Source organism: Phoenix dactylifera, unplaced genomic scaffold, assembly GCF_009389715.1.
Source record: "Phoenix dactylifera cultivar Barhee BC4 unplaced genomic scaffold, palm_55x_up_171113_PBpolish2nd_filt_p 001227F, whole genome shotgun sequence".
NCBI classification, from domain to species: Eukaryota; Viridiplantae; Streptophyta; class Magnoliopsida; order Arecales; family Arecaceae; genus Phoenix; species Phoenix dactylifera.
Window position 1 is genome coordinate 59,982 of NW_024068562.1, and position 65,219 is coordinate 125,200.

General features: G+C 37.3%; 2 protein-coding genes and 2 long non-coding RNA genes across 6 annotated transcripts; 3 read left to right on the forward strand and 1 right to left on the reverse strand.

Annotated features, from left to right (window-relative positions):
- Positions 1–452: 452 nt before the first annotated feature.
- Positions 453–20,834, forward strand: LOC103709937. 3 transcript variants are annotated; one of them, XR_005509673.1, is made up of 8 exons: positions 453–954; positions 4,515–4,602; positions 18,904–19,474; positions 19,558–19,763; positions 19,850–19,925; positions 20,022–20,123; positions 20,215–20,564; positions 20,672–20,830. It is a non-coding gene; the product is annotated as an uncharacterized LOC103709937 (long non-coding RNA). The 3 variants fall into 3 exon arrangements; XR_005509675.1 differs by lacking the exons at positions 453–954; positions 4,515–4,602 and adding exons at positions 8,145–16,174; positions 16,298–17,442 and having other exon boundaries at positions 20,672–20,834; XR_005509674.1 differs by lacking the exons at positions 453–954; positions 4,515–4,602 and adding an exon at positions 8,145–17,442 and having other exon boundaries at positions 20,672–20,831.
- Positions 20,835–26,043: 5,209 nt separating this feature from the next.
- Positions 26,044–27,983, forward strand: LOC120108213 (NAC domain-containing protein 86-like). The gene is made up of 3 exons (XM_039121793.1): positions 26,044–27,090; positions 27,193–27,312; positions 27,424–27,983. The coding sequence occupies exons 1-3, from the start codon at positions 26,794–26,796 to the stop codon at positions 27,721–27,723; spliced, it is 717 nt and encodes a 238-aa protein (XP_038977721.1). The 5' UTR covers positions 26,044–26,793; the 3' UTR covers positions 27,724–27,983.
- An 8,273-nt stretch (positions 27,984–36,256) lies between these two features.
- On the forward strand, positions 36,257–42,846 carry LOC103696896. Its single transcript, XR_602477.4, has 2 exons — positions 36,257–36,698; positions 42,465–42,846. It is a non-coding gene; the product is annotated as an uncharacterized LOC103696896 (long non-coding RNA).
- A 9,554-nt stretch (positions 42,847–52,400) lies between these two features.
- LOC103699858 (protein JINGUBANG-like) lies at positions 52,401–53,926 on the reverse strand. The gene has a single exon (XM_008781855.4). It carries the CDS (start codon positions 53,922–53,924, stop codon positions 52,584–52,586), a length of 1,341 nt encoding a protein of 446 aa, XP_008780077.2. The 5' UTR covers positions 53,925–53,926; the 3' UTR covers positions 52,401–52,583.
- Positions 53,927–65,219: the final 11,293 nt, after the last annotated feature.

The window sequence follows — 65,219 nt, forward strand, 5'->3', positions numbered from 1 at the left end:
CGATAGTGTGATGATAATGGTGATAGCAAATATCAAGATGTGGTGGAAGCGATGACACTAGTAAACAATAACGATGGAGGTAGTAGAGGTGCCATTGATGTAGTGGAGGCAATAATAATAGCAGCGATGGTGATAAACATGGCGATTGCTACGACTGAAGCAATATTAGTGGTGATAGTAAAAAAATATTATTTTTTTTATTTTTTAGAAATAAAAATATATATTTTTTTGAAATAATAAAATAATTTTAAAAGTAAAAGAAAATAAACTAATGCAAACAAATATCCTTCATTGTTGATGATTTTTCATGGGTCTCGGAAACATTTATTGTTGTCATGGTATATTGGTATTCATTAAAATATAATTTTTATATAAAAAATTCCAGGTTTTTATGCAAAATTCATAGAGTCAAGAAAACATAGACGAGAACTATTTCGGACCGGCTAGCCGCTAAACCCTACAACGGTCCAACTTTAAACCCTCCCCTCAACTCCTTCCCCTCTCTCTCTCTCTCTCTCTCTCTCTCTCTCTCTCAATGGCATCTCTTCTCCAAAAGCTCCTCAAAAGACTTCCCCCCAACCCTCCCCTTCGAATCCTCGCATCCTTTGCCAACCCCCAGCTCGCAAATCCCCCGCTCCATCCATCCCTTCTCCACGACCCACTCCCCCGAACCAATCCGAGCCCGAACCCTTCTTCCTTCCCTTCTCTTCCCGATGGCTTCCGCCAATCCCTCCAATTTTACCCCGGCTTCCCCCATTGTTTTGATTTGAATCCGGTCCCGATCCGGATTCGATCGATGCGATGAGGAGAGTGACAGCGATCCAGGGGTTGGTGAGGAGGGATGCGATCGCACGGTGTGGGCCGACAGTGTGAAGAAGAAAAGGAAGAGGAAGATGAACAAGCACAAGTACAAGAAGCTGCGGAAGAGACTTCGGCGCAAGAAATCTTGATCTGGTTGGAGCCCATGCTGTCATCGTTTTTTATTTCCTATTAAATGTTTTAATTTGGTCTAAATTTATAATCTTTTTGATAATTTATCGGCATACGAAAGCTGAGGAAGGTAGTAAGGCTCCAGAAGTCTTGATGTGGTTAGAGCCCATGGCGTCTTTGTTTTCACTTATTTTTGGAATAAATAATTTGGTCCAAGTTTGGATTTTTCTGTTAGATTATATGACATAAAAGGCTAAAGTTTCGATTTTGGGTCATTTTTGTCTTAGATATTTGATGCACCTTGTTAACGATGAGAATCTTATATGTCTGCATCCTCCTTATTGCCAAACTTTTGAAATAGATAACATATTGACCTACAATATTTAACCAAATCCTTTGAATATATCAAATATAACGCATGGGAAGTTCTACTTAATCTTCACCATTCTATTTTTATCATATCCATCTTAATCATTTATTACAGTCATGCAGCCAATATTTTCAAAACAACAGAAGTGAGCATTTTTTAAACTTTTCTCTCCATCTTATGAGTACTTTGGAATATTTATTGGCCTTTGATTTTGTTGAGGGCCTTGAATAATTCTTTGTTCCTACTAAAAGTGCAAGCTTATCCACTGCTTTACATTTAAGAATATATCTGCAAAACTGTGCAAAAAAAAAAATATCATCTAGAAATGTCTTACAGTATGAAACCTTTGCATACTGAAGATAGTTTAATGAATGACAAGTATATTATGATTGAGGTTTAGGGCTGACTTTTGTGTATGCCTCTTGTTTCACACTTTTCATTTTTGGCTTGTTGTTTTCCTCATTGATATCAATGTCGCATTCCAGCATACACTTCTTTTTCTACAGCACCCTACAACATCCCGAGATTACCATACCGTAGGTTTTTGTATGTGAAAGGCCATATACTCTCTTTTTGCATAAATTTTCCCTCTTTTATCAGTTCCTTATATGTGGAACTAGCCTTAATAAGTGACCATCCTGAGAATAAGGGAAATTGTTTTGTTATTTATTTTTGTTTTTTATGGTCTTCTTTACATTATCATCTTCCATACTTTTAGTTTAATTTATTTTTAATGTTTTAATGATTAGACAGCTTAGAAATTATTGCTATACTAGTCACCTATCATTGGGTGTTTCTGTAGTTTAAATTCGCAGTCAATAACCTAATTAACCAAACTAACTGGGTTTCTCACAAAATATCATATAATTCTATATCATTTGAACCTAATGTGATATAGAACAGTTCATGGGAAAGGAGAAGTTCAAGGTTTCGGGCTTTAGAATTCTAGAACTAAACCTATAGTTGGCTGGACTTTCTATTCAGATCTGGGTTTTGAGAAAAGGTGAACTACAAGCAAGGTTTCCTAGTCGAAAATATGCAATAGTGTTTTACAATTTTACATGTTTCTGGATGTAAGGATGGAATAGATGCTTGAGGAAAAAGATAGTTGGTGAGAAAGAAAGAAGGAAAAGAGTGAAGATCTGGACTCACATTGGGGTGTTGCTCCATGATTGAGCCTCACACTTGTGAGAAGGAAAGATAATGGAGAAAGAGAATATATGGTTACCTGGAACTCATTGGAGGGCCCAGCATGTGACTTTGTATTATAGAAAGCAGAACTCAAATGACAAATGGCTCTTCTACCAAAGAAAAAAGGGCTTCTAACATTAAACAAGACTACATTATTATCATTATATTAAATTCCCTAAGGGGGCTTGACTGTTCATAAATGACCCAAAAATGGCTTATGACCAAAATGCCTCTCCACTTATAATCGAATTACAAGTTAGTCACTATTTCATGCCCATATAACTCATGGACCTAGTAAACATAAATATAAAATAGCCTCTGCTATGTGCAGGAGTGCATGATCTAATGATTAAGCAAAATAGTACAAAATAATAGAAAAACAACATGAATTCAAGTACTCTCTCAAACAGTAAAGCCAGGACCACTAACTCTCAGGTCTATTAATTAGCTAATACTTGATTGCCTCAACCAAATTACTTGATCCTTGACTCTCTTGGTCCACAGGTTCCTACAAAATCAACTTAGTGACTGCATCATGCATGCTTGCTATCCTGGATTATCTAATGTTCAAGATCTTCCTAATGTTCTCTTCCTTATGAAATATGATAATAAATTCCTCAACATATCCTTTTGAAGCTCCAAGTTCTTCTCTAGTGGCTGCCTATACACCTTTCACTGTGCTATTTCTTCTTGTTGAAATCAATGTCCTTTGACACACTGTAACTAAGGATCTTAAAAGATAATATTCTTCAATATTGAAGAGAATATGCATCAGAAAGTAAGCACTTCTTTTGTGTAAGCATTGTTTACCTCTAAATTTGTAGCTTCTTTATCCACAAGTGCACTTCATGAGCAACTTATTCTTCAATCCTGGGGCTATCATATGCAGCTACTTCAGTTTGCGGTGGATACTGTGGCATGTCATCCTTGACTATCTAAACACAAAGGATGATGATAGGATCATAAATAGCTTTTTCGATATTCTATCTTCAATATTTTTGAGAGAATTCTGATCTTCAATATCATTCTGGATATCTTGTTTGTTGGCAAAACTTTGGGGAGCTTTTTTCAGCTCCTCTTTCAATTCTTATGCTACAATGCACTCTTTGCTAGACTCTTAGTTTTGCATTATGAGAATCCATTGGAAGTTGTAGATGATGCCATCTTCTTTAGCATGCTATTTTCACATGTTTGACTAGGCTCTTGGGTAGTAGGTGCTTCAATGCTTTAGATATAATGTGCATCTGAGAGTCTTTGGCTTGAAGAGGTTGTGACCTATTGCACTTTGACCTTGATCTATATTGATTGGTGTCTTGCATAGTGTCAAATAATACATCAAGCTGATTGCTATCATTGTCCACAATTAATTACATTTTCTTGGTGTCGAATGACTGTCCCTTTGATACCATGACTATCCTTCATGAGTGCATAGAGTGTTAACATAACTCTGATGCCAAAAAATGATCTTGTTTCGCCTAGGAGAAAGGGGTAATTTAAGGTTTTGGCTTCAGGATGCGAGGACTGAAATTATCGTTGACGGTAGTTTCTAATTTAATATGCATTTTCAATAAAGGTTAGCTACGAGTGGCGTCTCTTCAGGGGAAAAATGCAAGGGATATTGGGGTTTTACCAATGATTTGAGGATCTGAGGTTATCTAAAAAGAAAGAAAAAGTGCGCCAAAATTATAAATGAGATTAAATGGGAGAGGGAGAAAGGTATAAGGCCTGGCCTCACTCTGTTGGTCTTCACCTAGAGCTGGGAACGCTACCAGTGCATGATACACTAGTGCTGTTTGGGATAAATAACTATAGTCCTATTCAATTTCTTGTTCTGCAATTAATTTTACATAGTGAACTCAGAATTTATAATTTGCATTTGTTCTTGTAAACCTCATAGGCTGATTGATATTCATCAGATATTCGGTACTAGTAATCTGCTATATGATCTTCAGCTGGTTTTCAAGATCAGAACATGCAACTAACACATAACTGAACCTTATAAATATAATTTTTTGCTTTGCAGGAAAGTGCTGCACGTCTTGAGGAATATAAGAAATCAATTGATGGGAAACTTGCTCTCCGTCATAGTAATCTGAATCCTGAAAGGCCTGGTAACTATGTAGCGAAGCATGTCATCTTCATAATTTTTCTGTTGTTTTTTGACTGTATTCTGCTAGAAAGTTAGGGATTCAAGTTTAGGATTAGTTACTACTATTTCATGATTGTGTTAGATGTCAAAAAGTTACATGAGCCCTATTACCTTGACATTTAATAAAACTAAAACAAAATGATCGATGGACATCCAGACATCAGAATTTGCCCCTCCGCAAATGCAAGTGACATACCCAATAACATTTTTAGATGAGGAGATGCAATATTTCATCACAAGTGATGGCATGCAAAAAAATTGATAGGTATTTGGACTATATTATTTTTTTTCCAATTCTGGTTGGGATACCCCAAAATTATGAAGGGAATTGATCCTACTGGTCCTCACCTCATCAGCTGATAAGCAAACCATTCTTTGTGTTGTTACAAATTTTTATTATTGATGCTGTCAGATGTCCCTATGCAAGAAAATATGGAGTTTTGGATTCACACAAAAATTAAGGTTTTCTTTTTGCATTCTAGTGAAATTGGTCTTCTTATGTGTGAAGTATGGAATTAAAAATCTGATACAAGATCCCTTGTCCATGTGCCTGAGTCCTGCACCCCCCCTCCAACCCACAAAAAAAAAAAGAAAAATCCAGCATCAGTTGGCTACATACAATATATCCTGTTAGCAGTTTCAACCAAGACTCTGGTGTTGGCATGATATGCTTATGATGGTGGAATATAGTATGTCCACTTGGAATGCGCTGGTATGGAAAGTTATGCTAGCTTGCAGATTCACAACATGCATGCTTGGATAGGCTACTTTATTCATTTTGTTTTAAATAGATCAATTATATTGCTTTGTACTAGTGCTTAGACATGTTTTAGACAAATAAATATAGTCTTAATTAGTCCGTAGAAATTGAGAATCATTAATCATCTCACATATCTATACATACTGGGATTTAACACTTGCATTGCATGATTTGTCAAAGCTAACATTTGTGAACAGTTGTATACACCTATTACAATACAAATAAGCTCAAATCTATGATATAACAATATGAGTATATGCAACTATTTTTACACGTTAATAGCAGACTTTTAGTGTTGTAAAAATATTGTCAGTACTATGGGAAGTTCATATTACTAATGGTACTAAGGAAAGCTTATATACCATGTCATACCAATTTATAATCTTTGGTCAAACTACATGCCGACTTTTATTGCTATTATGTTCAATTGTCGATCACAGTTTCAAATCCTATCAGAAAAGGTAGTTATGAAGTGATTCAGATCATTTTGCAAAGATACTAAAAAGTTGTTTAGATTGGGTATGGGTTAAAACAGGAAAATTCAGCATAAGGCTATACTGCTATATACTAGCATGTACTGATGCGTATTGAAACAACACAAACTGATGCAAAGTCAATATGCATTTATACAGGTCAGCACACTTGATAGAGGTGTGCACCCTTGTACCAGGTGGATAAACTGTCAGCACATATATGTTGTTGATATTGCATGAAAGGGAAGGTGCTCTGATTGTTTATTACATCAATGTATGGCTGCAAAATCAGATTGAAAAAGCAATTATATAGTGATTGACATTTCATCAGCCACAACTCGCAAACATTTGTGGTTGGAGAGAATTTTGAGAACTTGCTAGAAGACTTTCCGGTCTGTAGATAAATTAGTGGATATTCTTTGGACTTTCCAGGTATTGGGTTATGGTGTTTACAAATGGTTACCTAATTTTGCTGTCCTTAGGTACTGTTCATCTTTGGAATGATTTTTTTCTTTTTTGGGGTCTAGGATAGCCTCCTCATTTAACTCTCGTTCTTTTCTGGATACTAGACTACTCAATTACTTTGTACACTGAGTGGTTGATGAAAGGTTTCAGAAACTATTGCCCCTTGGCTGGGCCCATCAAATTTATGTTACAGGAATTCTCTGTTTCCTTCAAAAAATTCAGTGAAAAATAGAAAAAATATTAGAGATGGAAACATGCCAAGGGGAAAAGTTGTATTATTTGGAATGATGGAAGCATGCCAAGGGGGAAAAGTTGTATTATTTGGAATGATTGAATGTACGATTCCAATGTTTTTAGACAGAAAGTCTTGAACTGACAATATTTAAGGATAAGGTTATATCTAAACCAGCAAAAAATGCTAAATAATTGTGTCACACATCACTTTGCAGTCTATGTTATTCGACTGCTTGATAATGATCTAAAACTACAGAGATGTAATGATGTATAATTGTTGACTTGATGTTAGGGATGGCAACGGGTTGGATAGGCAATTACCTGTACTTGCCCTGTACTTGCCTCGAGGCCGGGTGGGTAGAGTTAGAAGGGGCAGATTGGAGGATTAGGTTGGGTAAAGCTGTAAAAATCAATATTTTTTGCATACAAATCATTTTTTTTGCCTCGTTAGGGGATTTCTGAAGAGTGATATATATCTGGGTCGGGCACGGGGCGAGTTTTGCCATTACTCATACCCGCCTTGGATCCATAGCGGGTCGGGTAGAGGCTAGAGTAAAAATATACGGCTTAGAAAGGAAATGATTTTTAAGGGGGGCTTAACTTAGTTTGGTTGGGCTTTAAAAACCATTTCACCCCGATTCTGTCTTCTACTGTTAGAAAAGTGCTAGAGTTAGACATCAAGGATAGGCAAGGGAGAGAGTGCAGGCATCTTGCAACCCAACAGAGAGCAAAACTTGTTTGCAAGGTTTGCCATCTTTGGTAGCGGATCTCGTACCGTTGCCATCATGGTATAGTGACAGTATCTTGGTAAGGGGTAGGTTCAGCTTACTAATATTCAATACACCTCTCATACCGCGTACCGGTGGGTATACACCAGTATTGACCCCTACGGCATACCATACTTGGTTGAGTGATTAACTTAGCTAGTCTTCGCCTTTGACCTGACCAGGAGAGAATATACGGTCAAGCCAAGCCACCCTTCCTCACTTGCCCGAATGGAATACATATTTCCATCATCTAGTTGAGAAGGGAAAAGGCCCGACATGGAACTAGATCGTGAGTCTTCTGAACAATTACATTATGGAGAAGTCCATTCTCATCATAATCGATCCATATCCTACCATAATGTCTGGAGTACTAGGCTTGCTTAAGTTTCCAATCTAGCTTACTATGCTATGTGCGAAGGAATTTCTCTAAGATCGCACAAGCTAGCTAGAGGTGAAATTTGGAAATGGCTATGAACAACAGATATTTTCGCATATATGTTTTACCTCTCCATTTGCTACCCATGTCCCTTCATCCCCATCCTCATCCTTGTCCAAATCTTTTGCCTTCTTGTGCCACCATCCTTTGTTCTCTTTGCTTTTCTCTTCTACTCTGCATAGGCACTATGTGGAACCCTAGTTGCTCACGAAATGTGGCCATTTTTTAAAACTCTTGGTTCCATTTTGGAAGTTATGCGTAAAACAAACTATATGTAGTAATAGAAGTTTCATCTTCTTTTCCATTTTATTCTATTTTTTTTTGTTAATTTGTATTTATAATTGATTAAGTAGTATTTTCTTCATTAACTTCCATAATTTTTAGATTTAGGAGGAAATGTATGTGTATATTATTTATCTAGATCTACTTATGAACAATACGTGGTGAATAGTTAATAAGACTTGGTAAATTCAAGAAATTACTTGATTGAGTGATCCACATGGATGATCTAACGAATGATGATTGAAGGATATTGATTTTTAGATTTTGCTGATTGGGATATGCTAACAAATTCTAACTTTGGCTTAGTTATAACCTGAGGTATCAATTTTTTTTAAAAAATAATTAAATATGTTTGAAATTTGTGGTTTTGCCAACTTCCTGTCATATCTCATGGAGGAAAGTTTTGTCTTTAGCTAAAACCAAATGTCTGCTTTTGTTAGTATTCTTCTGTGAAGCTTAGAATGGATTTCCTTCCATATTTATATTTAAGATAAAGATGTTATCCAACTACTGCTTAATAGTTTTTAAAATAACAAAGTAAATTTTCAAGTGATGTTCTGAATTGTCTTGTCGAATTGTACATCTATGGTTACAAGTACTTTTATGAAGTTGATGGATTTAAAGAAGGCACACTGGGGTTGGTCATGGGTCTATTACCAACTATCAGGAATTAGGAATGAGTGAGGGTATTCTTAGTGAAAGCTATGAGAAATTTCACCCTCAGCTAAGTGATTATTAACAGATGAGATGACAGAGTCTGCTGTCTAGTAGCTCTCTTAGATGACACAGTCTGCTTTCTAGTAGCTTTCTTACACAATGTTTTTGAAAAGGACTGATGCCAGCCCATGTCAGTCACTGGATGTTACAACACCTTTATCGACAAACTGTTCAGCCAGTACTCTGTATCCGTATGAGTGGGTATGTAGCCATCATTATGGGCTGTACTGATGCTACTTGAATCCTTGCTCTTATATGCTCAATCAGTTTTAGGTAATTTTTGGTATCTTGCTATTCATGATCTTCTTTCTCAATTTTTTTTTCTGGGTGTAATTTAAAGGTTTCTCAGCATTATACTTGTTCCACTAGTCTATAATATATCAAAGAAATGAAAGTTTTAAAATTTGGAATATACCATTAAGATTTTGTATGTTGCAACCCCCCCCCCCCCTCTCGGGGGGCGAAAATAAGAACTCTCCTTAACAGAAAGAATATTTCCATGCAATCTCCTAGTTGCACTCAAATATCAGAAGCATAAAGAAGATATAGTGCCAGAAAATGTAGTTGCATAATTTAGATTCTTTAACATGTCATTGCACCATAATAAAGACACATTTCCTCAATTCCAATCTAATGGTATCAAAAATATAGACACCATTGCTCTTTCCTGATGCCATATTATCGTAAATATTGACAACTCTATCATATTCCTTTCAGATTCAGATCATAACACTCTATTGAGGTCACATAGCAAGTTTTCCTTTTCTTTACTCTATAGTTTCTTCCATAAAAAAAGAGAAAAAAAGATAAGTGAACGGAATATAGAATATCTTTACCATAAATAAGTGAATGAATGATTCCAAATATCAAAAATTATCACATCTATCCATCAAATGTTTTCTTCATAGTTATGCATTATTTTTATTTTTAAATTTGATTTTTAACTATTTTCTGTTTTAATTCAGTCTGCTTTTATTTTTTACATTAAGTTTATTTTTTTATTTTCCATATTCAATTTTGTATCCTTCTAAAGCTTCTCTGATGTCCGTTATATCTTCTTGTTAGAAATGGCTTATGGAGGATTGGATGCCAAACAAATGTCATGAAGTTATAATTTATAATTGTGTTTTCTTTCATACCTTGGCATAAGGAACAAAGTGAATCAATTAAGAAACACTTTTTTAAAAATAATACAACAAAATCCTATGATTTCTTGTGGCTTCTATAAACAGGTAGCTTCTTCCTTTTTATGCCTCTGTTGTTCTAGATGCACGGTGTACATATATTTTTCCTCTATTTAACCCTCAGTTTATTCATAGGTGTTATTTATATATTTTGCTTTCTTTCTCCTTGGTACTTGACATGTAATGAATACAACATACTATATTTTCCAATTTCTTTACAAAAGACAAATTATTTTCATTCGATATGATGCTTATTAATGAAAATGCAAATCCAACTTTATGACTGTAGAAGTCTTTTATTTATCAATAATGTTGATCAGATGGCTTAGGGTTTTAAGTAAATAGTGAATTATTGTTGAAGCTTTTTATGTTTTAAGCTTGGGATTGGTGCTAGCAAGGTTTGGAGTCTTGGTATCGGGCACCATACTGGTATATTACCGGTTTAGTACGGGGACACACGTTGTACCTAGATATCTTTTGAGTCATTTTTCTTACTTCCTATCTCGGTACTGCTTGAATCTGGGTAGTATAGGTCGATATGTACCCTGGGTCACCTCGATACATCTTGTTATGCCTCGGTATGAGTCGGTACGGGTTCGAATGGGGCCTGTACCAACCCGAATACTGGGTGGTTCGGGGTGGTAGGGCAAACACTGCTCTAGCCTCTTTTAATCCCTCTAAAATCATGTCTTTTTTTTTCTGATCTTGAACTGTAGTGGATGAAACATAGTTGATTCCAAGATGACCTATTCAATTGCTTCAGATCACTAGTTTTTTATAATTTTACTAGTGTCAACTTAAGCAAATTTGTCAGTGAAGCTGTGGCAGCTATTTGTGATGGCAAGCTTAGAACTTCAGATATACTAGCTGCTGTGCAGGTATCAAATTGACAATTTACATTTTTGTTCCTGCATTGCTTGCAAATATTGTCTTTATCTTTGTGTCCAGCTTGAACTTTGTTAGTTATTAGAAAACATCTCAAATCTCTACTGACTACTTGATAGGATTCTAGGACCTTTTACATCTATCCTTTTAGTTGGTGCATATTTAAATTGTATACCCATATAATATTCCTAAGACATGGATTGTGTGCTTTGTTTTCTTATTTTTCTTGCATTAAGTTTGTCTTTTTGTTTAAGAATAGTCAAGAAGAAAAACGTCAAATCATTTCATCATACTTGCAGTTGTTTCCATGTATCTTACTTTGTTTTGGTCTTTTTTGTGGTCAAGTTTTCTGAATTGGGAGTTGTTCTTGGGTTCTATTTTTCTGCTATTTATATCATATTTGGCCCCCCTTTTTTCTAATATTTGAATGTGATTAACTATTTAATCCTTACTGGGTTTGTCTCAGAAAACATTTAATTTTGTGAAACCATTTCTGAAAATCTTGGTGTTACAACATTTTTTTTTAACTATTCATTTCTAATTTCATTGTTCTTAGTTTTTAAGTTTGGCTTTTTGTTTAAGAATAGTCAAGAAGAAAAACGTCAAATCATTTCATCATACTTGCAGTTGTTTCCATGTATCTTCTTTGTTTTGGTCTTTTTTGTGGTCAAGTTTTCTGAATTGGGAGTTGTTCTTGGGTTCTATTTTTCTGCTATTTATATCATATTTGGCCCCCCTTTTTTCTAATATTTGAATGTGATTAACTATTTAATCCTTACTGGGTTTGTCTCAGAAAACATTTAATTTTGTGAAACCATTTCTGAAAATCTTGGTGTTACAACATTTTTTTTTAACTATTCATTTCTAATTTTTTAACTATTCATTTCTAATTTCATTGTTCTAATTTCATTGTTCTTAGTTTTGTCCTCTAAAACTAGTGTCAACTTAAGCAAATTTGTCAGTGAAGCTGTGGTAGCTATTTGTGATGGCAAGCTTAGAACTTCAGATATACAAGCTGCTGTGCAGGTATCAAATTGACAATTTACATTTTTGTTCCTGCATTGCTTGCAAATATTGTCTTTATCTTTGTGTCCAGCTTGAACTTTGTTAGTTATTAGAAAACATCTCAAATCTCTACTGACTACTTGATAGGATTCTAGGACCTTTTACATCTATCCTTTTAGTTGGTGCATATTTAAATTGTATACCCATATAATATTCCTAAGACATGGATTGTGTGCTTTGTTTTCTTATTTTTCTTGCATTAAGTTTGGCTTTTTGTTTAAGAATAGTCAAGAAGAAAAACGTCAAATCATTTCATCATACTTGCAGTTGTTTCCATGTATCTTACTTTGTTTTGGTCTTTTTTGTGGTCAAGTTTTCTGAATTGGGAGTTGTTCTTGGGTTCTATTTTTCTGCTATTTATATCATATTTGGCCCCCCTTTTTTCTAATATTTGAATGTGATTAACTATTTAATCCTTACTGGGTTTGTCTCAGAAAACATTTAATTTTGTGAAACCATTTCTGAAAATCTTGGTGTTACAACATTTTTTTTTAACTATTCATTTCTAATTTCATGTTCTTAGTTTTGATCCTGCATTTACATCAGCATTTTCATTTCAGTTCTGTTTGCAGCATGCTCACAACCTTTTTAGTGCTTGACAGTTTGTTGCATACTTCGAAGCTAGTCTTGTACTTGTCTTTAAGTAGAGCATAATTACAATAAAGTAATAGGTAACGTGAATTATGCTTTTTTCATTGAGTTTGGAATTGATGTTATGGGGTACATGATGTTTTGTCAAGTTACTAGGTGTCCAAAAGCTAAGGATCGCCGAACCGGTACCGGTCGGCGCCGATATCGGTTCAGACCGGTATCGAACCGGCCACAGTGCACACACAGCGAAGGCGAGCGTGAGCACGCATGAATATGCCACAACGCGCTACAGTGGCATTAAATGCCACTGTAGCAGAGCTATAGTGTATGGCTATAGTGGCATTAAATGCCACAGTGGACCGGACTCGGTGCCGGTTCGCACGGAGTCTTGGTCAAACCAGACGGAACCGGTCCGGTTCCGTCTGGTTCGGCCTTATACTGGTCGGGGCCGGAACCGTTTTGTGTAGCCAGCACACTGCTGAAAGCAGACAGACGAGCATAAAACATACAATGACAAAATTTGGCAGCATGGTACAGTCAACAAATAACCAGATGAGACTAACTCTACTCGAGAAGGCATGACTCTGTTAATTAAAGCATGTTATTTGAGAGTACGGGCTGAACCGTACCGGCCGATTCAGCATATCTTGCCAAAAGCATATATATTTGATGTGTATGCAGATGTCTATATATTGTAACATGCAACTAATTGGATCTATTTCCTAATATTTGCTAAAATTGGTAAATGATAAGCCAAACTTACATTAATTTGACTTATACGTAGAATTGCCAGAAGTTGATGTGTAATTGGAGGGTCAAGCCTATGAAATGTCTAGTTATTCATGAAATTCAATTTAAAGTGTTTAGATAATGGTCGGCGGAATTGTTCCGAATCGGATAGTTCCGGCCGATTCGAGCCGTACCGGTGGCTCACCGGTACGGTTCCGGCAATAGAAACGAAATCCGTTGCCGGAGGCGGAGGAGAAGGAAAAGAGAGAGAGAGAGAGAGAGAGCGGAGGAGAGAGGGTGGCGGAGGCCGGCAGAGGGACCTTTTGCGATTTACGCGGCTGTTCCCCTGTTTCGTTCCGCCGGGCCTCTGCCATGCCTCCGCCACCCTCCGCCGGCCTCTCCCTCCCTCCCCCGCTCTCTCTCTTTTTCTCTCTTGTTCTCTCTCTTCCCTATCTGTTCTACTGTGTCTGTACGGGCCTGGCGTGGCACGATACAGGCCCGTACCGACTCGTCCTATTGGAAAACTAGTACGGTGCCCAGTATTGGTTCCACCAACGTTGGTTTGGATAGCACCTTTTGGAACTAGATATCATGGATTAAGTGCTGATTGGCATGACACAACATGATACGGATCATGCTAGTACCTTATAAGCATGCAGAACCATCATGTTGTTGTCCGCATATAATTACTTTTATGCTGCTGTGTGAAGCAATGGCATGGGATGGCATGGCAGGAATGACACTAGTATTATGCCAGCACCTTACTGGCACACAATTCTTCCATCTATGGGATGTGGAAGTGGAGGTAGGGGCATATTGCATCTGGGAGGTAGGGTGGTGGTGCAGTGTGATGTTTTAAGAAGGGTGAAGGATATATAGGAGAGTTTGAATCACCGTCATGGTGTGAGATTCTAGCAAAGCAGAGTGCAAAGGAGAGGGCAACTCATAGTGTTTCCATTGTACTTACACTAGTCTTTCCCCCTTATGCCCTTCTATTCTTGTAAGTCACTAAGATGTTCCAAAACAGTTATGGATTTGATGCTTCACATTGTCAGGTGGATATTTGATTAGGATCCAGCTGGAAATTGACCTGAATCAGAATAGTTGATACCCTTGTTGTATGTATTTATGCATATTACTTGCCGTCATCCCGAACTTCATTTTGTAACTCACAATCAATTTGTGTTATCCATTTTCTTTTACTTAATCCTTCTTTTAATATATCAGTTGCTATTATCTTTTTTTTTTTTGAAAAATCAGATCCACCTGAAATGATTTTGACACCTTTATTTGTCATCTGTATGGTTTCCATCTTTCCATTTCTACGTCCTTGCTGAATCATTATTTTGTTATTACTGTCTGAGCCAGATCTTCTTCATCAATGTATTTGAAATTTTGAATCATTACTATGTACTCCTAGTGCAAATCCTTTTTGGTAGTTAAGAAAGTCTTTTTTCATTGTTCTATAGTCCCATCATATTTTACAAGGATATCAACATCTTTATGGTTCATGGATTATGCTTCTAATATGGCTTAGAGCTCTATCTATTCAACCCCCATCTTTGCTAGATCTGGGTTTCCTTCTTAGTCATGTTTTATGTGAAGAAGTTAATATGCAAAGCTGCTTGTTCAATGATGGTTTCCAACCTCTCTGCCTTGGAATTCTTGATGTAATCTATTTTTCATGTCATTTATCAATCTGAGACCTTTTTCTTATTAATTATGTATTACACTCTAGGTTTACTATTCAGTTACTTTGTTTAAGCATCTTTTAACTTTAGATTTGTCTACACGGCCCAGCCACTTAGCTGATACCTTCTACCATAAGGTCCCCTTTTGCCTCCATTCATCCGTCTTATCCTTATATATTTTGCCATTATATGTCAATTATCAAGGGCCGAAAGAACATAACCACCACCTAACTCTTACTCTTTTCTCTCTTACTGGCCGTTTTTACTAGTCTATGCTTGGTAATCAAACGTTACCTGGGGATAACTTGACATTTCTTATGTCATTTGTTATTGTTCTGGATGCTAGGTCTGCATCTGGTGATGCAAATTAAAGCTCAGGTTTGTTCTGATGTTATACACCTGCAATTCAGGAATAGCTTTAAGGGAATGAGTTAATGTTGACAGATAAAAACCCTTTAGGATGTATCCTTAATGAGTTAATGTTGTCTACACGCTCTTGATGATCTATGGTTTCTCTTACATTTACCTGTTTATGGCACAGTTGTATAATTTAGGGATAATCAATATATACAGTTCAATAAGAATGAGTGTAAAAAAACACACCACAAAATTAAGATAATCTTATTAATAATTTTGTGGTTCTTCCTTGCAATGTCAAGTATTTTTGTTCCACCTCATTGTGTTATTTAAAAAGGTCGAAACACTGATCCATAAGAGTCAGAATCGTGCAGCATCATGAATCAATTTTATACATTCAGGCATCTTATTCTGCTACATGGGAACATTCACTTATCTATTACTCTGATTATTTTTGTTGATCAGTCTTTTATAGGTTCTCGTAGCAGTTTTTTCTCCACTTTATTTTCAGAAAACTCTCAAATAACATGCTTTAATTAACAGAGTCATGCCTTCTCAAGTAGAGTTAGTCTCATCTGGTTATTTGTTGACTGTACCATGCTGCCAAATTTTGTCATTTTATGTTTTATGCTCGTCTGTCTGCTTTCAGCGGTGTGCTGGCTACAAAGATAAAAGAAGAATGCAAAAGCAGGGTCGATAACATGCTTTATTTTTCTTTTCAACCAACTTATGTCAATAACTAGCACTTGGTCTTTTTGTGCCTAAGAGCCTAAGAGTGAGCATCCCACAGCTGCCTTCCATGTTGCGGGAAAGAGCATTGCCTTGGGTGGGTGGTGGTTATTATCACAAACTTGTTGCAGGATAGTGTACTTCTGGACAGACTGATCATATGTCATAGGTACTGTCGCTTGATCCACCGATCCTTCTCATGGTTGATTGGGTAGAACTACTTGGTTAGACTCTTGAATTTATTCTATGCTAGATTTGAGATGTCGTTTTCCTTATGTACGAATTCCACCAGGTAAGATCATTGCTAGGAAGCTTGAGATTGGCAAAAGATATCTTTTGGATATTAGAGTATCTATAAACAGTAAAGTATGTCTCAACTGGTCTAGCTAATTGTTCTCGATTTGACCTTTAACTTTAAATGGTTGACGAGAGATATTTTTTGTACCTGTAGGCTGCTTATCCCATCCTCCTTCCTGGATGGTAGATTGTCATCTTGAGATGTAGGAAACAACTTGGCAATAGGAGTTGCTGGTGCTTGTGCTGAAGGTATCACCAATTTGAAGATGATCTTAGTGAGTTAGACAATCTTCTCCTCCAGTTGTATGAGACGTCCCTTTGTCTCATTATCCATCGAGGAAGAACTAGCATCCATACTCGTCTTTGTCCTTTGATGTACTTGAAGCACGGATAGAACTTCTCTTGATTGCTTGTTGTTCATGTATTTGGACCATGAATAGAGGCCCCCATGGATATAGAGGATTAGAGCTTTGATACCAACCTAATCCGATTGGGGAGAAAGAAGAATTTCTAGCTTTGGTACCAACTTACTCTCATTAATGTAGAGGAATCTGGCTCTGATACTAACTTATTCCTACAGGTGTCACTACAGAAAAATTGTGCCGTAACGATCCTTTTTTGCCGACGCTTTTCCCAAGCGTCGGTGCTTTTTGAACTAGCGTCATCGTAGACTATGGCTTAAGACGATGCTGATACGCGTCGTCAGAAGTAAAATTGACATCAAAACCTAGCGGTCGTTCCCCTCCTCCTCATTCTGCATCCCGATCAAGGCTAGCCCTAGCTCCTCTCCTCCTCTCTCCTCTCCAACGACGAGCGGCCGACTCTTGTCCTCTCCGGTGCCGAGCGACGTCCGACGGTAAGCTTCTCTCCTCCTTCCTCCTCTCCGACGACGAGCGGCCGACCCTTATCCTCTCCGGCGCTGAGCGACGTCTGACGGCAAGCTCCTCTCCTCCTCCCTCCTTTCCGACGACGAGTGGCTGACCCTTGTCTTCTCTAGTGCCGAGCGACGTTCGATGGCAAGCTCCTCTCCTCCTCCCTCCTCTCCGACGATGAGTGGCCGACCCTTGTCCTCTCCGGCGCCGAGCGACGTCCGACGGCAAGCTCCTCTCCTCCTCCCTCCTCTTTGGCATTTAATAGCAGGTGAGTTTTTTTCCCAACCCTCTTCGGCATTTCAAATTTTAGAATTAACCAAATATTAGTAACTCGTGGATTGGTCCATAGAAACAATGCCTATATGAAGTCCTTATTTATATGCATGATGTATTGTCTGTTATTTCTGATCTTATTTGCGGTGATTCGTGGTGCTTATTTTTGGATACTTATATGGTTTTTTTGCGTTATCTTGCCTCTTAGATTTCCCTCGGTTGTTATTGCAGCACTTGATTTTTCTGATTCTATGTAGAATTTCTGTAATCCTTCTTTGCATTTTGTTCTTGATTTTATTGGCCTTATTCGAAACCCCCCCAAAAAAGGAAAAAAAATATAAATGGGCAACTATTTTTACGGGGCTTGTTTCTTAGTCCTCTGCTACAGGATAGAGAAAGAACATTTCATGGAAGTTTTGTTTAGGCGTGTCTGGGAGCATCACGAGCAGGATGGCCCGCTTGCTGTGGGTGCAGGATAGGTCTTCTGTCTTTTTTACTGTTTTTTCTTTGGTTACATGGTCGAGGAGATTAGCATCACTGTAAACAAAAGAGAGAAGATGGAACCTCCGCCTGTTTTCACTGAAACAGTGCCCAGTTTTTGACAAATATTTTTCACTTTCAGAAAATTAACATGGCTTTTATTGTCTACTGTTGAAGGCTCAGTGTTTAAACATAAGCTTATGCAATGCAAAATAAGGAGACCACAGACCAAACGCTCTGAAGCAATTAATGCTTCCAACCCCCAAACTGCCGGCCAATATTGGTAGGAAGGAGGACAACGCAATGCATTCAGATAATTCTAAATAAATCTTCACATTATGTGCGAAGATTCTAATCCACCACTATAAACTCTAATGTCATAGACTACTAACTCTACCTAAATAAGAAATGAAAACCTTAAGCCCTTATAATAATTTCTACCGCATCAAACTACAGATACGTGCGCTGATGGAATCCAAGAATGACAACCTATGCAAAATATAGTAACTGAAAAACAGAGAAGGTCCCTGGCATGGTCAGCAACTGTTCTTGATATAGAAATGTTTTCTGAGTAATATTTCATCAGATAATAAGAAGTACATTATCAGTGCAAGGTCTAAATAATATAGATTAGTTTGGTTCCAATTCTCACAAATTGAATTAGTTCATTTCCAGGTTAAGGGGTTGGATGTCTTAATATTCTAACCCAGCCAGACCATTATATATATATATATATATATATATATATATATATAGATATATAGTTTATAAACCAATCTCTCTTTGTGCCATTTGCCGTATGCCATGTTGGCAATAGAAAGATTCTTTGTGATTATAGGATTGCTGCGATCTCTTTGCAAGATAATTGTTGACAAGGTCAATTTCAATTGCTCAGCTGGTCACATTGAATTAATTATCAATTCATATAGATTTTATTTATTATTTAACTAATATTGCTTCTTTTTGTGCATATTAGGTAACAACATGCTGCGAGAAAAATGATTCAGAGATGTTGAGTTTTAGTACACGTCCGTGGGATCTTCTTCCAATCAGTCCCTGCGGTCCCAGCAGCCTGACGAGCCCCAGCAGCACGAGTCCTGTTCTCAGCATGAGTCCCATACTCAGCACGAGTCTCAGTCTGAGCACGTTCCACCTGCTGATTATCCATACATGGATGACGTGCACATCCAGGATAATTTGATTTACATTTTATATATTAACTTTTCTTACAATCTAATTATATTAAATCATTTGCCTTTAATATTTTAATTAATGAATGGATATTTTATTTTATTTTTATAGATGGACTGGGGAGAGTGAGGAGGACACGAGGACCCACTTGAGCATTGGACATGTGGAGCCTACGCGAGGATGAGAAGATCGTGGTACATTGCAATGAACTGGGGCAGCCTATCAAGAGGGTTGCAAGCATTTTATCAATTTTTTTAAGATCGGTTGTGCGGAAGGGTCAGTTGTGTTCGCTCAGCTATACGAAATGAGATGAAATGCCTCCTTCATATAAGGTTGAGCTTATTAAAGTTATTGAGGTAAAGAATTGAATTTGCTTACTATTATAATTTTATTTTTTGATTTAACATTGTTATAACATTCTTTAATTACTTTGATGTAGAAAAAGTTTTTGCTCCTTAAAGAGAGAGCCATGATTGGGTGCTGAAGTCCGTCAACCGCAAGTGGAAAGAATATAGGGCCAAGTTAAAGGTAGACTGGAAGCACGATGGTATGACAGAAGAGGAGATTGCCCGTGTTTTTCCTCCTGATGTAATCCCTCATCAGTAGAGGGAGCTTGTCCACTATTAGTTTTCCATGAAAGCTCAGGTTGTATATTTTTTTTCAATACCTTATATTGTATTTACTAATAATTTAGATTACAAATTTATATTGTTCATTCTTTTTTTGGGAAGACATATTCCAACATTGGTACAGACTATTCCTCATACTCCAGGCTCGATGAGTTATGCTCGACGTAGAGCTGAATTCGTAAGTTTTTTTGAAACTCTTTGAAACTATTTTAAACTGCTCTATCATATAGCATATATCATGATAACTAGCTTGCCAATATACTTTTTGTTATAGATGGATGATAATGGGAGGGAGCCTGATAAGGTGGAGTTTTATAAGATGACTCACACCCACCGAGATAGCAGTTTTGTTCGAAAGGAGTCAAAAGATATAGTTGTATGTATTCATTTTTGAATCTTTCAACGATATTTTTATTAGTTCTATTATTGGCATACATTAATATGATTTTTTCTTTTGAGAGATATAGGACAGGGCAACAACTCTTATTTTAGAGCACGTCGGGGAGTCATCATCATCTGACACGACCAATCATGTCAAAGCTCAGGTGCTCGCTGAATTATTAGGCCCAGAGCATTATGGTAGAGTGAGGGGTTATGGCGTTGGAGTTACCCCCACTCAGTTGTCTGCAATGGGCATGTATACAAAAAAAGCTGGAGAAGGCAATACAATGCAGAAGTTAGTAGACTTCGGGCATCAATTGAAGATATGAAGGATCGCCATCAGGCAGAGTTGGTGGAGCTGAAGCAGAACTAACAAACTTTGCAGTCTCAGCTCGAGCATATTTCATCTATGTTACAACGATTTCTCCCTCCTTAGGTAAATCACTATATGTATTTGATGACTTTATATAATTATCACTTATTTTGCATGAGTTAATGATTTTCATATCCTAACTTCTAAAGTTTCTCTTTTTTTTTTTGTAGATTTTTGATACTTCAACAACTCGTAGAGATGATGATGGTGCTGAATTTGGTCCCTCTTACTTTTTAGACTGTTATTTAAGAAATTTTATATATATCTTTCTTATATTTTTCAAAGTACATTGTAATTCTAAACTTATTAATCATATATGACAATATGAATGTTTTGCATGATTTGAATATTTGTGTTGATGTAAATGTAATGCAGGTTTATATTGATGTAAATGTTGATTTATGATATGCATGTGTTTTTCTAATATTTTTTTTAAAAAAATTCCTCTCCCGATGCTTTAAAGCGTCGTTAAAAACCAGTGGCTGGAACGCTTTCGCCGACGCTTTAAAAGCATCGGTAAAACTATTCACCGATGCTTATAAGCGTCGGCAAAAATCCCAGCAACTATGGCGGCACGCCCGAGTAGTAGTTTATGCCGATGCGTGTTTGCGTCGGCAAAAGCGCCTACACCGACGCTTTTTTTAGCGTCGGTAAATTCCGGGTTTTGCCAATGCTTTTCTTTAGCATCAGCAAAAACCTTTCCCACTCAGTTATCGCCGATGCGTTTACGATGCTTTCTCTGACATCGGCGGAATTTTTACCGACGCTTATTAGTGTCGGTAAAGGCTGTGAAAAATGTCGGTAAAAGGTACTATTTCTGTAGTGTGTAGAGGATCAAAGCTTTGATGCCAACTTAATTTGATCGAGGAGAAAGAAGAATTCCTGACTTTGATACCAACTTACTCCCATAAATGTAAAGGAATCTAGTTCTGATATTAATTACTCCTATAGATGTAGAAGATCAAAGCGCTAATACTAACTTGATCTAATTAGATCAAGATAGAATTCCATCAGGTAAGAGCATGGCTATCATATCAACTTACTCCCATAGATGTAGAGAAATTTGGCTCTAATACCAACATAATCCGATTAAGAAGAAGAAAGATTTTTGTTAACCCGCTCAACTAAAATCTCTCAAAAGAAATCGAGAAGAAGATGGAAGAATCACAAAAATAGGGCTTAAGTCCTTTTTTATTTTATTGATTATCTACACCATCTAAACTGAGATACATAGCTCCTATTTATAATCCCAGCGAGATTCCTTTTTCACAATTTGGGTTGGATTCCTCATTTAGCTAAAATAGGACTAGATATCCTAAAATAAATATGACTAATAGTATGTGACCCACAATAAGGATCACCCATCATGCAAATCTCAAAGCACACCGAACCCCTTCATTCATCTATAGCACAGATCTGAAAGCACCCTTATTATATGGTCCACAGTTAAAGATCATTTGTTGCATAGATCTCAAAGCACTTTGAACACCTTCATTCATCTATAGCATAGATCTCAAAGCATCCTTAGTATATAGCCTATAGTGAAAGATCACCCACCGCATAGAACTCAAAGCACTCCGAACCTCTTCATTCATCCGCCTGCGCAGATCTCAAAGCATCCTTAGTATAGAACCTAAAGTTAAATAAGGATCATTCACTGCACAAATCTCAAAGCACTCAAAACCTCTTCATTTATTCTCTAGCATAGACAGCCTAACATTGGAAGGGGCAAGCACCGGAAGCCAAGCGGAGACTGTACGAGACAAGACAGCCTGAACAGCAGAGACAACTGCTTCAGAAAAAGTAGCTGAGAGAAAAAGGATTACCCGCCGTGCAAATCTCAAAGCACATAAAACCCTTCATACATTCACCCTTAGTATATGGCCCATAGATAAAGATAACATATCACCTAGGTCTCAAAGCATTATGAACTCCATTCATCTACACAGATCTCAAAGCACCTATAGTATATGGCCCATGGTTAAATATCACCCACCGCACAGATCTCAAAGCACTTCAAACCCCTTCATTTATCCGCACTCTTGAGTGGGTGAGGGTATTTTGGTTGGCCATCTAACAACGTCCGCTAGTTGGGGATCTAGAGGACTAATTTGGAAACTTGAAGAACTCATTCAGAAATTTTAAAGTTGAAGGAATATCTCTAGGGTAGGCCCTAAGTTGAGGGAGTGACCCTATAATTTTTTCTTAATATTTTTAAGCAACCAAAAAATAAAATTTGGAAACCTACAATTGTTCAATAATAAAAATTTTCAAATTCAAACATAAGTATTCTCTATTTATTCTAATTCGAAATCTGAAAAGTGCTAGAAATAAATCTCCCATTTATACCCAATCAAATTTAAATCTAAGATGACCTATTTAATGAGTTGAGCACAACTTAAACAAATGATCAGATAGCATACAAGTTGATTAATAAAGACCCCTATTCAATATGTTACATGGAGATATTAGAATGTCTCTAAGGACATGATGTTTGTTTTTGAACCACAATTCCATTTTTAGCAATTAGATATTAATTTTGGAAAAATACTTCCACCCCAAATCATGGTTTAATTTTCTTTTTTTTGACTTTCATTCTTCTATGATAATAGACGCATATTGCCTGTATTGGTTGGAAATTTTTATTTAGACATTTACATCAATATGATGCATGATGTAATGCTTTAGTCTATTCTAGAACATATCTCTTGTGCGTTGGCTTGATATTTTCCTTTTTAATGAAATTCAAAATCTCTAAATCTAATATATAAGTTTTGTCCTGCTTCAATTAGCATATAGTTCTTGTGATGTTGGTTTGAAAATTTGCTTTTTGAAAATTAAACTTCAAATTAACTTTAGATTTAGACATAATTTTTGTTCAACCATTGAATTCAAAATCTCTAAATCCAATACACAAGTTTTGTTCCACTTCAATTAGCATCTAGCTCTTGTCATGTTCGTTTGAGAATTTTCTTTTTTGAAAATTAAACTTCAAATATACTTTAGATTTAGACATAATTTTTGTTGAACCATTGAATTGATGTGCATATTCTTTTTTGCATATATTTGGAATATTCTTTTAATAGTCAATTTGAATTTTGAATTTTTTTAATCGATGTGTAATTTTTTTTATTTTGTATTAATTGACACATATTTTATATATCATTTTTTTTCCTTTTATGAGTCAATATTACCTCGTAACAAATTAACTATTTATTTTTATCTGATTTGCATATTTTTGGTTGGGAGACAATGACATGTGATTGCTGCCTGCCTATGTTTCTCTATGATCCATCATGCATTATAGTCCCTTCATCTTATCAGTGCAAATACCTCTAGACAAAGGGCCATGGTCTGTGGTAGGTTTGGAGTCATCACCTGCCCTTTAAAATCAGAAAGAACCAAAAAATCAAAAGAAAAGAGTAGATAATGACAACATCACAAAACCTAAGTCTTGAGTAAGACTTGCATGTACAATTAGGGAAGGCTCAAAGATGGAGAACCCCTCGAATGAAGGCCTAGGCTCATACTTCCTCATGTAGAAGGAGTCCAGGGCATATATACCATACACCTATTAAGCAGTCGGAGGCTGAGATTTAAAAACCAAAAGTTTAATCCCCATGCGCACTCTACAATGCTACAATTAGGGTTTTGATAGTACAAGAGCTTTCTAAGAAGTTAGATCAAGAGATTTTGGACTCTATCCATCCATTTAGATATTCTAAAAATAAAAGAAAGTAAAAGACCACAATCTACTTAACTAAGATACAAGAATTAAGCTGAAATAAGTAAGAAAATAAAGACACACCCAATCTTATCATACAGGGCAAAGAATTGTTATTAAAATCAAGTCAATTACAAGATATATATGGAGATAACAAGTTCATAGCAAGAAAAATAAAAAAAGGGGAAAGAAGAATTCTCTGGTAGTATATAGATTGGCATGATTTAACTTGTATCCAACTTTTTGGAGGAGGCCCTTAAGGATCTCCTCTATCTTGAACTTTTCTTTTCTTTAAGCATTCTTGGATTTAAAATGGATCTTGCTCCTAGAATTTGGGTGATCTAGATTTAATAGAATTGTGGGAGAAGCTGAACGGAAGGCAAGGGGGATAGAGAAAGTTAAAGAGAATCTGAGCTCAAACTAAGAAATCAATGACTAGAAAAGAGCTCAAAAAAACTAACAGAGATCTAAAATGGGAGAATGAGATCCAATTCTCCTCCAAGGGGCTACTTGAGCTAGAGACAGAGGGAATCAATGGTGAAGTTTGGAAGGGAAAGTTAGAGCTCAAAATATCGAATCTCTCACTTTTTTTTCCTTTTCTAATTACTTCTGAGTGGATTTTAGTCATTTTTGGATGATCTTTCTTAGTGGATTAGAGATATCTAAGAAATACTAAGCTATGACAAGTAGACCAATATAAGTTCAATCCGAGCACCTTTGACTAGGTTCTAAAAAATCATCAATTATAGGCTTATATTATATATCTATTTTTTCTATAGAAACTTACTCTTACAATTCTTTATATGATTTTTCTTCTTTGGTGTTACTTTTTCACCTTTTTGAATTGATGCGGACATATATTTTGGCAAAGAACATTTTAGAACCTGCACACGCTGCTCCATAGAATTAAAGCAGTTTTCCCACATGTAGGATCAAGACTAGGGCATCTCTTGGCGCAGCATTCAGACTGAAAATTGAAATTTGTGATTTTATTAAAGAGCTAGAGCTTTCTATTCCACCAGAAGATTTTTGCCCTAGCTGGAGCTTTCTATATACCGAGGATGTATCTGTGCCCTTACAACTTAATGTTATAATATTTTTTTGTCCTAATTGCATGAACATCAAGTTTGCTGAATTAACTAACCCATGCACTTTATCATTTCTAGTCCTTCCTTTCATGATTCTGGAATCAGAAGTTTGAACGTGAGAAAGAGCAGATAAGATAACAAGTCATCAAATGCCATCATATTTATAAAAAATCAGTGCATCAAGGATTCTGTGTTTATTTAGTGGGTGATTGTGGTGTGGGAGTGGAAAGCAAAAGTCTATTGATACATGGCTATATTCAAAAATATGGGTTGGTTACGGTCTCAAAAAATTGTCTTTCTTTTCTCACCATGCAGTTGCAGCCATAAGACATTCTGTGGGTTAGTGCCACAAAGTATTCCCCAGGTGTTGATCAACATTTCAGTAGCCAAACATTTCAGTAGACAAATTCAAAAAGCTGCAGACGAGTATGCATGCTGGTTTTGTATCGGTGCATCATCATCTGAATTAGATTGAAGTCCCTGGTCACACCCTGGGTAACGGTGCACAGCAAGCTGTACATAAGTAATAACAGCTGGTGTTTGTTACAGAATTCAATGAATTTCTCGTGAACATAACAACTGAATATGGTTCGTGTACAAGGCTGTGCAAAAAATAAATCATTAGTGATAGTTTCAAATCCCTTGAGCCATTGATAAGATTGAGGAAGCTTAGCCTCAAATAACTCATAATCCTCCAAACATGAAATCCCATAAACCATAATTACTAAACCTTCCCAAGTATCAGGATTTGCAAACTAAGGGTCAACGTAATCTCAGTAAGGCCCTTATAGCAACAAGCTAGAACTAAATCGAAGTGAAATTTGGCCTTCGGAGGCCAAATTTAATCCAAATATAGAACGTGGCAGCTGAATCCAGAGAAGACAAGGAATTAGTTGAAAGAGAGGTCCGGGCCAGCCAAATCCAAGATTTCCGGGGACACAACGGTTTACTAAAGATGAGCTAATCTCCAGGATTTCCACCGGAGCAAAACCGGCAGCGATTGCAACCGTTTCGAGCAAAAATGTGACCGTTAGCGCGCGGGTTCGCCTGTGTGAAAGAATCTCTAGAGGGTCAATCACTGCCTCTCTGTATTCTATCTGTACTTCGGTCAGTCGTTCCTCCTCACCTGATCCTTCTTCCTCTCTCGCTCTCTCCGTCTCTCTTGTGCGATCTTTTGCTCCTCAATCCTCTGATCTTCGTCTGAGAAGCTTGGAGTCCAAGAGAGGTCGCTGGGACGACAATGCTGCCGCCGGGCTTCTTGTTCAGACCGAGCGACGAGGTTCTCCTCGTCACCTACCTCAAGAACAAGTTACTTCAGTGGCCTCTTCCCTGCGATGTTATTGTGGAGGCTGACGTCTATGGATGCCACCCCCAGGACTTGGCTTGTAATCATCTTGTGCTTCTCCATTGTCTTCTTTTTTGATTCACGGTTTCTAACCCTTTCTTTGAGTTTTCTTGGGTTGTTTCAGTGGAGTATCTCATGGCAAACAGGGACTTCGAGTGGTTCTTCTTCACTTCTACCCCTCGGAAGCATCCAGGCGCAAGCGAAACCAGCCGTGCATCTCGGCGCGCAGGCCTGGGACGATGGAAGGCCACGAAAGGTGTCAAGAACGTGGTGGATTCCAAGAATAACACCATTGGGTCGAAGAAGAGTTTCTGTTACATGGAACAGAACTCGGACGGTGGCGAGAACAAAAGTATCTGGTTGATGGAGGAGTTCTCTATGCAGAACCTTAGAAGGAGAGGTAGTGCTGGTGAGATGAGGGACACAAATGAGGTGCATATCACCCTAAATAACTGTCAATGTTCTTGTTGCTGTGTTTTTCTTGAGTGTAGGAATTGATGTTCTAACGTTGCATCTCTAATCCTTTACTTGCAGTTGGATGACTGGGTCATCAGCAAGATTTACTTGACTCCAAAAGCTCGCAAGGCTCACGCTGATTTGAAACAATTTGCTAGTGCTACATTGGAACCCGCTTTCAAAAGAAGAAGGATAGAGGTGCCTTACTCTTCTCCATCTTTTCTTCTTCTTATTGGTCTTCTTCTCCTATTTGACTTTTTGTCTGTCTCCTTTGCCGACTCCCTCTCATCTGATATTCTGATACCACAGCTAGAATACATGATGGTGCCACCTGGATTTATTTTCCAGCCAACGGATGAGGAGCTCTTGGATTTCTTCCTCAAGGAGAAGCTCCTCCATCAGCCACTTCCATGCGACATAATCAAAGAAGCCGATGTCTATGGAAACCACCCTAGCAACCTTACTGGTAAACATATTATATATATATATATCAACACCATGATCTCTTCTTTTTCTTATTCTCTATCTATATTTGCTATGATTAAGGTTCCTAACTCGTCATCCTTTTCTTGGGTTCCTTTCTTTAGGTCAAATGGCCATGGAAAATAGAAACTCGGAGTGGTTCTTCTTCACCTGGACCACTCGAAAGCATCCAAATGCAGAAGCCAGCACAAGGGCATCTCGGGTTGCAGGCCAAGGTCGTTGGAAATCTACCCAATCGGTGAAGCTAGTGCTCAACAGCAAGGGCCAGGTCATTGGCTCCAAGCAAAACTTCATCTATATGGAACGCACCCCCTTGGGCAAGGAGGAAAAGAGCATCTGGTTGATGGAAGAGTACTCCATCCAGAACCTTAGAAGAAGATGTGGTGATGCAGCTATGATGATGGACCGAAACAAGGTATTTGTCATGCTTCCATAAATATCATACATCTCTTGTTAGTAGTTGCTAATGAAATATCTTTCATTATTATATTAACTCTGTGCCTCTCGTCCTCTATGGCAGCTGGATGACTGGGTTGTTTGCAAGATTTATCTGAGGCCGAGTGCTCGCAAAGAATTGTGTGGTACAGAACTTCCTACAATGGAAAGCAGAGAGCTGGAGGTGCAAGAAATATGGTATCAACCTTTTGTATTACCAATTCAGCAGATCACTGAAGGATTTGACCAAGAGGTGGAGTTTTGTTCTTATAAGTCGCACGATAGCTCACTACAGTATCCATCTCCTGATGAACTACAAGAAAATTTTGAATCACTGCCAGCTGAAAAGATCCTCCAACAATTCGCTGATGCACCTGATACAAACTCTGATATTCTGCAATTGCCGACTCTTGATGAGCTAGAAAAGATTTTTGAACCACCACTGGCTGATGAGATTCTCCAATAATTCGCTGATGCACCCAATGAAGGTGTTGGTGTTGAGCAACATGGTATGATGAGCTTTTCTCCTTAATTGCCTGAATAGAAGCTACAGGAAGCACACCTTGTTCTACATAGGTTGTGATTTTTTATATCATGAAATATATTTATGACCAATTTGTAGATGAAAACATTGCCTATTTACGTTGAGTATGTAATCATTTTTTCCAAGTTTTACACAGCAAGAAATAAACAAATTATGCACTTCACAACAAATATTCAGCGGTGCATTGATGTGATTTTCTATGGTCCTTTTGATTGTTCACTTGTAAATTGATTCAATAAATTACAGTTTCACTTTTTAGGAGAGGTTTAGTTTCCACGAAGACTCATTCTTGAAAAAAAAAAATCTAACCCTTCCATGGGAACCATCTTCCAGTATGTTTTCTGATGTGAACAATATAACATTTGTTTGTAACCTTTGGTGAGAGTTATTTTGTTCCAAATATTTTTCAAATGCTTCTTAATTCACCTTTCAGTTTAGTGGCAGGTAAAGCCTTATAAAAGATGCTCTAGTTTATGGCACATCTCACGAAAAATGAAAAAGGTTTGGATTTTGCTGCTGGGTTTGCAATTCTGGTCTCTCTGCTTTGAATAAAGGTGCAGCACAAATCAAAGTTGGCCTTTCCTTATAATAATAAATTCAGCTATGCTTCCAAGTATTCAAGCTTTGTTGCATAGTTCCATAATTGCAGAATACAGAAAGGAACCCCAAGAAGTAGAGGAACTTTACACCTTGAAGTTATGTTTTCTCTCTCTTCAATCATAAAGGAGAGATACTGGTATCAGATTTCTGAAGAATAATGCAAGTTGGCATGTAGTCCACCTCCTTGCCCTTCATCCACTCGTATCCACCCAACCAACCATATAAACCCAACTAAATCGACACCAAGAGTCTCATTTGTAAACTAAATATAAGCTGCTTTGGAATGTACCACTTTTCATGGTTAACCAAACATATAAAAACAACTTTCTCAGGCATCATGTTCTTGTTATTTATTTAACAATTCTATTAGTCTGTCATCTTAAAAGATCTTTCTCCGTGCTCAGCTGGGAACCTCGGTAACTTCTTGAATGGGAAGGTAGCTTGTCTGAGAATATAGGCGATGTACCGATAAGCTTCCGATAATGAAAGGAAAGGCTGGCAGTGACCCACCCGCTTGCATGTAATTCATAATCATGATATTTTGTGATTTTGCAATGTATGCTTTGATCTGAAATGAAGTTTGGCTGCATGTTGTAAATTCAGAAAAATGACAAGATCATGCAACTGAGAGTTTATTTGAGTAGTATCATTCAAGCTCACAACCCCTTCCTTCATACACTTTCCTTCTTAGCTCTCTTTCTCTCTCTCTCTCTCTTCTTCACAATCCAGACATCCTAAAACAACCTTTTTAGTTTATTTTATTTGAAACAAGTAAGAGAAACGGAACGGGAATATATATATAAGTGAAAACCTTCAATTTAGCATTAATATTCCAGTCAATCAATTATGCAATCTTGAGATATTTTGTTGGTGCAGTAATTCTAGGAGAGCTCTAACAATCATAGTTTGGCTAAAAAGATTCAGAGTTTTAGGATGATCACAGATTAGCAAGATCCTGTGATTTAGGAAGAGATTTTGCATACTTGAATAGAAGCTGCAGGAAACACCATCTAGTTCTACATAGGCTGGTGATTTCTTATATCATGAAATATATTTACAACAATTTTGAAGATGAAAATATTGACTATTTATGTTGAGCTTGTAATTGTTTTCTCCAGAAGATAGAAGCAGTTTTATACTAAGAGAAATAAAGAAATTGTGCTTCACGACCAGCATTAAGCTTTGCATTGATGTGATTTTCTATGGTTCTTTTGGATTGTTTGTTTGTAAATTGATTCAATAAATCACAATTTCAATTTTTAGGGGAGGTTTTGAAAGGATAGGAAAGAAACCGTTGAAAGCTATTTTTTTCAGGAACTAGAGTTTTGAGTCATGTTTGCCGTACCGATCGGTACGGGTCGGTACGGACCGGTATGTACCGATACTGGATGGAACCGGTACGTACCGATCGGTACGGGCCGGTATGTACGGATACTAGACGGAACCGATACGGTACGTACCGGTATCTTATCACTAGAAGACCTGATGACAGTTTCTGTAACAGGAAAAACTCTCTCCCATGACTTTCACTCCAGCTAACCTCTTCCCTGCCTCCACCTGGTATGATATATCTAGTGGATATCTTGTTGGGGCATCCAAATAGGTCCTTCATATGTTTGGTATCATCTGTTCAACTACTATTTCGTGTAAGCTTGAAGTTTTACTGGGAAGTTTCACATATATCTAATTTGCCATTCTACATGAACTCAACATCAGTGTGACATTCCTTTAGACTATCTATTAGGAAGACTGACGTATTTTGCTCCCTTATATCACCTAAATCCTTGTTGAGTTGTTGTCAATTCTCTACAAATCCTAGTTTCTGTTGTGTGAATCATTATAGCCTCTAGATTTGTCACCCAGACAGGTGGAATTAATTCCACTCTGTAGATGTCTTAAGGAAACAATTTTGGAAGTGCTCACAATTCTACAATGTGTCTCTGGTCTTTCTCTCCAATCATATCATTGATGCATTTTGTCTTAAAATTTCTCACCATGTCTACTTCACTAGCAATTGCAACTTCTTTCAGGTAGATGAATTGTCTCTTTTCCTATATTTTTTTATTGCATTGTGTTTGGATGGGTACTTATTGTATCGTTTTTCTGTTGTTATTGATTCACATAACAAAAACTAATAAATCTTTTTGCTTCAGATAACTTATCATTCTTAGACATCATGCATTGTTTTTCTTTTGCAGAAAAGTGATCTGCTTGTGTAGAACTTATTCCACTCTGTGCAATTCAAGCTCTAAATAACAAATTAACATTTCCTAGTGCTAAATGCAAATTCACCTCCTTTTTAAAACTCTGCTTTTATACCTTCCATTTGGTGCCTGCTGTATTTTCTTATCAATTTTCTACCACATTCAGGTCAATGACATTGGTGTGTCGGATGGTTTTCCTCCAGGTGCAACAAATTGGGAGCTGTCTCAGAATTTCAGTGCATTATTCAGGACATCTTTCAACTCCATGTCGACTCTTCAAATGATTTCTGGAGTCCAGTTGGTGAGTAGATGTTGGAAGCATTAAGCATATAACTTTTTTGTTGTATAAGTTGATAGGGTGTTTCAAACATATATCAACTTTGACATGAAAGCGATGTACTGGCTATGTTGGTGTCAAAATTTTTTTGGCCTTCCCATTTAGATTATTCTTTCTTCTCAATTATCAATTGTAATTAAATTTTAAATATCTTTCTTTTTTGTCATCATTTGGGGAAGGCTTGTCTCATTATTACTTGTTAATCGAACTAGGAAATGCTACTGTACTAGTGGATGATCTTCAGCCCATTGTAGTGATTATCTTTTCATACCACCTAAATTGTTTACTCTTCTTTTAATCTTGATATTGCAGTTTACTCCATTGTTCCTTTGTCTAAATGAGAGAATCAATCAGCAAACAAGAGTAAGAACATAGATCTCTGATTATGTGGAGCAGCACAAGCAAGCCCGAGTTGCCATCATGGTGCTCATTTCTTGAGTTATTTCCATTCACACCAAACTACAATCAGAGGATGTCATCCTTTGGGGACAGCGTGTATATTTTTGCTACTGATTGCTAGTGCTTGCATTGATTATTATTGTTTAGATTACTCGGTGCTCTGGAAAGCTGAAGGCAGATTGAGTCAATTGGCCCAACCAACTGAAACTGCCATTCTGGGACATGCTGAGTTTTTCTGATTGAGGACTTATTTGGGTAACCCACAAGGATTGGGTTAAATATGTGGATTGAACATTTTTTCCAGCCTAATCTTGTAGGAGAAAAAACAAGATCTAATGCAGACTACAGGCCCACAAGAAGGGACTTTAGGCTGGCAAGAGATGATCGTTAAATATTTTTTTTTTCCTCTGAACCTTCCCTCACCCTCTTGTGAAGGAAAATACATCTTCTTTCTTTTGAAAATAAATTTTATTTTTTTATGATGAAAATGCCACTCTAATGCATAGGGAAATATTCATCTAAATAAACGGACGGACCGGTACGTACCGGTACCGTACCAACTCGGTATCGGCCCGTACCGACCGGTACCGGCCCATACCGACCTCATTTTTTTTAGCTTTTGGCCCGAACCGGTACAGTACCGGTTCGATATGGTACCGGTACCGTACCGGTACCGGTGCCCACCGTTACGTCTGTACGGTCCGTACAACGAACCTTGGTACTTTTGATATAATTGTGCTTTGCAAATTGCTGCCAAAAAATACCTTGAAGGGAAAAAGATGTTGTAAATTTTCAGAACTTGTGATATTTTCTGTAAATCAGCAACCTAACAAGCTTAATAGTATCAAAAATATGGTGTGCACTTCGTTGATCTTTTTATTCAACAATATATTCAGTTTTTTTTCACAGTTTAACTTCTCAGTTCTTGAATTACTATTTAAAATGCATTTGTGTATGCAAGAATGTAGGATTTAATATGCATTTCTAGCAAACTACATATCACCATGGAAATTCTTCTTGTGGTTCAAGGGGATACGAAAAATCCATCACCGATCACACTATTCTTTAGATTAAGGATGGTCCTGAACTCTTTCCTTTCAAAACACATTTATGTGTAGTGGAAAGGGATGGATTGTGTCTTGCTAACCACAATTATGGGAGCATAATGACATGGAGAAGAAGTTTCCTAATGTTATGGTGGTTTATAAATCTCAATGAATGAGAGCAATACAATGTGAAATGGGCTAGATTCATCTGGTGGGAAAGGAGTTTCATCATGGCACGTAATCCCTTATGCTAGGTGCTTGAGCTTATCATTTAATTCCTTCATGATATTCATCAAGATCTCAACATGATGTCCTGTCAATGCTCGCTACAAATTCTAAAAATTCTTTCCAAGGATTGTTTAGATAATCAATCTATCTTTTAACAAAAGTTCACTTTGATACTAAATTGATGAAGGGAAAGGATTCAGGCTTTGTCATCTGTTGAGATTTTGCTGCCCTAATTTGTTATAGGTATTACATTAGGGTGAAGGAGCAATAGTTGTGAAGGAAGAAGTAATTTAAACCTATGTAGTGCAACCTTGGATGACAATCTACAATAGAAACATTATCCAATATAACTATTTATGATGTTGAGAAAGAAACAACAAATCAGGAATGATATCAGCTGGTGTGTTCCAATCTTTGTCCAAAAGGTGCAATCCTTGGCCCAAATAAAAGCAAAGATAGTGAAGCATTGAGATCTAAAATGAAAAGAGTAAGCTTGATTTTTTTAAAAAATATATATATACTACAAAGCAATACAATTACAATATTTTTCCGCCTCTTTATAGCGCATGACAACACCAATAGGGTAAAGTAGGTTTCATACGAGAAAGAGCACCCTTTCATTATAACTGTGACCTAACTAGAAAAGTTTGTAAGGATCATAATGAAATATTTCTCTAATGGAAGCTATTCATAGCAAGTTCTGCAATCTCGATACCAAGTACGATATCAGTATCGGTTCAAGATGTTATGGTATACACTCTGTATCGAAACAATCCTTTAACTATTTTTCTCAGTTTTTATCTCAATACTCCTCCGCACAGATCACTAATACGTAGCCGACCTAGGTGTTGGGTTCGAGGTATGACAAATATTTAAATATAATACTTTATTTTAATAAATAGTTTAAAGCAACCAATTTATTTAGCAAACTACCTAGATCACAGTTCACTTCAAACTTATTTTAAATAGTGTCGGGCCTATTGGCCTTAGGACGATTTTGTTGCCCCCTTCTTTTCTATGGTTCTTGGGCACCCAAATCAATAGATCCAAGGGCTTGGTGGTCAATTAGGAAGTCATAAGCTACTGTAATCATAAAAATCAGGGTTGGGCTGCTCAGTGACTTAGTATTTGGTTTGTTGTTATATTGCCAAGCTTTGTGTTTCTAGTTTTAGGTACTTTTACAGTAGTTTGGCACTCGAAATATTATAGGATTCCATCTCATACTCTTAATCATACTAAAGCCAGATTGAAATGGACAATATCAAAAAATTAGGAAGTATAATAGTTTACACAGCAATCCCATAAAAATCATTAACTGACAAATTCTAATCAACTCTTATGTTGTTTTTACAAGACAACTGCTTCTTTATATGGTTGTTCATTAATGCAGTGAGCCACGAGTATTAAGGCACAAAGTTTGAGTTTTTTTTTTCTTTTTTCTTTTTGATCTAAGGTATGTTATGTGACTTGAAACTGCATTATTCCCTCTACAGGGTTTTTCTAGGGTAATATCATGCTCATTTCAATGAACATAAATTGTATAATCACGAATTCCTTTGCAAATTATCCAGGTCTTTGTTTGTTCTTTTCGGAAAACACTTGTTCAAATTTAGGTTTGTATCTGGCCATTGCAGAGGGTTCTAATAATTCCATTTTGCTAAAGAAACCAGTTAAACTTAACAATAAATTGCAATTAAACTAGATTCAAAAAACCAACTCTTTCCCATGACTATTAATAGCTTGCACAAGGGCTCCCCAACACATTCACATGCACATTGAAGGGGAGAGGGGGAGGTGTGTGCTATGCAACGATCGTGCTAAGACAAGGTAGGCCATGAAGTCAAAGTTTAAAAAGCATCTATCCTATTCCATTTAGATAATTTTTGAGAGAGAGAGGAGAGACATGGGAAAGTACTGCAAAGAGAGATGTCAGGAGAAGCTGGTCATGAGGTTTTAGTTTAGAGAGCTTGATCTGAATTTTATTTTCATAATTTGAATCTCTATTTAGATGTTTTCGCTATCACTTTTAATCTTTTATTTTTAGGAATATTTTTTATTTTTTTAAAATATAAATATGTATTGTATAATCAATTATTTTAAACATAAATATAAATATGGAAGCAAAGATAATTGTGGCAGTAGTGGAGGTTTTAGAAGAGTCAACATGATCACACACTTGCAAGGACACGTGTCTGGTGAAGTTAGTTTTCTGTATAGCTGTAATAGAAGGCACACACACTTACCTCATGTTATTCTTTTAATGTACAACACAGAGTTAGCTTTTTTAATTGTAAATAAATACACAGATGTAACTGAAAAAGAGCAGAATAAACCCCATAACGATGGGGGGTGGCGATAGTGCGACGATAATGGTGATAGTAGATATCAAGATGTGGTGGAAGCGATGACACTAGTAAACAACCCCATAACGATGGAGGTAGTAGAAGTGCCACTGATGTAGTGGAGACAATGATAATAGCAGCGATGGTGATAAACATGGCGGTTGCTACGATTGAAACAATATTAGTGGTGATAATAAAAAAAATATTAGTTTTTTATTTTTGAAAAAATTGAAAGTAATTTTTTTTATTTTATAGAAATAATAAAATAATTTTAATAGTAAAAAAAGTAAACTAATGCAAACAAATATCTTTCATTGTCGATGATTTTTCATGGGTCTTGGAAACATTTATTGTTATCATGGTATTCATTAAAATATAATTTTTATATAAAAAATTTCAGGTTTTTATGCAAAATTCACAAAGTCAAGAAAACATGGACGAGAACTATTTCGGACCGGCCAGCCGCTAAACCCTACAACGGTCCAACTTTAAACCCTCCCCTCAACTCCTCTCTCTCTCTCTCTCTCTCTCTCTCTCTCTCTCAATGGCATCTCTTCTCCAAAAGCTCCTCAAAAGACTTCCCCCCAACCCTCTCCCTTCGAATCCTCGCATCCTTTGCCAACCCCCAGCTCGCAAATCCCCCGCTCCATCCATCCCTTCTCCACGACCCACTCCCCCGAACCAATCCGAGCCCGAACCCTTCTTCCTTCCCTTCTCTTCCCGATGGCTTCCGCCAATCCCTCCAATTTTACCCCGGCTTCCCCCATTGTTTTGATTTCAATCCGGTCTCCCGATCCGGATTCGATCGATGCGATGACGAGAGTGACAGCGATCCAGGGGTTGGTGAGGAGGGATGCGATCGCACGGTGTGGGCCGACAGTGTGAAGAAGAAAAGGAAGAGGAAGATGAACAAGCACAAGTACAAGAAGCTGCGGAAGAGACTTCGGCGCAAGAAATCTTGATCTGGTTGGAGCCCATGCTGTCATCGTTTTTTATTTCCCATTAAATGTTTTAATTTGGTATAAATTTATAATCTTTTTGATAATTTATCGGCATACGAAAGCTGAGGAAGGTAGTAAGGCTCCAGAAGTCTTGATGTGGTTAGAGCCCATGGCGTCTTTGTTTTCACTTATTTTTGAAATAAATAATTTGGTCCAAGTTTGGATTTTTCTGTTAGATTATATGACATAAAAGGCTAAAGTTTCGATTTTGGGTCATTTTTGTCTTAGATATTTGATGCACCTCGTTAACGATGAGAATCTTATATGTCTGCATCCTCCTTATTGCCTAACTTTTGAAATAGATAAGATATTGACCTACAATATTTAACCAATCCTTTGAATATATCAGATATAACACATGGGAAGTTCTAGTTAATCTTCACCATTTTATTTTTATCATATCCATCTTAATCATTTATTCCAGTCATGCGGCCAATGTTTTCAAAATAACAGAAGTGAGCAGTTTTTAAACTTTTCTCTCCGTCTTATGAGTACTTTGGAATATTTATTGGCCTTTGCTTTTGTTGAGGGCCTTGAATAATTCTTGGTTCCTACTAAAGCGCAAGTTTATCCACTGCTTTACATTTAAGAATATATCTGCAAATCTGTGCAAAAAAAAAATATCATCTAGAAATGTCTTACAGTATGAAACCTTTGCATACTGAAGATAGTTTTATGAATGACAAGTATATTATGATTGAGGTTTAGGGCTGACTTTTCTGTATGCCTCTTGTTTCGCATTTTTCATTTTTGGCTTGTTGTTTTCCTCATTGATATCAATGTCGCATTCCAGTATACACTTCTTTTTCTACAGCACCCTACAACATCCTGAGATTACCATACCGTAGGTTTTTGTGTGTGAAAGGCCATAAACTCTCTTTTTGCATAAATTTTCCATCTTTTGATCAGTTCCTTATATGTGGAACTAGCCTTAATAAGTGACCATCCTGAGAATAAGGGAAATTGTTTTGTGATTTATTTTTGTTTTTTATGGTCTTCTTTACATTATCATCTTCCATACTTTTATTTTAATTTATTTTTGCTATTTTAATGTTTTAATGATTATACAGCTTAGAAATTATTGCCATAATAGTCACCTATCATTTGGGAGTTTCTGTAGTTTAAATTCATAGTCAATAACCTAATTAACTAAACTAACTGGGTTTCTCACAAAATTTCATATAATTCTACATCATTTGAACCTAATGTGATATAGAACAGTTCAGCGGAAAGGAGAAGTTCAAGGTTTCGGGCTTTAGAGTTCTAGAACTAAACCTATAGTTGGCTGGACTTTCTATTCAGATCTGGGTTTTGAGAAAAGGTGAACTACAAGCGAGGTTTCCTAGTCGAAAATATGCAATAGTGTTTTACAATTTTAAATGTTTCTGGATGTAAGGATGGAATCGATGCTTGAGGAAAAAGATAGTTGATGAGAAAGAAAGAAGCAAAAGAGTGAAGATCTGGACTCACGTTGGGGTGTTGCTCCAAGATTGAGCCTCACACTTGTGAGAAGGAAAGATAATGGAGAAAGAGAATATATGGTTACCTGGAACTCATTGGAGGGCCTAGCACGTGACTTTGTATTATAGAAAGCAGAACTCAAATGACAAATGGCTCTTCTACCAAAGAAAAAAGGGCTTCTAACATTAAACAAGTCTACATTATTATCATTATATTAAATACCCTAAGGGGGCCTGCTGTTCATAAATGACCCAAAAATGGCTTATGACCAAAATGCCTCTCCACTTATAATCGCATTACAAGTTAGTCAGTATTTCATGCCCAAATAACTCGTGGACCAAGTAAACATAAATATAAAATAGCCTCTGCTATGTGCACGAATAAATGATCTAATGATTAAGCAAAATAGTACAAAATAATAGAAAAACAACATGAATTCAAGTACTCTCTCAAACAGTAAAGCCAGGACCACTAACTCTCAGGTTTATTAATTAGCTAATACTTGATTGCCTCAACCAAATTACTTGATCCTTGACTCTCTTGATCCACAGGTTCCTACAAAGTCAACTTAGTGACTGTATCATGCATGCTTGCTATCCTGGATTATCTAATGTTCAAGATCTTCCTAATGTTCTCTTCCTTATGAAATATGATAATAAATTCCTCAACATATCCTTTCGAAGCTCCAAGTTTTTCTCTAGTGGCTGCCTATACATCTTTCACTGTGCTATTTCTGCTTGTTGAAATCAATGTCCTTTGACAGACACTGTAACTAAGGATCTTAAAAGATAATATTCTTCAATATTGAAGAGAATATGCATCAGAAAGTAAGCACTTCTCTTGTGTAAGCATTGTTTACCTCTAAATTTGTAGCTTCTTTATCCTCAAGTGCACTTCATAAGCAACTTGTTCTTCAATCCTTGGGCTATCATATGCAGCTACTTCAGTTTGCAGTGGATACTGTGGCATGTGATCCTTGACTATCTAAACACAGAGGATGATGATAGGATCATAAGAAGCTTTTTCGATATTCTATCTTCAATATTTTTGAGAGAATTCTGATCTTCAATATCATTCTGGATATCTTGTTTGTTGGCAAAACTTTGGGGAGCTTTTTAGAGCTCCTCTTTCAATTCTTATGCTACAATGCACTCTTTGCTAGACTCTTAGTTTTGCATTATGAGAATCCATTGGAAGTTGTAGATGATGTCATCTTCTTTAGCATGATATTTTCACATGTTTGACTAGGCTCTTGGGTGGTAGGTGCTTTAATGCTTTAGATATAGTGTGCATCTGAGAGTCTTTGGCTTGAAGAGGATGTGACCTATTGCACTTTGACCTTGATATATATTGATTGGTGTCTTGCATAGTGTCAAATAATACATCAAGCTGATTGCTATCATTGTCCACAATTAATTACATTTTCTTGGTGTCGAAAGACTGTCCCTTTGATACCATGACTATCGTTCATGAGTGCATATGGTGTTAACATAACTCTGATGCCAAAAATGATCTTGTTTCACCTTGGAGAAAGGTGTAATTTAAGGTTTTGGCTTCAGGATGCCAGGACTGAAATTATAGTTGACTGGAGTTTCTAATTTAATATGCATTTTCAATAAAGGTTAGCTACAAATGGCGTCTCTTCAGGGAAAAAATGCAAGGGATATTGGGGTTTTACCAATGATTTGAGGATATGAGGTTATTTAAAAAAAAGAAAAAGTGCACCAAAATTATAAATGAGATTAAATGAGAGAGGGAGAAAGGGATAAGGCCTGGCCTCACTCTGTGTTAGTCTTCACCTAGATCAACCCTTACAGCTACATGAAGGAAAGATAACAAAATAGAGAAGATATGAATACCCAGACTCACTAGAAGGCATTGTACTTGACTTCATATCACATTAGAGAACTCAAACAGGAAGAAGAAGACTTCTATCATTCGTCAACACTATATCATCATCATTGCATCAAACACCCTAAGGAGGGGCAGCCACTATTTGTAAATGGCCTAAAAATGGCATGTGGCCACAGTGCGCTGCCACTTAAGTGTAATAACTCAGAACCTCATCCAAAATGGCTAGTCGGAAGGTGTTATTTGGATTCCTTGATTCTGTATAAGTATCCAAGACCTATCTAGCGAATAACTGATGTAGGACTAAACACACACCCGCACGGGTCCTCACATATTCCTCCTGTTTAAGTCCTGACGTACTCGTCAGGATAAGGGTTCAAATCTTTTCCAATATAATCACAAGCACCACGATCGGTTCGTAGTCAACCTAAATGGATTCGTATTGCAGTGTCCCCTAATCCACATAGGTCATGGGTTGGGTCCGTTCTGATACTATTTATAACAATGCAGAATTTCATTTAAAATGGCTAGCCGTAAGGTATTATTTGGATTCATTGATCCTGTATAAGTACCCAAGATCTACCCAGCAAATAACCAATGCAGAACTAAACACATGCCCGTACATGTCCTCACACTTAAATTTTAATCACAGACCAACCGCTAGTTCATGCCTAAGGAACTTCTTGGTAAAGTAAAAACAATTTATGTTGACTAAGAAAAAATAAAATAAAATAGCCATACTTTATGCCCCAGTAAGTGATTTAGTGATTAAGCAAAATAAAGAAAAAAGAAAATGTCATGGACCCAACTAAGACTCAAACAATAAAGCTAGGACAAGATGAATAAAACTCAGGCGACTTTATTAAGTAACCGAGACTCGATTTGCTCAAGTTAAAAAGTACTTGAACAATACTTGCAGTTTTTTGTCCAGAAGTCATCCACAAGCTTGGCTTTGGCAATTGCATTGTAATGTCTTTTCCTCTTGCATTTTTCTAAAACTTTAATTAACTTCTTTGAATTGAATGATTGTATGCATATATATTTTCTCTGAAATTAATTTTTTAATCTATTGCATTCGACCCTTGTAATAGTTTGAAAATATCCAAGCCTAGTTTTATCAATTCCTTCCAGCGTTTGCCAAATTCACATTTTCTTCATTCTTCATGCAATTAAAGTGATCCAAATAACAGTTTTTTCTGACCAAAAAGAAAAGTTTTTTCATGCTCTCCTTCTAGTGATGCATATGTACATATGCACTGCTTGCATATGCATGTGATATGTATGTATGTATGTGTGAGCACATTCATGTGCTTGTGCATGTGAGTTTGTCATTTGTATGTATGCATATTTATATTGTTATAGATCAAACTTCTTGAGCTGCGTGCTTGTTAGTCATTCTACACATGACCCCGTCCACAAAATATAGCGCACTTGCCACCTGGTGCAAATCTCTATCTTCAGGAGTAGGCTAATCAATATACTCAGATTTATTAAAAGAAGAATTTGATGGGATCATAATTATCCATCCTTCTCGTGAACATGACATGTGCTCAGTATTGTATGCATGCATTCGCGTATCTCTTAAGACTAATCATCTTGTAACTTCATCATTAGCTTTATACATTGCCTAGCCATCCTTTTTGCTTGCTTTGTCCTTTCATATACTTCTTTCCTAGCCTATTATATGTTTTTTTCTTTCCACTACTTGGTGCACAGACAGCACCAGACTGTAGGATGAAAACACATTATGGCCTTAACTATGTATTGGGAGATGCATTTGAAAGCTAAAAGAAAAGGAATCTGAGTTACTAAAAAAGCCTGTAGTAGAAAGTGGGCCCCTAATGAAAAAGGAGTCATGCATACCTACTAGCAATTTATAGTTTGGATTGATGCTTCATTGTTTGGATATAAGCCCCATCATGGTGTATCCTTTCTGGATTCCATCATGTTCATCTTTCTTGCATTCACTCTTTTTCATCTCTCTCCACTTGCAAACCAGCCTTCGCCTTGACTGAACACTCAACTAAACAACCACATTTTTTAGCACCAAATTCATGCATACATGTCATTATGATGTTTGGATCTATTGAATGTTCATTGTAATTGAAAAAACTAGTTCCTATTCAAATTTTGAAAGGAAAAGATTATATGACAATGCCTAAGTGCTTTTCATTGTCTGATGGGAATAATTATTTTATTGATCTCATAGTTCCACATTTTCAATAGCACTTGTGCTCAGATTATTCTCAGATAATATATTTTGATCGAGTTATCTCATTTAATGCTACTCTATGCAACTATCCCCATAAATTACTGGATTTGTCTCTTTGTTTTTTCCTGAAGGTTTGTTATTTTGTTTATAAACCACTTGTCTAACATTTGTAGCATGGGAATGACAGAATACAATTTTGTTTTATAGGATGGGACTGCGTGAAGAGCTGAAAATACTGAGTGCAACTAAATCAAATAGGAGGAAATACATGTGGAGAACAGAGTAGTGGAAAACAACTTAAAGCAGAAACACGTGCTTATAGATTTGTCGACAATGGGGCTGAAGTGGGAGGGAGGCAACACTTTCTAGGGAAGGGTGTTGAAGAGAAACTACCAGTCTAGCCGAATAGAAAGAACTTGGGTTCAATTCTTTATTCAGAATGGTCTAGTCTCATTTCGTGTTGTCAAAAATGATTTATAAATGACAATGTGCATTTGATGTTTTTCCCTTGATCGTGTTCCATATAAATTGCATTTTATTTTATACTTTGGTAATTTGAAAATTGAATTTGATCTGATGTCCATGCAAATTTTATTTCTCAAGTCATCTGTCATCTCTGAAATAAATACTTCTGAGAAAACTTCAAGAGAGTTGGCTCCTAGTTCCTCTCTCCAGATCTGGATCTAAATGTTTGAATGTTTTGTAGCCCAACATGATAGGTCTTAGTTTAAATGACCTGTTGATTTCATGCTAATTTTGTCATATATTCTCTAACTATGCTTTATTACAAAAATTGATGCCATTGAAATCCTTTTTGCCTTCATAAAAACTCAAAAGCATATAAGAAAGATACTGTACAATATCAACCTTAACCAAGTATGCTTTTGAAATTCTCACAGGAAATGGTTACCAGAAAAAATCTCACAGGAGATGGACTATATACTAGAATATCTGAAAGATTTGACATAGAAGGAAGTTGTAGAGATAGGGTTGGATTATGGTCTGCTCTCAAGCCGACCCAATCGATCTGGCTGCCAGCCCCAAGGCATAGACTAAAAGATAGGTTAGATAGACTGTTATGTTGTTAGTTAAAAGAACTTTCTCTCAACCTACCTTGGTCTTCCTCTCTAACCCCATTACTCATGTGCCTAACACTAGAAGCCCTTCTTGCATTCAGTTTGAGAAGAAGTTGGCTGGCTGGAAGTTTAGATTTCTCTCAGTGGGAGGAAAGTTGATTCTTATTAGTACAGTTCTCTGGAGTCCCCACTAATAGGTGGTATTCTAAGGATAAATAAACTTTGGAGGAGTTACTTGCAGAGAGGAACTGATTCTACTACAGGCAGGCATTGTGTGTGTAGATGCAATGTGGGATGCAGTCGGAAGAAGGAAGGTGGATTAGGAATCAAGGATTCAACATATTTGAACTCTACTTTTCTGTGAAAATGGTGACAAATACTTTTGTAGGAAGAAAATCTTTCATTAATCCCCCTGCGATAGTATCAATGATGTTGAATTGCGAAGAGCTTCAACTAATAATTCTTTTGCTTTCCTATTCTTGAGAGGGGTTCTTAAATCAAAATTTGTATTGTTTAGTGCCTTCAAGAGAACCATAGTTGATGGCAAGAAAACAAAGTTTTGGCATGTGATGTAGTTGGCAAACCAGCATTTTAAGGTTCCATTTTCCTGAACATTTTAACCTATGGTAGGATGAAGAGATCAAAGTCAATGATTATTTGGTACATTTAAGCAGCAATATGTCTTGGGATTTAGGATCCAAATATGACGAAGGATGAGGAAAGTGAGTTTATTGATCTAATTAATTTACCTAAAAACATCAAACTTTCTCATGAGAATGGCAAAATTATGTGAAGATGAGGGAAGGAAAGAAGATATTCTATGCACGTAATGGGAGTTAGGCCTCTCACCGGATTTCATATACTCTGTCCCCTCCATTAAGCAAGTCTTTTCTTTGTACATAAATCAGGGATTGCCTTCTCTACATTCTAATTTACAAACTTTTGCTAGCCTGTTATTTTTGTTTGGTCTTCTCAAGAAGTGCTTCCTGACAAAAGTTGATCTTTAATGTGAACATACTCCTGAAACAATAGTGCAATTATCTCCATAAAAATTATTTGTTGATCATATATATATCTCCCAATTCTTGTATAAAAAGGTCACTAGGGAGCCATGCATTTGTCTAATAACTTCAATTCTAGTCAGTAAATGGGGGCAAATCGCAACTTCATAGTACCATCAAATAGATCTTTCTGAAATTAAAATGGATGGTTTTCTTCTAACCATCAACAACGGCCCATAAAAAACTTTCCATCTTATTTTAACTAATACTATTAGGTTGAATCCCAACAAGAAGGACAATACGCTCCTTAATGCTCCAACCAGATAAGTTAGCATATGCAAGAAAATCATTGATAGTCCAAGTAAGAGCTGCCCGCAATTTGAATGTTTGGTTAGTGAAAGCATCAAATATATCGATATCCTCCCATAACTATTTCAATTCCTCTATTAAAGACTGCAGAAAAATATCAATATCATTATCTAGAGCCTTATCATCTAAAATAGCCATTGATAGAATAAATGAAGACTGTTTCATACACATCTATAGTGGCCAATTATATGGAATCAAAATAATTGATAAAGTATTGCATGTAGAACTCATCGTTCGGAATAAATTTAACCAATCAGTAGTTAAATCTAGCCTAACACTGCGAACATCAGAAGAAAAATCATAATACCTATTATCAAATGCTTTTCATACTAAACTATCCGCTGGGTGTCTTAATATTTTATCCTTTATACGACCTTCGTCATGTCATCTCATCGACGAAGCAATCTTCGATAATGTTTAGATTCTTTTCTATCTAGGTACAAGGGAGAAATAATGTAAACCTTTGGTTGTTTTTTTTATCTATGTAATATCCACATCATTCAACAAATCATCATTATCTTCTTTATATTTTTTCCATCATGAAGATCTACACATATAGTATGACTTTTAACATTTTCAGCACGAAATAAAATGCAGTTATTCGGACAATTGTGAATCTTCTAATATCCAAGATCCCATTTTTTTACTAGTTTTTTGTCTTCATAAGAAGATAATGGCAAAGTAATACCTACCAGAAATGCATCCTTTAATAATTGAAGCAGTATAGTAAAATACTTGCTAGACTACTCATTTAAATATTTCAAATGGAATAAATACATAAGAAAAGAAATCTTTAAAAAATTCTTACAACTCGAATATTGTTCTTGATCACAATCTTTCACCAATTTATAATATTGAGTTGTTTCATCATTAGATGAATGTATAGGTTCCTCAACATGCTTATCAACCATTTTAGCTACTTCTTGTCCTCCAATAGAATCTCCTAAACTTTTAACACTGCATGCAAGAGTATCTCTGAGTAAACCCTTTATATCATATTTTCCTACAATATTCTTTTGCACGTTACTAGATCCAAACCTAGAGGTGTGTTCTATATAGGATGGTTGATTACATGGAGATAGCAATATATTCTATCCATGAAATACCTACTCAGTATAACCTTTTAGAAAACTACTCCACACCAAATATTTTTTAACAATTTTTGAAGCGAGAGAAGAACAATTAACGCATTTCTGACATGGACATAAATTTTTTTCATTTATATTAGCTTTCTCAATAGCAGATTTAATGAAATTCTGAACTTCATCCAAATAATCTTTGCTGGACTTTTGTCCATTCTATTAGACTATTGATTGAATTGCAACTTATCTAGAAAAAATAAACAAAATTAAATATTTAATATTAGATTCCGTAAATATTTTCAAACAAGTCTTTCTTTATTGAACATATTCTATTAGAGTACAAATTTGAACTCATACATTCTATTAGAGTACAAATTTTGGGCATGCATTTTGTCATTTCTTACATTGCATAGAACATCATTTAAGCATAATAAATGCTTCTTATCCTCCTACCTATACCATGGCTATAGGACAGGCCATTTCTACCTTCATTCGATTAACTAATGGTCATATATTAGATAGTTATTCTGATAAATGACTCAACTAATTTAATCATTTGGAGTTCTGGACAGAGCTGATGATTAAACACATCTATGTATATGCTTGAATTGATTGTGATATTTTCTGATTAGTATATACATTCACTAGAAGAATTTTGCATTACGAATTGCTTCACAGGCCCAAAAAAAAAAAAGATATTTCCCATATCTGATTTGCATTTCTATTTTTGTTATATATACAAATGTGAGTATTTGCAAGTATCTAATTCATATTCAAAATTTGTAGGCAAATATGCACACTGAGTTTTAGCATTCACCTGCTTCAATTATTATAAATATTTTGAAGGAAGTATCAGCGAGACATTGGACCTCTTTTCTGACATCTAGAAGTTTACAAGAGAGAGAATGTTCTCACTACATTTATTAAGGTAAAGTTTAAGAATTAGGAGGGGTTAGGTTGGTAAGATGTTTGAATCGAAGGCCGAGAAATTTGATAGCTTATTCAAATTTACTGGTGCTGAGACTTGAGATCCAGGGAACATAAACCACTCTGTATTACATTCGAGGAAATTTACTTTCGAAAGGAAAGAGAAGACTACTTTTGTGAACATTTTGGCTAAGTGATCATAGAGCAACGATCATTTCAGGGCCTATTCAAAATTATATATGAAACTCTGAGGGTATAATATTATTCCAGTATCCTCATAAGTCATAATGCATCTCCACCAATTATTCCATGGGCTTAAAAGAGGACTTCTTTTGACCCAATACCATTGAATGAAATCAAGGTTACAAAACACCCAAACCAGACCTTCCGAGGACAAAGCCACCGGCACAGGGCCTCTTTTGTTTGAGGTGAACTATGAAAAAGGATGTCTCCCAAGAAATGATTTTCTACGGATTGTCTCTTATTATGATTTTCTACGGATCAATATGAAGGTGAAACCTAATTAATTAGAAACAGGGGTATACCATGAATGATGAGATGAGGTTAGCGTTGAGGTTCTACCGATGACTTCTAGTGGCAGGCATCAGGAGGGAGGGGCTTCTAAGAGGCGGCGACAGGTGTAGAGGAGGTGAAGGCTGTAGGAGGGAGTCGAGAAGGAAATCGGTGTTATGCGACAGAGTGGAGTATGCAGAATGGAATTGGAGGAAAAAAATGCTGGTGAAGGAGGAGGAGGAGGAGGCCGACAGAGAGGTGGAGGAGGAGAGGGAACCGGCGGAGAGGCGATGGAGCAGGAGGAGCTCAGTGGCAGGGGTGAGAGGAAAGGAGCTCGATCGGGCTAGGGATTTAGAAAATATATGGAACCTAGCAATGCTTATTAGTATCGTCTTGTTATTGGCTTCCGACAATACTTTTAAGCATTCTAATATAACAGCAGTTAACAAAAAAATGTTGAAAAAGCCCTATATAACTCGCCGATGCTTTAAAGCGTCATCGAAAACCAATATCAAGATAACACTAATAAGATGCATCGGCAAAATTTGGCACGGTGGACAAGTTTTCGACGTTTTTTTTTAGCGTCAGCAAATTTCTGTTAGAATTTATATTTTTTTCTGTAGAGTGGTTTTTTTTTCCTTTTACAGAAGAAGGATGCATAAGTGTAGTATGAAATGTATATGTAGCTTGGTTTGCAACTAGACTTGAAGTAGTTGCAAAGTGAAAATCTGTTTACTGAAAAAATAAAATTAAAAACGAAAATATTGAATGGTCAGGAACCAGAAATATTTAAAATTTAGAACCTTTTCCTTTTTGATAGTTTTTATTATATATTTTTTTGGCAAAACTTTGTATACCAACTTGTCACCTTATCAGAAGTTGTACTCTATTCCGCATTTCGGTTCAGAGCCCATTTGGTTTAATGTACGTAGGCTGAGCTGGAGCTCACTTTATTGAACTTGGCCAAAGCCAGTCCAAAGTCATTTGTCTATTAATAAGTTCATCAGGGGAAATTACCTCAGCTCCACTTTGCGCCAACCAAACATCTGATATAGGCTCCTTCTAGCCCAAATTTAGTGAGGATGACTGGCTATGGGCAACCAAACAGGCCACAATCGAAGTTTAATACTGTTCCATAATATTTTATTTCTTAATTTTATATAATATATTCATGCTAGAATTGTATCATCCTTTCGATCTATTAAAAAAAAAAGAACTCTTTCTCTTTAATATTACAACAAAAAGCCTTTGCATGGCCACTAGCACCATTACTTAAAGTTGTAAGTAGGTGAAAACCAAAAGGTCCAAGGGGTAGATTGCAAACGGCTAAAACATCTTCCACTTGATATAGCTATCAATCAGATAGAAAGTTATTATATTAGTGTCCAAAAGCATGCATGGGTTGTCTGTTGGAGAGGATTATGTAACGTATGGTTCAGAATCCTGAACAACTTGCTCTTAAAGGGATACTTATAGGGTCCAATAAACCTCCTCTTAAATCCTATAAAAATTGGTGGACCCATCCCCTCCATTGCAAGGAGAAACATGTACACGTAGATCATTCAGCGTCAGCATGCAGATACAAACCTTATCTTCATGCGAATAATATTTTCCCATGCAAGTTGATGACAGTACCTAACAACAGGCAAAGCGATTGCTGTGAACTTTATATGAGAATGGAAACACTTTGAAAGCTCAACTTACCTACCAAAATATGCCGACATTGTTTCTCCCATGGAGTCGTTGACCAAATCCTCATGCTGTATCTCTACAGCTGTTACTAGAGAGAGAATGTGCCGGTTGGTGATGGAAAGATACACTGCATCAAATCTATTGCATTACATAATGCTAGATTCTAGCTAAGAAGCTGATCTAATCAAATTAGTTCCATGAACCATCCTCCTCCAATCCATGCAACGGGCTTTTGACCATCAAAGTTTTTTTTTTTTTCTAAATCGGGTGATTCACAATGTTCTGGTATGAATATGTCCAAAGAAATCAAGTTATTAACCTGTCCCGAAATGCCCCTAGGGCAAGAGAACCATCAATCCACAATGGGTAACAAAAGAGACCATCCAATATGCAGCTTCTTTAGCTTCTCAGTATATGTGTTTGACAGTGATAAGGTGCCGCCTCTTGATAGGCTTCAAATGTCTGAAGCAAGGAATGGGCAGCCACCTTAATTTCTAGTTTGGCCCTAAATCTACAAGACCATTGTGGCAGAATCGTTCTCCACAAAGATGGAGCCAGCTCCCAATTTGCACCGAGCATAGATAATACCTACGTCGGCCCTTAATTCCCACACCATCGAGATATAAAAAATCGTGCTACCATCGCAACAACTAGCTTTAAATTAGAGTCTGCTCCACCTCTGATGCCGCTCTCCAATATACGGCGTCGAAGTTTACCTCGAGAAAGCATCCATCAAAGTTTCAGCGCCCCTTCCTTAGACTGGACAGCCAATGATTCATGAATGCTTGCACCAGATATTCGGCAAGCTATAGTAATTGTATTGCTGTAAAGCAAAGCCTACGTGTTTCTGACTTGCTTCTCCTGCCTACGTAGGTAGGACAATTTAGGCAAGAAGACAGGAAAGAAAACATTGTTTTACTTATCCTCTTAATATTTTGCAAGGAGTTGATAACATGCAGGCATGCACTAGTATTATTTAAAGAGCTAGAAGGGGTCCAAATGGGCAGAAGACATGAGAGCTGGAGCACGAAACGCATCTGCTGCAAAAATTTCTCAATCAGTGATTATTTTAGTGGTGCTGTTTGTTTATTTGCCACTGGCTGTGTTCTCTATGTGCTGCAAGATCTGAAGCAGAGCTTCTCGTTGGAATTTACATTAACCTATAATTGTAATATGGCTGTGTTTTATATGTGCTTGCATAGTTTAATTTGAGTTCCATTATGTAAGTCAACCAAAACCTTGGCTCAGGATAAGAGATGTGAATGGCTAGAAAGTCATGACCAACTTGGGATGGATTTGATTGACTTACACCTGATCCATGTGTGGTTCATTTAGACAGGCAGTAGATACCTTTAGCCATCTTGGAAGCTTGATCTGGACTAGATAAGAACTAATTAATTGGCTCCCTTTGTTAGTAGGGTCAAGGTTTTTTTTATTAAATGATACCAAACTGATAAAACTGACCAAACAACCAGTGTCTCCAATTGATGTTTTGCTTTGCCCACAATAAAGATGACTAAACTGATGCAATACAAAATATGATTATCTAATAAGGGGATTAGAATCTCTGACATGGCCCAAAAACTAAGGTAATACAAGCAACTAGAGCTCATAGTTTACAGAGGTCTTTGGAAGCCCTAAGATGCTATTCCACAAGGATAGCGTGGTCCAAGGCTTTGTATATTGGAATTTAGAGTCATCAGTCCAGAGATATTAGTCCTTATCTGCCATTAGGTCGTAATTTGATCTTTGCATTAGATACCGCAGTCGATATGATTTCTTTTATTTTTTCTTGATAAATTTCTTTTGAATTATACTATCTTGGAATCATTTTTCGGAATGATCAGACATTCAACTACCACATTATGTGGATCAATTAGTTGAATATGACTCACTTACAACATCTATATATATATATGATTATCTTAGTGCATTATATATAGATAGATAGATATAGATATAGATATAGATATATTTCTGGCATTTAAGATCAGGCCTTTCGGAGTGGTTGATTATCACATCATGCTGTATAAGAGATCATGCAATGAAGATATAGCATGTTGAAACACTTGCTGACTTAATAATAGTATACAAAATATACAAGATTGCATCAGATGCAATCTTGAAACCTTACAAATTAAACAGGCTCTACATGAATACGTGTAGGCCTAAAGAATTCAGCTTGTAAGCTAACCCCACAGTGAGTTCTTACAAGCTGCGACAACGCCAAGGCCGTTGTTTTTCACGTCGGAGAAGGAAGCTGGCAACAATTTATACCATGCATGCCGAAAGAAACAAAGAACATATATATAAATTCCCAGTACTAACAAAACAAAGTACACCATTAATCTTCCTCTAGCCTGCTATTTTTGTTTCCATTCTCATATCCCAAAAGACTCTTCTGTTTCCACTTTATTATCTGCGGATGTCCTTCCAATCTGGATGAATTGAACTCCTTGTGAGTCGCATACTGAACCTATCAGACCCAAGATCCCTTAAAACTGTGCAATTGGTCATAGGGGAGTCAAAAGTGGGGCTGCAGGCCATCCAAGCTGCTTACAAGCAGCTCAAGATCAACTGCAGATAATAGAATCTCCACCAAGAATCCGATCTAATTATACAAAAGTCTTGATGATTATAATGATAATAAGAAAGAATCTATTATGATCGATTATAAAAAAAATTAATTATATGAAAAGCCTCAAGATACATGCTTAGTCGTTCTTTTTTCATTGATTATTTTTTTTAGTTTAAAGGGCAATTGACTTCTTCAAAAGTAATATTTTTGCTTGTGGTTCTATTATTTTTAAAATTTTGGTTTGTTACATTCTATATTTTCGACTCTTATTTTGTTTAATATCATGTGAATTACTGAAATTTACTCTTATTTTTTATTTGTTTGATTTATATAAAAAATATTTTTTGCAGCTTTATTCATTTAGACCTGTTTCAACCCATTTTGTCCAACTCTACCTGTACTACCTACTATGGAAAGGAGTACAGCACTGACCTACCATGAAATAACTACAGGATAGGTATGGATATATGGTTTCTAATTATGGTGTGAAAGCAGATGATAGCCTACTTGACCCATACCCACCTCATTGCCATTCTTATTCTAAAGCTTAGCTATTACAAAAGCCTCAACGCCATAAACTTGCAAAATCAAATAGAGCCAATTTCAAGTTTATATGAGCCAAGTTTGATCAATGTCTTTATTGAGCATGGTCCAAGCTCAAGCCAAGCCCAAACTGACATATTACAAGTGTTGCGCAGCCCAAGCATCATTAAATTCCACTCATCTTGGCTCATTTATACTGTTGATCAAAACAAAAGGCAAATACCATTAAATTTGCCAATCATGTGCTTTCCAAAATTTTTACTAAATATCTTTATTTTATCTAAAAGTAGAAAGTCAGACAGTTCTTTTTGGCCTTCTAAAAGCTTTTCCAAATGAGGCCTAAATCCTCAAACAAGTTGCTGGAGAACGCCAATGGTCGGACTCCCAATTCCACTCTTTCGACCCTGCTGTGACAAGATTAGAGATGAGTAGATCCAATTGACAAATATTAGAAAGTAAAAAAAAAAAAAGCCCGTTGCAGCGATACCATACCAAAATAAATAAATAAAAAAATACACACATTTGTGGCAAAAAGGAAAGCTAAACTACAACAAAGCTTCTTCGGCTTCCATTCCTCTTTGATTGCGACTCCAAATCCGAACCCGCCAAACCCTCACCTCTCCGTCCAAACTCCCACTACAAACCCGGTACTCTTCCTCCCCTTCTCCCTCCCTCTCCGCCACCGCCGCCGCCGCCTCCGGCGGCACCCGCACCGCGGCCACCGACCTCACCCCGCTCACGTGACCCTCCAAGACCCCAAGACAACTATACCCCCTCCCCTCCCCTCCCCTCCTCCAAATCCTCACCGTCCGATCACTAGAACCGCTGAACACCAAATCCCCCGCACACGCGAGACACAGGATTGCCTTCCGGTGTCCTCGCAGCCTCCCCGCGACCGCCATAAAATTCGCGCTATCTTCCTTCTCCCACACCAAGATCGAACGGTCGCAGGCCCCCGAGTACAGCACCGCCCCGTCGCCGCTCACTGCGAGCGCGTTCACCGCGGACCGGTGCTTCTCCAGCGTCGCCACCAGCCCGTGCCGCCCCTTCTCCCCAGCCGACCGCCCCCATACCCTAATCCTCCGATCCGCCGACCCCGTGAAGACGGTCCCGTCGCCGGCGACGGCAACGGCGTTCACGGCGTCCTCATGCGCCGCCACGGATTCGATGCAGCGGAGGTCGGAGGTGCGCCAGATCTTGAGGGTCTTATCCCAAGAGACGGAGTAGAGGAGGCTGCCGGAGGCGGCAACGGCGGAGACGGCGTCGGCGTGCTGGATCCAAAGGAGCTTCTTGTGGCGGCGGACGGTGATGTAGTTGGAGGGAAGGGCGAGGCGGCGGAGGCGGTCGGCGGCAGTAGGGAGGGAGGCGACGAGGTGGTAGCGGCCCGAGCGGGCGGAGCGGTTCCAGGCGCGGATGCGGCCGTCCTGGTGGGCGGTGAAGGCGCGGCCGTCGGGGGAGAAGGCGACGGACTTGACGGAGCCGGAGGCGGGGGCGGCGGGGAAGGAGTCGAGGCGGCGGAGGGAGGCGAGGTCGTATATGGAGATCTCCGCAGCGGAGGCGGAGTAGAGGAGGGAGGGGGCTGCAACGGCGACGGCGGTGGGTGCGCCGTCGGGGGTGTGGAGAGTGGAGAGGCAGGCGAAGGAGGCGGAGAAGGGAGGGGGTCCTAGGAGGGAGGGGAGAGTGATGGGGGAGGTGGAGTCGACGGTGGAGGAGGTGGCGGCGGAGCCGTCGGAGTTGGAGCTGTAGTCGAAGGCGGTGCATGAGGATACGTGGCGGGTCCGAGGTGACGGAGGAGGAGGGACGGTTGGGTCAGCGGCAGTGGAGGAGGTGGGGTCTTCTGCGGCTGAGGGAGACGAGCGGGGCAGGCAGCCGTGGGATAGCGGCATTGGAGGAGAGCTCGGAAGCGAAGGAGGGACGAGTGGGGGAGTTTTTATAGGCGCGGAAAAAAGGAAAGCTCGGAGGAGGAAGGGAGAGACACGTGGCGGATGTGTGGAAAGTGGATTACACAGACCGACAAGTCGACGAAAAAACAAATCAAATCCACCATTAAATCGTGCAATAGTATCTGCGCCGCGGATAAATGGAGCTTTAAACATCGCGATCCAATATGTATCATTGGTGCTTTCGTTGAGATAATATATCTCAAGAAGTAACTTCATACTTGAACTTTTTTTTTCTTGAATTTCAACCTTAAAAAAATGGAATCCATGAGGAACTCAAATGACCACCAGCAAAGAATTGAGGCCTTAGAAGGCCACTCAGTATAGCTTGGTAGAGCATTGAAAACCCTATCCAATACTTTGATCAAGATGAGAAGAAAAGGAGTAGAGATGAGAAGAGAGACGAATGCTAACTTAAAAAAGATTGGAGAGGAGAATGAAAAAGAGGGGAAGAGAAAAAAAATCAGGAGGAGAGGCCTAGGTCGCATGCCTTAAGGCTGGGCCAGGCAAGAGAAAAGGGAGAGTGAAGAAGGCAGTCGGGCCTATGGCATAAGAGAAAACAGAGACTGGGGAGTATAATAGAAGGACCCGAGGTTGTGTTGGGGAGATGGGTTGAAGAAAATAGAAGAGTGAGGCAAGAAGACTACTATGGGGAGAAAATTATGGCAGAAGAGGAGTCCTTCCCTGCACACAGGCCTCATGGCCGAAGGGAGCACAGGGAAAGGAGAATGAGAAGTGGTCGGGATGACGACTTTGGTGAGGGGGATTCTCAGCTAAGAGAGCGAGGGCTTAAAACACCCAAAATAGATTTTTCAAAGTTCAGTGAGGGAGACCTATATGAGTGGTTGGCAAGACAGATCAGTACTTTGATGTGTATGAAGTGCCAAAAACTGATTGAGTGACCCTTGCAAGTTTCCACCTAGAAGGCAGGGCAAACCGGTGGTGGAAGTGGATCCAGGCCTTGTATAAGAAGGAAGGCAGGAGAATGAGGTGATCAGCCTTTGTAGATGAATTCATAATGCAATGGAGACCGAATATATATATATATATATGTGTGTGTGTGTGTGTGTGTGTGTGTGTGTGTGTGTGTGTGTAACATGCAATGACCATATCAGATCATGTTATATATATGTATATGTGTGTGTGTGTGTATGCGCATATATGTATCAAAATCTTCATTCAGATTCAGTCAGATCAAATTCAAATAATAAAATTCTATACCAAAAATAATGTATATTTATGTATGTGTATATACATATATGTATACATGCATGTATGTATATATGTGTGCGTGTGTGTAACATGCAATGACCATATCAGATCATGTTATATATATGTATATGTGTGTGTGTGTGTGTATGCGCATATATGTATCAAAATCTTCATTCGGATTCAGTCAGATCAAATTCAAATAATAAAATTCTATATATTTATGTGTATGTATATACATATATGTATACATGCATGTATGTATTATATGTGTGCATGTGTGTAACATGCAATGACCATATCAGATCATGTTATTTCATGCATTTCGATAGATAATTATGATGTTTGATGCTGTATTATTAGACCATTAAATAGTTCAATCAGCATTGTATTTTCTCTAGCCCTCCTAAGACAAGATCAGACAATGGTTAGATTGGAGGATGGATGTAGAATAGTATGAAAAAGCAGAGAAGGGAATCATTGAATGAAATTGTCTCCAATTATAGTGTTGTCTCCAATTATGGTGTTGACATGTTGTTAAGGAAAAGTGCTTTGAAATTTCTGGGAGGATAGAGATGTGCAATTAAAAGAAAATGAATATGTTGGTGAGCTTTGAAATCATAATAGCAAATATAAACTAATAGCTGTGTAGTGAAGCCAAGCTTAAATACTTGCACTGCATAGTGGAGAGTATTTTATGATTGGAATCATGAGCAAAAGTAAAGATATGATTCTTCTATTTGATAGTTTCGCCGATATATAGAGCTCTCAAACCGAGACTAGTTGTTGTCACCTAAGATCAAAGGTTGGATATTTTTTAAAAGAAATTTCCGTGCAGAAGAATAAGTAATAAAACAAGTGAAAGTAACTTAGTGTTATGACCACAAAACTTGCAATGAGGCTTATTGGTTATAATGAGTAAAGCAAACTGGTCCAATTGGTTTGTTTACCCAATTTATTATATCATAAGCAATAGAAGAGACATGCTTGCTTTTGTCGAACATCTCCTTTTATAATATCTTAGTTTCCTAAACATTAATGAATAACTCTATATATAGGTTATCAAGGTGTGAAAGCCTCTTCAAATAAACATGATTTTTATTATATTGCAATTGCATCACTTAGCTACCAGCTCTATTAAGTGAAGAACTACTCATAATTGTTTTTTCCTCACAAATAACATTTGCTGTAGAGGCAAGCCACCCTTGCAAGATCACATTGACCACTCTAACCACCATCATAACCAAATGTTTTTCTTTGGTAGGATGGTTAAACGCTGCCCTTTGTTTTCCTAACCTAATCCTTATCTTCTTTCTGCGATGCCTTCTATCTAATTCTTTTGATACAAACAAGCACCCAACCCCTCAATCTCTGAAAGAGCATACGCAACGCATCCACAGTACTTAAAAAAAAAGAGGAGGCAAAGACACCCATATATATAATAGAAGCACTCCAAATCCGACATTCCATTGGTCCCCTTGTCATACAATCCATTCATCTAGCAATACACAAGAGTACAAGCAATTGTGCTTATTTTGTAACTAATTATTATCATAGAGGTACTTTCATAACATAAAAAAAGATTAATATAAAGACATTATCCCATCCCCATCCTCTTTCCTAAGGGGGTACGAGCAAGCTCGATGGTTTGTTAATCGCTTTCAAATGATCATTTATATTTGTATTAAGGATATTTTTCTCTCTGTGATCATTTATCCCTTCATCTAGTTCTGGTGTATAAAAAGCAAACTCATCTCACTTTTTCTGAAACAAAATGGCTTCATTCTTCGGCATTCTTGTCCAAGCACATCCCAACAAAATAGGAGGGCAGGATGGAAGCAAATGCATATATTGGAAATAGTGCATGCCTTACTTATTTCTGCCTCCTAGAACACTTTCTAGAAAAAAGTTGCTCCCACTATCATCTATACTATTAACCACATCCCTTTTTCTAGTTATTGGTAGTCAATCTCCCTATGAGCATCCTTTTGGCATTACTGCCCAATTATAATTTTACTCAAAATTTTTGGATGTGCTCAATGCAATTACAATCTCATGAGCATACCAAATTAGAACCTTGTTCTTGTTGGTGTTATTTTCTTGGTTATGGAATAAAGCATAAGGGTTATAGGTGTTGGGATTCTATTTCCAAACAACTTCGTATTTCTCATCATGTTGTCCTCTAGGAACACAAAATGTTTTCTTCTATGTCACAATTTTTTATTTCTTCTCCTTCTTTATTCTTTACCTATCCTTTAATTGAGTTGTTTTCTGAAGAATTTTGATGTAGTGCCCTCTATTAAGTTCACTCAAAGCCTCTTCCAATGCACCCCTCTTTTGATAGGATTGTTCCATCTATAGATCCTACTCTTCCATCTTCCTCTAAGACTGAACTATGATGCCATTCTAACAGAATAAGAGCACTTCCCTTCTCAACTTCACGCTATCATTGTTTTCGCTGCCGCTAATTCTCTTCACGACCCTCACAACTTTTTTGAGGCAAATTCTGATCCTTTTTGGCAGTAAGCAATGGTAGAGTAACTACAGAGCTTGGAGAAACTAGCATTAGGGATCTAGTTGATTTACCTCCTGATAAATCTTTGATGGGATGCAAATGGGTTTATAAAATTAAACTCGATTAAATGATTCGGTTGAGTATTATAAAGCTCATCTTGTTGTCGAAAGTTTTATATAAAAGTATGGTATCGGCTTTTGAGTAAATTTTTGCTCCACTTGCTCGACTAACCGGAGCCTTATTGCTATTGCTACGGTTTGCATGATGGACACTTTTTGTAGATGGATGTCAAGAATGTGTTTCTTAACGGAAATTTTTAGCAGAAGTGTATATGCAGCCACCATTGGGTTATTCTCATCCACCTAATAAGGTATGTCGGCTTTGTCCGGCTTTATATGGTCTTAAGTAAGCTCCTCGTTCATGGTTTGCAAAATTCATTGCCATTGTCTTTCGATTTGGTTTCACTCATAATTCTTATGATTCCGCTCTTTTCATCTGTAAAACTGCTAAAGGTATTACATTATTATTACTTTATGTGATGATATGGTTATAACTAGGGATGATCTTACTAGCATTCATGATCTCAAACAGTATTTTAATCCAAGAATTTGAGATGAAAGGACTAGGGAACACTAAGTTACTTCTTTGTCATTGAGGTTACATTGAGCTCCAATGAGTTTTATTTATCACAGACCAAATATTCATCTGATCTCATTTCTAATGCTGAATTAACAAATAACAAGATTACTTCCACACCTTGTGATCAAACTTATGCCAAATTAATACCCACTAACAGAGCTCCTATTTTTTATGCTACTTGTTACAAACAATTAGTTGGTGGTCTTGTATATCTCATAGTTACTCGTTCAGACATATTTTATATCGTTCATATCATTGGTTAGTTTAAGGCAGCTCCTCGATCCACTCATTATGCTACTATTTACATATTCTATACTATATCAAGGGTACTCTATTTTATGGCTTATATTTTTACTACTGATTCCTCCCTGCACCTAAGTGCTTACTCTGATTAATTAGGTTGATGTACCTACTGATAGATGCTCCACTATAAGCCATTGTTTTCTTTTGGGCAACCCGCCTATCTCTTGGCATAGTAAAAAGCAGACTATTATCTCTAGGTCCAACATTGAGGCTGAATACATGGCTATTGCTGATGCTATTATGAACTTCTCTAGCTCAAATGGTTGGTAAAAGATATGAGAATTACTCATCATGGTGTTACCCACTCTTTACTATGATAATCAAAGTACCCATTCAGATTGCTTATAATGATGTTCTTTTATGAGCATACTAAATATATTAAAATTGATTTCACTTCATTTGCCAACACATTTGTAATGGTACTGTACATCTTTGATCTATTTTCTCTTCTGACTAGGTTGCAGATTTTCACTAAGGCCCATCCACTCGGATATTTTTGAGACTTAGTTTTCAAACTCACGCTAGCTTTTATTATACCATCTTGAATTTTAGGGAGGGTTGTTACTGTAACCAACATGTAATATCAATAAAGTTGTTATCGTACTCAACGTTTGTTTTAGTTAGGCCTATATATGCACCTGTACATACTACTGTATTCAAGCGATTTATACAACAATCAAAATTATGGAGATTTTCTTCTTTCCTTCTTCTTCTTCTAGTTCTAGTCACAACTAATTGTAAACTAAGTCCTTTCTTCTATTTTTTCTTTAAGCACATGAGTAATTATAAACCGTTCGCTTTCAAATAATCTTTTGTGCATGGATCTAGGATGTAATTTTTTATCCCTTCATACTACTTTTGGTCCCAACCTATACTAAAGATTCCCATCTAATCTTACAACCAATAGCAACCAAATCAGCTATAAAGAACCGGGACTCTCCAATTCTATTCAACTTACCACATCTCGTTCCACTAGCCACATTTAGATGTAACTTCTATCTTTATTCTTATACCAACAAAATTTTTCTATGGTGAGGAGCAGTAACTCTTTTCTTTCACATGACACGGGAATATTCTACATCTTAGGAAGCCCACACACCATCCTCACAAAATCTAGGAGCATTGTGTCCTTGGTTGTCAGAATTTGGCTCTCCAAGGATAATAAGTTGTATAACACAAAACAAGTTGGCACAAGTGGTGCTATCAAATAAGTGGTGCTCTTGGGCTCAACAAGTGGCGTTAATTACCGAGAAGGAACAAATAAGTTGAGTCTAAAAAGCTTGTTTTAAAACAAACAACTCCTTTTCAACACTAGAATTAATTAACCACTTTGTGCTAAAAAAGTATTACAGTCCAAAACTTCCTAATATAAAGCCCATATGAGAAAATATGGAACAACCAATTGTCGTTAGAGTGGATCCCCAATAGGTCAAAAAAAGTAATGAATAACAACATATTATACCCTAGTATGGTCCGAATATGATATAGGAGTATGCCCAGATTTGATATGGACCACTTTGTCCACTACGGATAAGGTTGAATAGGATCTAGAAACAAGATCAGCTACATCGAAAAGTTAAGCTGTAGATCAAACTTTTGGGAGCTATAATTTAGTTATACAATGTCCGATTGAGATGATCTTTTTTTTCGGATAACTCTTCGAGATCTACAATATGACACTGCACTCTATAAAGGACGGCACCCCTAGCAATTTAAATTTTATCATTTGGACATTAAAACAGGTCGGTCAAACCAAAAATTTTCTTTTCAAGTAAGACATTGAGCAGACGTATCATCCAATCCAAAAAGAATCAGACAAAACGATAAAAGTCCAAGTTAATATAGAAGTTGAAATCTAACTCCTAAAGAATTTTAGATTCTTTCAGTTTATTTCTACTAGTCATGTCTATTTTAGGAAAGAGAGTCCTATTAGAACTAGAAAGAGGAATCCAACCCGAATTATGCAAAAACGACCTCGCCATTATAAATAAAGGTTGTGTATCTTGACTTTAGATCATCAATGAAAGAAAAGAGAACTTAAGCTCTACTTTCTCAATTTTTTCATCTTCTTCAAAATTGCTTTTGATAGATCCAAGTTGAGTGAGTTAAGAGAATTATTTTTTCTCCCAATTGTATCATAGTCACAATGATAAAGGAGATATTTTGTTAAGTAGTTAACAAACTCAACCAAAAGCATGCTTCACTTTCTGCATTCAAAGAAAACATTTAGTATTTCTTTATTTATTAGTTGAGAAATACACGACAAGCATTATTGTCAACAGCAAGTAGTTAATTAGGTTAATTTATGGGTGGGTATGATTGTAATTTAATTAGTATTATTGAATCACAGACAAGGTCAATTACATAACCCTCCTCAGCAAGCAAATATCTTCCACTCTTAATGCTGAGATTAACTAATATCTCAAAGGGACTCTATGTTAGCGAAATATGCATGCCATCTCAAAGTAACCAAAGTTACCGGTGCTTGACAAAGATACTTCATTTATCTTTGTTTAGTGTGACAATAATGATGGGGCATAATAGCAAAGCATGGTCTCACTTACAACACTTTTGAATCGACAAATAACTACAATCTTATTTTACTACACTACCTATTGATGTTACATCTGATGCTTTTGATGTGATGTATTAGGATTAAATATTCTTTTAGTTTTATAATATCACTTGCCTATTTTATAGGTTATTCACATGCCCACTCTCAAAAAGTATGATGCATATATAACACAAGAAGTATTTAATAGATAAGTATGATTTCATCAATGCTACTTGTGGGATTAATTATTTTCTGCCATAGTATTCCTCGTAATGATGCTAGTGTCATAATTTATTTAGTCCTCAATCTCAAAACAATATCCAAGAAGGAAGAATGAAAAGGGTAGCTTCAATGAAGAAGAGAGTTTTATTTAGTGCTTTAGGAGTTCTCGAGCCTCACCAAATCTACCATCTATGGCGCAATAGAAACGGCTTTTGAATGACACTGGCTTCCATGATCAAGCATGCACTCAGGTCAAAAAAGTAAAGGAGAAACATGATTCAACTCTATTTAAATTCTCTGAAAAAAAATCTTTCATTTATTATGGACAAGTTCTACAGGATGACAAAAACAAAGCAAAGTGCGCTTATGAAGAATGGTGATTTATTTTTATCAATTTCCAAATAGTTTTAGAGTAGTAGATCCAAAATGGCTATACATCATGACATCCCTAATAGTCCCTACTTTCTCATGAAAATGCACAGCTACATGAGATCAAAAATGCCTGCTCTTTTAATGAATCTCAACCTTTCTCCTACCCTCTTGCTAAAATGTGTTATCATAGCCCTCTCTCTTATAACGGTTAGATGTCATATGCATGCTATCTTCGTGATAAATATAATGCACCATTTGTATGATACATATAGTGAGACCTTGCTATTAATATGACTAGAATAGTATACTAAATGTTCCTATTTTCTCATGCTAATTACTATATTTTTCATTCTACTCCTAGAAATTGTCACTCTCACGAACATTAACTCAACATTCTAGAGGTTCACAAGGATGCTGTAATTGCATAATGCAGAGTGATCTTCTTCTCAGATGCCTAAGAAAAACTTCTTTAATTTTGGCTACCTCACTAATAATACCACAAGTAATTAACATCGAACGGTCGGCAAAAAGAGGATGCCATGCGATATAATAGTGGCATGTAACTAGTAACTTAGGTTCATTTGCCTTTAACTTCTAACAAAAGGACCTACTTTAGACCAGTCCATTGAAACATTTGTGGGATTACTTTTACTCAATGAAAAGGTTTGTTTACTGTAGTAGAGAATTGGCATATCCAAGTGCCACGTCGGCATAAATTTAGCTAACTGCTACAAAAGTTTGAGACTGGCTTGGGTTCTTGGTGGTTGCTTGTTGACTTTTTGTCATTAGGTCTACCCATGTCAAGATGCTGCCAGGTATTGGGATAGTCAGGACAAATAAATTATGGTTGAAAGTAGCATAGGATAGAGACCGGCTTTCGACTTTGTCTCTGCCTCTAAGGAACAAGCGCAATAATAAGTTTCACACTGAGTAATTCAAGTAAGTTGCATGGCCTTTTTTGAGATTTTGACTGGAAGCTTAAACTTGAATTTACATCAACCTCTTCAAAGGTCCCGAGAGTTGGGTACGGATCCTTCTGTGGTGTAGAATTTTCACCACAGGGTGCTGCACTCCTATCGATTGGATCTAAGCGTATTATTTTGAATCTAACAGTACGTTCTGATAAAATCAATTGCTTAAAGCTTCTAACGGTGTTACTTCAACCTAACTCGGCCCTTCCATTATAATGCCTCTTGCTCTTCTGCATTACAACACCTTCCCTCTCCACCTTTTCGAGTCCAAATACTCCTTATCACAAAAAGGTCTGAGCGAAACTTTTCTATGGCATGGAAGACCGGGTGGATTCTAATTTTATCTTTCTCAGTGAAAGTCTGAGCGGATCATCTCGCCTCTCTCCTCTCTTTTGATCTTTCTCTCTCAGTGGTGTTCGCAGAGGAGGCGTTACAACCTTTCGCCACCATCATTCACTACCCTCGCTACTATGTTTGTGAAGGTCCGAGCCGGACAAGATCTCCTCCTCCTCCTCTGTTGTGGCCGTTGTCGTTGCCTTTTTCGCATCGTGGATCTACTTTTCATATATTTCGGCAATCGAATCATAGGTCGGTGGTTGTCCCTCGATTTGACGTCTCAGATTGCTTCTCTACTAAAGTGGAAAGTCACCTTTAAACTAGTGTTGTATGCAATTGGAGCACCAGTATGGAGTTGTGAAGAAATTTTGGTGGAAGTTTAGCGACTGAGGGGCACCGTCGCAGCAGAGATCATCCCATTTGTTAAAAAGTTTTAAAAGAAGGTGCCATCGACGAAGGCATGGTTGACAACACAACCGATGAAGGCAGCGCCATTGTCGAGCTTTATAACCTAAAAGTCGGTGAGAGGCCAAAAGTAGCACTGGTAGCTAACGGCCTCGTCAAAGGGGAATAACGACTCGACAGGTAGCAAAACATCGGATGAGGTGGGAAGGAGAAGGAGGAGAATGAGGGATGGGGTGATGGCATGGAAAGGTTGGCACTAGTGTTGTTGTAGGAGATAATGATGCAACCATCAAAGAGAGTGGAGAGGTAGCTAGCAAGGGTAAGGAAGAGGAAGATGGCGCAGGAGAGAGAGGATTTGAGGAGGGAGAGGACGGGAGCGAATGGGATGGGGACAAATAGAAGAAGAGTTATTATGAAGGAACGACCGAGGGGATGTCGTTAGAAGCTTTAAATGATTGGTTTTATCAAAATCGTTAGATCCAAAATAATACACATCGATCCAATCAGTGGTAGCATAGTACCAGATGGTGTAAATTCCATATTACAGATGATCTGTGCCTCTGATCTTTAGCTCAAATGGGGAATTGATGCAATTATATCAAGCTTAAAAAATATATAAAGAGCCCAGTGAGACAAAGAGGAAAAGATACAAAAAGCCCAGTGAGATAGGAATAGAATAGGAAAAGAGCCTAGTGAGATAAGAGAAAAGTCCGAAGAGATCGGAGAAGAGTTTGGTGAGTTAAGGAAAACCAGAGGCAGAGAATGGTAGCATTGCTCCCATGAGCTAGGGGAAGAGCCTAGAGGGTTGTTTGTGGGTGCGGGTAGTTCAAGAGAGGCGGTGGTTTTATTGAAATTATTGGACTGAGAGCCTAGCATCCAAGTAGATATAAACAAGTTATTGAGTCCAAGGATTAATGTTTGAGTGGAAGAAAGAACCATCTAGCAAGCCTTCTTCGATGAGAGCCTACTAGAGCTTTGCTTTAACTATGACTTTATTAGGTATCAACACCACCAATGCACATACTTAACATCATTATAAGAGATGATGATTACTAATGAGGAGGGGGTTCAATGCAAGAAGGCCCATCCAGCTAGTGGGCCATGGATCATGACAACCCCGATGCCTATCAAGGAGACCCAACCAAAGAAGATGATAGCTCAGTGGGGGCTGGTTAATCATCTTTTCTGAAATATCCAACACCATCTAACTTACACCAATTGGTGAGTAGATATACATGGATAGATAGTGCAAGAGATGGATAGGACACCTGAATGGAGTTGAGGATTCTAGGATCATCATTTCTAGAGGCTACCCTAGTGCCTATAGAAGCGTGGTGGGAATATTGCATTAGGGTGGCTACCAAAACGATGCCAAAAAAGAGAAGACGAAGTGGCCTCCTCCAACAAGTAATACTAATGGAAGAAGGAGTGGCGTGGGTTGTTCACTGGCTCCTAAAGCTTTAATCACGAAGACCTTAATGACTGGGTTGATTTGGATGCAAGTTCGAAACTAGCTAAAATTCACACCTGATTATTTTCTATTTGGAATCAAATGAGCCCGTGAGCCGCAAAAAACAAGGGAGCAATTGAATGGGCCAGGGTAAGAGTTAGGAAACTGACTAGTAAACCAAGCCCACATTTTATCTATTATTGGACCCAAAGGAAGCTTGGTGGTTTGGTAAACTCCAATCAATAGGAGGGGAGAGGGCACCTCT

What these genes read in the sequence shown, in the direction of transcription:
- LOC120108213 (XM_039121793.1), top strand. Translation starts at nt 26,794, where the DNA reads ATGGCAAACAGGGACTTCGAGTGGTTCTTCTTCACTTCTACCCCTCGG. An exon ending in AGATGAGGGACACAAATGAG is followed by an intron (nt 27,091 to 27,192) that starts GTGCATATCACC and finishes CTTTACTTGCAG; the next exon opens with TTGGATGACTGGGTCATCAG. An exon ending in TCAAAAGAAGAAGGATAGAG is followed by an intron (nt 27,313 to 27,423) that starts GTGCCTTACTCT and finishes CTGATACCACAG; the next exon opens with CTAGAATACATGATGGTGCC.
- LOC103699858 (XM_008781855.4), bottom strand. Translation starts at nt 53,924, where the DNA reads ATGCCGCTATCCCACGGCTGCCTGCCCCGCTCGTCTCCCTCAGCCGCA.